General features: G+C 41.7%; 1 long non-coding RNA gene across 1 annotated transcript; it reads right to left on the reverse strand.

Moving 5' to 3' along the window:
- Positions 1–1,574: 1,574 nt before the first annotated feature.
- LOC144458972 (uncharacterized) lies at positions 1,575–60,153 on the reverse strand. The gene is made up of 3 exons (XR_013488302.1): positions 60,096–60,153; positions 25,242–25,372; positions 1,575–2,202 (listed from the first exon to the last, which is right to left on the reverse strand). It is a non-coding gene; the product is annotated as an uncharacterized LOC144458972 (long non-coding RNA).
- Between the last annotated feature and the right edge of the window lie 11,936 nt (positions 60,154–72,089).

Here is a 72,089-nt window from a genome sequence, read left to right on the forward strand (position 1 = left end):
AAGGGACAGAATATTCTTCCTGAGTCCTCTCACCCTCTTTGAATTCCTCCCTTTTTTAAAAGCCTGAAAAGTGTCAGAACTAGGACAGCCAGGTTTTGCAACACCACTGACCTCGAAGCCATTTGTGCTCTAAACTCTTAATCATAAATGTGCTGCTATTATTCCTGTCTGTACAATGGTACAGCTAATGTGGCACTGGTATTATCCCAATGGGAATGCTTGTTTAAATAATTTATTATCATTATTTTATCTATTCCTATGTCCTAAGGTGGTCACTGTTTGTCAGTGGGGTTCATGTTGTTTTTGTAGTGTGAGCTCACCAAATCAAATTCCTATCAGATATGTTAAAATGGCAATTGAGTATTGAATCTTGAATGAGACCAATTCATTAAAAAAGGAGTCTTTTCTTTGACCCTCACTGACTGGTTAACACATGAGTCTTTGAAACCAGTTCAGCTAAAAATCTGCAGATCCAAGCTAGGATAACCTGGAGGCCATTATCAGTGTCATTTTCTCAGATTTTAGGAAGCTCCTTCCAGAGCCAAAGACGACAGTATACAACTAATCTTGTATTTTTAAACACACCTTGATACACAGTAATAGTGCATAGCTGGTTGTTAACCAAGCCCTGTACAGTCCTGGAGTCATATATCAACACTTTAGAAGATGGAGGAAATAAATGTAAGACTTCAAGGGGGGGTTCCACTACAGAGTCAGCTCATGATAGTCTGAGGATAAATGTCGTCTCAGGTCAGTCCTGATGTCCCCTGGGCTCCTGTTTTAAGGCTTATCCACTGAGGCGCTCTGTGCTCCATATGTGGCAACAGTGATTCTGGTTCCACTACATGGGCTCTGTAGGAAATCACATGGTTGTAAAGCTCTGAATCAGAGATCTGGCTGTGAGGGCCTCTAACACTCTAAGCTGAAATGGAGGATGGACTGATGTCCATTTTAACATTTCTATCATTCCTCCTTGTGTTCTCCCTCACTGACTTTGCCTGTTTTCGTCTTTTTTTCATAATCCCTCCGTCCTTCTTCAGAATGACTCATACAGAGAGAATGACAGAACTCTTCAGCCCCCACCTGCCCCCATCCAGCCCATTTCACAGACACGTTTATGGCAGTGTGATCTAGGAATTTCAGAATCGTACTCCACTCTGCTTCTGTGAGGAGCCGTAGCATCCCAGCACTCAGTGAGTCTAAAATGCATTGTTTTGCTCTGACATACGGTGAGTAATTCACTCCAGATAGGTTCTGTCAAAACAGGTTTGCTGTGTAATTACCTGAAGTGCTTGAGTTTGATCAGATTCATTTGCAAAAGGTCAAAGCATCAGGCTTTGCTCCAGCTCCAAAGGGAATTATGATCAGAGTCGTTTTACTTCCAGTAAACAGAGTGATCTGTCAACCTTTTTAAAGAGTCCATCTCCCCAACAATAAAATACAACCTTCACACAAGTGTTTTTCATCCCTACCTTAAACTGAATTGGACTGAAAACAATACCAAATCTGGAAAAAGGCCACGCATCAAATTTGGTCATTTTTCTTATTTGGATTTTATTTGTCTGAGAGAAACACATTGACCTGAAGCCTGCTTCAGATCTCGTAAGTGGAAAATTTCTCCATAATAAATTACCAATGCTTACACGCTAAAAGGCTTTGTGGATCTGTCATATTCAAACATTTCATCATACAATGGCATCGCTACATGATGACACAGCTTAGGTCAAACCATTCCAGACCTGGTAACTGTAGCTCTTATTTTCTCTCCCCACAGAGCTTCTTAACTGGATTTACTGCAATGTGATACAGGAGCAAGTATTGAGTATGGAGATGGTGGTTTGTGGTGTGTGTGCGTGTGTGTGTGTGCCTGTGTGCGAGTGTATACATGTCACTGCGTTTGTGTTTGCTTGAGTGTATTTGTGCATGTGTTTCTGTGTGTACATGCACTTGTGCAAATGCAGACACACTAGCAGTGTGTTTGGGTAAGAGATCAGATGTTTGCCCGGTCCATCTCTGGGATGGCGGAGGAGCAGAGGACGCTGGGATATGCCCGGCCCGAGGGGATCCTCTTGTGTGCTGAATGGAATTGAGGAATGCCACCATAGACAAACACGCTGCGAGCTATGAAACAACCGCCGTACAACTGAAATCAACACTGTGCGTCCCTGCTATCCAACACAAAAGGGAAGTCAATCCAAGAAACTAAAGGAGAGAGGGAGAGGGAGAAAGAGAGGGAAAGAAAAGAAAAACAAACATTACAAGGGTGCCCCAGTATAGCCCAAAGGGGTTTCAATGTAATGTCACAGTAATGCTTAATATGGAGCACAGCATGTAATGAGTTGATGTAATAATAACACATGCATTTATTTATTTATTTTTTTGATTATTATTTAACAAGATCAATCCATAGTCTTACAAGACACATGTGTGGTCAAGCCCATATAACCACCATGCAACCTAGAACTCCATGTAATGTAGTTTGAAAATATTTATTCACATGCTATTAAGGTTCCAAAGGTAACCAACTTTGTAGAATACGTACCTCACTTACTTGTCTCCAACAACTGAGCTAACTGATACTAATTTTTTTAAGGACCATTTTAAAGTTGACAACATCAACATTTCAGATGGGTCCCTTTGTATTCTATTTACTACGCTAAAACAGTATGTGAGATTATTTAGTATGTCTGAAACTGTAGCATGAAACCAATAAAATTGCATCCTATTTCCAGTGAAATATTGTAGTATGCAAACAATGGACACTACACTAGCATAAATATCCCACAATGCAATGCAGTACCGATGACAATGTTCAAAACATCACACAGCAACTGAGCAGTTCTGTAACATCAATAAAAAATAAAAACGCCTAGAGGGGAATAACCTTATGAGATGTTGTGAAAGGGATACCATCACATATGGATGGCATACTACATATTTATTGCGCTTCGAAATGGGTTTTGGGCTCACTGTTAGCCATCCTAGTGGCATGGATCCAGGGATGTCGATCACTCAATCCACCACTTTCATTCAGACTGATTTGGATGCAATTTTGGTACACACTTAAACATTATACTGCCCGCTAAACATCAGCCAGTAGCATGCTGATCATAGCATTTAGCTAATTTAAGCATTATCCGACAACAAAGATGCCTGTGAGATAACGTTACACAATAAGTTTGCCTGCGGTTGCCATTTGCTAACAGCCAGTGGGGTGGCTGTGGCTCAGAGGGTAGAGCGTGTCGTCCATCAATCGGAAGATCAGCGGCTTGATCCCCGGCTCCTCCATTCTGCATGTTGAAGTATCCTTGGGCAAGATACTGGACCCCAAATTGCTCCCAATGGCTCTTCCACTGGTGTATGAGTAGCAGGTGGCACCTTGTATGGTAGCTTCGGCCACCAGTGTGTGACTGTGTGTGAATGGGTGGATGTGACATGTAGTTTAAAAGTGGGCAGACTAGAAATGCACTATACAAGTGCAGTCCATTTACCATTTACCAAAAATAATGTCACTCCTACAAACGTGAGGAATAAACAAAATTAAAGGGGATCATCATGCTTACAGATGCCGGCAGAGCTGAGGTTTGCACGGGTTATCATGGTGATGCGTTTCCAACAGGCAAGTGTCAGGGTAATTACAGCTCAGTGTGTCTGAAAATATACATACTACTGTTAATGTACACAAAAGTATGTTGAATAATCGTGCACATATCGGGTATGTAGTGCATAGTGGGCATTTTCAGACACAGCAAAGAAGTAAACAGGGACCAAACTGTTGCCCTAGTGACAAAATAGCATTAAAAGCGTCAATAATAGGTGATAGGAAAGCCTATCCAGGGGACATGCAAAGTTTGGTGGTACAGTCTATAAGCTCTTGAAAATAAAAAATATTAGTGAACTCCATACTCCCAATGCACTGTATGTAAAGAAAATGTTTATATATGAATATATGAGTTGGTCTGAACAAAAGCATCTGCTGATCAGAGAGTGAAAGTTGTACATGGGTATACTGTGTTATCCTTGGAAAAACCTTAAACACTTTTCAAGAGCAGCAGTTTGAGTTTCACAAGACCGGCCAACTTTCAACCACTTATCATAAACATCTCTGGTTCTCATCATATACTGTATTTATTCCTTCATTACATTTAATATTTGTAGACATCTTTCAAACCCTAAGCATGCTGAAGGCAACACTGTTGTTTGAATTGATTTGGAAAAAATTCCTGATGAATGGTTAATCTATCAGGTTTCTAGTCTTCTGTGGATGATAAAAGGGCCCAAGCACTCAGAAAGTCCAAGGATGATTCCGCAAAGATGCTGCATGCTACTAAGTACGGCTTATGGACTTGTTGCATTAGTAAAAAGCAGATGCAGCATTAGATGACAGCACTGGAGGATCTCTCTGGTTTGGGGTCTTCTTCCATGTTGTTTGTCATGTTGCTTTTTGTAGAACACCCACAATTCAAAAAGCTTTTTGCTCAGCAAGGGGTTTATGAGGTGAAGAAGCTTTTCCTTTTCCACATTCAGACACATAGCATTACCATACCCATGTGGATCCGCAACATTGGCTGACAATTGTCACTCATGTACTTTCTAATAATTTGGGCATGCTTGGTGGGATATTAAGCAGGCTTACGGGCATGTGAGACGAAACGATTTGAACTCGTGTTGTGATAGAGGGCTTGCATGTGTGCGGGAATGTAATTGATTTATTTATTTTATGACAAGGATGCAAACCAAATGGTGAGATTTGCTACTGTAATGCGGCTTCGGAGAGATACAGGGAGTCATTGTGAGATGAAGGTGGGGGGAAGGTAGCTTCTCGTATGTGGCGGGTCCTCGCAATCCTTCCAAACCTTCCAAGAACGTTGATAAGCAGATCCCTGAAATGAAATCTTCCCCAGCACCCGGCTGGATCTGCCCCTAATCGTTTTATTTACAGTCACTATAAAAGACGCCTCCCTTTTAATGGCGCTGTGAAATAATAGGCAGCCGAGGAACAATCGGTACAGTCCTAAGCGCATTCCCCCCTTCCATTTTCACATTAGGCTAATCGAGGCGAGGGGAAGGATATAAAGACATCAGTTGGATGAAATGAGTGTAATTGGAGAATAATGTAGTTAGTTTGCTCTAATCTTCTGCATAATATTAAAATGTTCTCAATGCACCCCAGCTGCAAGCAATCACCCCGCTCTGAGGGGAAACCTGGGCGACGATGTTTGGAGTGTGGAAGGATTGTGTGAGTGTGAGATTGAGGAAAAGATATATGAGAGAGCAGGACGAAGAAAACGGGAGAAACAACTGCAAGCTTCAGTACGAAGTCCAAGAAAGTGTCTATGAAGGCCTTCGCCTGGATAAACTGAGCCTTCCTCTATCTTTTTTCCTGTCATGGAAAAGCAGTCCTTGCACCCTGCTGACGGCTAGCTAATTTGTACTGGGGGCTTGTTGGTTGCCAAGACTGGTTATGGTGTTGTTGAAATCAGGAACAGTAGGGACCAAAACTGTCAGCATGGGTTTCAGAGGTTCATTTTCTCCATGCTGAGTACAGCCTGGTACAGCCTGACTGTTTTTTTGCTGCCAAAAAGCATCCTACAGTACACAAGCTTATGATGGAGCCACAATGTTTTGAACGCTCAGATGCATTTCGAGAAGTTTTCTCCGTGACTGGGGTAGAATAACTTGCTTTGTGTACACAGAGAGCCATTATTTGAAATGATTAAAGATCTCTCATCGAGATGTGAAAACATCTTCGGCTACATCTATTCAATTTGTGCAGCTTTAATGGCCTTGAGACTGGAAATTGAGAGGTCATCAGTCACTCGGTTCAATATGGTCTCCTATACCTCTTTACTTTTAAAAAATGACTGCTTCCTCAAACGCCTCCAACGCAGAGCCAAAGAGGCCAAATGAAGTTTTGATCATCCCTCTCTATACAATTAGGACTGTGGGGAAGTTGTAGTGTGAGCAGTCACAGCAGTAGCCTCACAGTGGAATTAAGGGTGAGGTTTATTAGTCCCCCTTTGGCTTAGCCTTGTCTGTGATTTCAAGGCAAAAAAAAAAAAAAAAAAAAAACTCGCTCTGAGGCGGCTCTTTAACTGGTGTTATTGTGCAAGAAAATTGTCATTAGACAGTGGAACAAATAACCTCGAAACGTCATGGGTGTCTTCGCTAGGGATCTAAAACAACAACAAAGAATTAATCAAATTAAAAGGAAGCCTTGTTATGCGATTTCAATTTAATTTCCACAACCAAGCCCTCTATTTAGTGTTTGACAAAACCTAAAAAAAGGGCAAGTCACAGTTTAGGGGCTCAGTAACAGTTTTATATTAGTGAAGAATTATCAATCCTTTAAGCTAATTTGGATAAGTTGGGGAGCCATAAAGTGGGCTATGAAAATGGAGTAGCCTATTTGTTAAGCTCCCACCCCCTTCCACACTCTTTTTATGCCACCGGGGCACTAATGCACTTTTGTTTTCCCTTGTTGATCATCTGCCATTTAAGGCACATTAAATCCTGCAAATTAATATAAATCTATGAAAGCTATTAGTGATTTCCAGCCTGTATTAGGCACCCACACAGGCCTGCCTACGAGGCCTTCAGTAGGTCCTAAATAATTATCACAAAGCCCTGTCATCAACTCATTGAAAATGCACTTTGGTGGATTTTTTTTACAGCGTTGTTTTAGAGATACTGTCATTTTTAAAACTCCCCCAATCCCTCATTTCTCCCTTGCCTCTCCTATTGTCCCTTCTACTCTCTTTTTGTTCATCTTGAGACCTTCCTCTGCAGCCTCTTGTTTCTCCCAAATCCTCTCCTCTCCTCTGTTCCTCATAGCCAAGCAGTTTAGGCAAGTGCCATATGCCCTGATTAAAGCTAGCGGCAGGCCAAGGAGCACAGGGAGGCTGTTTTGTCATTAGCCCCTCGCGCGGCTGAGGTGGAAACTCATTTAGCCCCATGCTGGACCTTCATTATGATAGACTTGTATCAGATGGCATCTCTGGCTGGGATCTCTGGCTCCTGGCTAACGGATGGGGAGATGCTGTGGCTTCGGCCCCTCTCCAGCCCCAGCAGGGAAAGAGAAAGGCTTTAAATGGGGATAGGGCTGGAGGAGAATAGTTGCGGCTGGGTAATGGGAAGCGAATGGGGATGAAGGCAGGGAGGAACGGCTCAGAGTGGTGCAGGGGGAGAGGAACAGGTCGAGCCTGAGGTTAAAGGTTAGGGGTCCTTGAGGTGGGCCTGGAAAGGTATGCAGAGTAGAGGGTTGAGACAGGAAGGAAAAAAAGGTTGTTGTTGTTTTCACTCTACAGTAACAGCTGCATTCATTTTTGGGTACTTCTAATATTGCAGGTGACTACAGGGTGAGATGCTTTAATGAAGAGGATTGTAAACAGATTAGGTTAGAGGAGAGACATGAAGTCGGGTCTGTGGGTCAAAAACTGGAAGAACACACATCGGGCTGCCTGCAAGGTGATGTCACTCGTTATTAATTAACATGCAAGGTAATCATTGCTGCCATTTTATGGTCTACTGACAACAGAAACAGTAGCTTAGAATAACTAAAGTTTGATGAGACACCGAGAACATGAACTGAAAATACATGTTTGCCAAATCTCGCCTTAACAAAATATGTTGTGTTCAGTTTTGCATGGTGCCCCCACCTCCTAATGATCACTGGTCAGTCAGTGTGTCCATTACACTCATCTGTTTTCAGTTGTGTCTGTTCTTATAGGTGGATCTATCCTGTTTCTGTTCAGCCACAGTGGATACGAGCTGGTTCTTCTTCTATTTTGTCACAGAGATAGTAAAAAAAACATATTTATAGTTATATAGTCTTCAGTGCGTTTCCTACGTAGACTTATAGACGTCTTAGATTTGATTTATTACTTCCGTGCTGCACTTCTGTATAAACGTACGGTGAAGAGAATTGGCATTTGGATGGGAAAAGGCTGGAGGAGAGATGTGAGTCTGGGGGGTCTTGAGAGGCTAAGGCTGGGTCTGCAGGAGAGGAATATGAGGGGATGGGGCTGGAGGGAGCTGAGGCTGTATGTGGAGAATAGATACAGGCCTGAGGGTCCTTCAGGGTTACTAACATGGCTTGGTGTGAAGACAGAGAGGTATGGGGCGGGAAGAGCAGAGGAAGACAGCTGGGCCTGGAGGAGAAGGCAGTTGATGGGGCTCTGGTCTTGAAATGGGGCCGTGGAAAGGATCTGGGTCTTGCTCAGCCTGGTGCCTCTCTGGCAGATGCTGCAGCAGACTGGATGAGGGGACCACCACTGACAGACTGCTGGCGGGTAGAGCTGTGTGTTCCTGGTAGACCGAAACCACCTCTCTGTCTGGCTGTCTCTCCCTGCCTTAGTCTCCCTGAGTCCCCCTCCCTCCCTCTATCTTTCTCTGTCTCCAGTTCTTCCTCTTTCTCCTCCTTTTCATTGTACCATCACTGCTTACAGCTGCACCTCCTGCACACGAATCCACATACAAACACACACAGCAAAAACATGCTTGCTGCTGACACACACAAAAAGCTGTGCACACAGTGCGTACACGGAGTACAAAAATTATCAGCTTCAAATGTTCCAAAGCAAATGGCTGAAACAAATTTCTCCCTATTTGCTGACAGTTGTGCTACCTCCTGTAATAAAAAGTCAATGAACCAAGGGCAGTCAATATATTTCAATAACAAAGACCGAGAGATTTGTCATTTTCCCACTCTCTGCTTTTTTTTGATGAAAACATGCCTTTCTTCTTTAGCATGAGAAGAACGGGGGGCGGTGGGAGAGCCGCACACAAATACAGTCACACTGTCTCTTAAAAAAAAAGAGAGAAATCTAGGGGAAAAAAATGCCTGCACCCCCCACCAAACACAACCTGAAGAGAAGGCATCTGACTGTGACAAAACCAAATACGCTCTGTAATAGAATTTTCCGTCTCTGCAAAACTGATAAGGAAGAGAAAACATAACAACAGCGAGTGGCACATATCTGAAGGAGGTGATTTCAAAGAACAACGCCAAGGCACTCCAGATGCCTCCTCTCGCTGAGTTCTTACATAAATATGCCGTTAAGCAATATGATGTATTATTATTACCTGAAAACATGCTATGAGCCCGGGTAGGCAGCATATGAGCCAAGCGCCTTAGCTCCCCAAAGGAGATTGTCTCGACACCACATATCAGCTTGTGCTATTGGATTCCCTGACTTTTAACTGGGTTAACCCACTTCCTGGTGAATACAAATTCAATTTTAACTGCCGCAGTTTTTTATTTGCCATCCATGCCCCTCACCCCCCTCCCCCACTTTCCCTTTTCACTTGCCTTGCTCTCAATAGACTGGAATAACCACGTAGAAACAATTTTCCTCTATTGAGTATACACAAGCTATAAAATTAAAATGAAGTGCTATTACATGTGTGCAAAGGGGGGAAGGGGGTGGGGGTTGGACCTGGAAATCTCCTCAGCAAGAGAGAATGATCCCTCTAGTTTATCTTATCCCTTCCATCTATCTATCTCTGCCCATAGCTCTCGTTCTCCCCCATCTCCTACCATCCCTGGTGGTAGATGTTGACGTTCTTACATGCTCTGTTTCCTGGTTCTGGATGGAGCGGCCATTTGTAATGGATACGCACTCACCTTTAACCACACTGTAAAACATACGGCTCCTGGGGGATTCTTTTTTTTATGCTTTAACAAAATGCAGTTTTCAAAGTTTACTTCACGATGATACAGAAAATGTTCCCTTCTTTATGTTGCAAAATACAAAGCAAAGTATGTGACCATAATAAAACCTGATCAATTAATTAACTTAACAAAGTAGAAGTATTTCCGATTCTTTAGTTACCTACTTTTCTGTGATTATTAAGCAAAAATCATAATAAGCTTTTGTTGTGATACTGAGAATAAACTTTGTTTTATTGTACGTACTGAATATATGTTTATGTATGTATAATATATTTAATTGCTTAATATAAAACATGACATAGTACCTTCATATCCTATAAAACTTTGATTTTTATGGAAAAAATATAGTTTAGAACCTGAAAATAAAGATTTTAAGTTGATCTCCAACTCTTTAAAGCTTCCCCAAAGACACCTCTACGACAACTGCTAACAAGACACTTAAAGGGTCCTCGAGGTTCCTCCAGGCACCTGATAAGGCACACTGAGTGTTCTCCAAGCACTACCAGTTTCCTTTTTTAACAGTGCAGGCCTTTCTTCCAAGGCCTGTGCGACTGTCTTCTCAAGGGGCTAATGGCTTTCCTCAAGCAAAGGGAGGGAGAGCAGGGCCTAAACAAAGCCAGATGAGGGAGTCAGGAAGCCTTTCAGGACTTCATTAGGTCTTCTCTCCGAGAGGGGAGGTTAAGAGCCCAGCAAGCTGGTACTGTTTAGCTGCTTAACGTCAACAGGAATGCTCACGCAGCTGCCCCGTAGACCCACCGACGAACACACACACACAAGACACAGCAACTTGAGGCAAACACACATATGCAGATGTGCGCGCTCAGTCTCACAACATAGTACATGTAGACAGACAGACGACCACAGATACACAAACACGCGCATGCATGGACCCCATGTAGCCCCTGGTTCAGACAACACACGACACTAAACACTGGCTGGTTAGCATGAGAAAAAGGCCACACAGGGACTCAAACAGTCTCTCCCCTTGGTACAATCACACTGTTGCTACGGGCACCAACCGCACACATGCACACACACACACACACACACACACACACACTGCGTATGGACATTAGACCTTTCTTCCTTTTTGAAGCACAATAACATGTTTATTTAATTGAACTGATATTCTACTTAGTTTTGCTGATGTTATGCTCCACAGACTATGGACAAGGAAATCACAGTATCTGACTTTTTTTTATTTATAAGTTGCACAATTTATCCATTAAACTATTACTGCACCACTGGGGCAAGATCACCGTGTGTACAGATGCAAAATCTTCCATTTTCATGAAGTGATGTTGAAGTATCGGTAATATAGTCTTTATTAAAGTTATTAATCAGAGACACCTGAAAGTTTTGCAACGATCAGAAAAGTACTATAGCACATTTAAAATGACTAGAATCTTCTGGTAATATAGTAGTAGCAGATAATCGCTGCTGTTCAAATTAAAATCAGCAACCATATAATTTTTACATACAATATTTAATTCCTCTCTGATTGGCACAGACTGCCCTTAAATCCTGTCAGTGGAAGATCACGAGTTCCTGCACAGAAATATATATGGAAAAGTGAAGCACTCCTAAAACTGCTAAAAATGAAAATAAATATTGTTGGTTGAGATGTCCCTTGCACTTGTTTCCTGACACTTATGACTATTGCAAGACCCTTTTTCCTAACAGGCAAATGTTCTCACTCTGATGCTTAAAAATCACACAAAAACGCCCAAATACACACATTTGGCAGGTTGTCCAAGCATCTGACCAAAAGGCCTGTGCTGAAGCCCTGTATCTAAGCATGCATGGATCAGTTTTATGCAGAGAAACTCTGTGTGTGTGTGTCTTTATATGTGTGTGTGTGCTTTCACAGGTATTGTGTTGCAACTGGTCGCCTGCCCCTGAAACACTGAGCATGCTACCAACCCCTTCCCAGTAAATCCTGAAAGGAAAGAGAGGAGAAAAGGCCAGATGATTAGATGGATATCATGGCTTTCGACACGTGTAGCTGAGACTTGATGAGTAAGGTAGAGAGGAGTGTATTTGTGTGTGTTTGTGTGTGCGTGAAGGTGAAGGAGGGAGGGGTGAAAGGGAAGCTGATGAATATCAAATGAACAGAGAAGAGGTCTGTAAGTTGAGCCTTGCATCTTTTCGCCTGCTTTGTGTGTATGTATATGTGTGTGTTTCAGTGTGTGTGTGTGTGTGTAAGGGCAGGGGTGGGGGTGTTTTGTTGTTCTCTCAGAGTGAATAGAATGGGAGTTGATGACAGTGTGTGTAAGACGAGGGAAGAGGTGTGCGCGTAGGTGTGTGTGTGTGTGTGTGTGTGTGTGTAAGTGTGTGAGGGCTGTGTTCAAGCACCACCTAGTGCTCAAGTGTGGCACCTCACCTGTGAAGTAAAGCACAACACCTCCACTGCTACAACCAGGAGGTAAAGCTTGAAACAGTCTTATCAAATTACACATTAATTCTGAGGATAAATATGTTTGATATTTAGACCCAGTTCATTTAGAAATGTCTGAACTGCGAACTAAATATTATATTGTGGTGATAATACTGAAATAAAGGAATAATATTTTAGCTTTAAATGTAATCTCTCAGAGCTTTAAGTGTTGCAAAGATACTGTAGGCATCAGTATAATGATGCAACTGGATAAATAATGCACACGTGTAAAATATCTAATATGGTAATATTAAATGGTGATTTATTTTTGTAATGTTAAAAACTCCTCCATATCACCATAATGTTATTGAAATATTAATGATGTGACATGGCCCCTGGAGAGGAAAATACTACAGAAATTGCTCCCACATAACACCTTCTGACTATTGTAAGATTTAGAGGCTATTGTGAGACGGAGATAATGTCACAGTCGATTTCTCACTCATCTGACAATCACCACCAGCCACCAGATAAGAGGCACGAGGAGAGCCCGGGATAATTATGGCACACATGGCTTAGCAAACTTTCCCCCCTCAATCCCGCCCGCTCATTTCAATGTGCCCTTGAATACAGTATACTGTCAACACACATCCATCGCAGTCGGCTTACTCTAACTTAGCACCACAGCCCCATCAAGCCCTTCCAAACAGGCTGGTGACAGTGATGTGAGGCTGTCGTGCTGGATCAAGGTAATTCAGTCTGAGCCCCCCGCCCCACCCCGCCACCCCCCCGCCACCCCCCCCCCGGCCTCCCCACCCTCCACCCCTGTTGTCAGTCGAGCACGCCGTGACCCTCGGGCCTTCAGATTCAGCTCCCCAGACCTGTTTATTTTTATCACAACAATGAAAATTAGCATGATGCTGAACGCCTATGCACACTGCACGCCTCCAAGGCTGTTTGCGTGTATATATATGTACGTGTGTGTGTGTGTGTGTGTGTGTGTGTGTTTGTGTGATTGTGTGTGTGTGTGTGTGTGTGTGTGTGTGTGTGTGTGTGGGCTGGAGTGACAGTGTCACCTTCTTATCACGGGGCCAATGTTGTGTAGACAGGGAGATTTAGCTGTGAGATTGAGGGGGCTCGGTGGTTACTACTGTGCACTCTGACAGGTAGCAGCAATACAAGGATTATCAAAACAAAGATTCCATAAAACTGTCAGGATGAGCGAAGTGTCCCATGGCACTTTTTGCAGGAGAAACGTCAAAATTACTGATCGCACGGTTTCTTTGTACCTTATCTCATTTGGTTTTAACGTCAAACTGATTTCATTCACATTCAGATATGCATCGTGGAGTTTATTCTGAAAAAGTTTACAGTTTGTATCCACAGATTTATTTTGACGGATGTGTCCACAGTAACTCTTGAAAAAGTAGGTTAACTGCAAAAGAAGATCTTTGTTTCATTCTAATTAAAAATGCAGCATTTCCTATTTTTATTGCATTTTTTAATATTAATTATTGGCAGAAATTTCATCACAGAAATATAATGTAACCAAACAATTAAGCCTAATTAGACCTTAAAAGAACCTAAAATTGATTTGTTATACTGTGTCTATTTTACAATTCTCTGTAATACAATTAAATTCAATTGCTTCAGTGAACTGTGAGATACGTTTTTCTGGCTTATTAATCGCTGGTGTTTTTCCCAGCTTCTGTTTTTATTCATTTTGTTCAGTTCTTACATTTACTGACTGAAATTGCTGAACTCTAAATGTTACATAATTTCTGTCTTTGGATTTTGTTTACATGTGACAAAATGACACACACACACACACACACACACACACACACTGGGCCTTTAGCATGACTGCAGGAAAGCTGAGTGATGCAGTTTTAAACATTTAGTCATAGAAGGGGCTGAGAAATACTTCACTAGTCAGTCTGGCTGGGTGGATGGAGCTGAGACAGATGTTTAACGCTTTGCCTGCCTGCACACACACACACACACACACACACACACACACACACACACACACACACACACACACACGCACGCACAGACAAAACCGTACTGCCCCTCCACACAGCTGTGCATGAGCTCATAGACGCATGCTCTATCTCCCACTCCATGATACACACATGCAGCACACACACACACACACACACACACACTCTCCAGCGGAAGCATTTTCCAGTGTGACTGACAGCAGTGATGGAGGTGAAGATAAGCCTGATTAATTGGGAGGATGGGTGGGAGTGGGAGGCTACACAGAGGCTACGCTGCAGTGCTTCAGCAATGCCTCTGTGGCATCGCGTGCCACTACTCAAATGATTTGTCAACACTGCTGAAGGACATTTATTGACTGCACCCATGGTCTCCATTTTGCAAAGCGGTATTTTGTCATAGCTGAAAAATGGCCCTCCTGAATCAACTTTGACACTCAGCTCTGAAGTTTTTTTTTCCCTTTATAATATCCCCTGTGTAACGTAAGAGAAGAGTCTGATGGTTCAGAGCATCAGACAGCCAAAGGTCAATGCAACAGACTGTCTTTATAACAAAAGACACATGTGGCTTTTGCTCATAATACATGGAAACAATGTCTTAAATGAGCCGTCTGCCCTCCCATTCCTCTCCTTCTTTACAGGATCCTGTGATAGAGCTTGACATTAATGCTACAATCCAGAGGGACCTCACACAACCTGGTGAATCTCAATGTCAGGCTTGAGTTATGCAAGGCTGACGTTACACTGGATATTCTACAGTTATAAATCAAATCTGACAAAATCTACGCTTAATTCTTATCTTCAGTCACATTCTTTTTTTTCCCTTAAAGGCTATAGTTAATGCATTACACAGAAAAAAACAAATTTCATTAAGTTACTTGTAACATTTATTTTTTAATAATACTGGTCTTAATATGTTAGGCCTGAGATGACCTCTTACAAAGACTGAATGGAAAATAAAGTGATGCCTGAAGTCTAACTGAGCAATATTACTCTATTTTTGGCTGGAGACAATGCCATTTACAAAATAAAACAATGATGAGGGCTTTGAAATCTCATGAGCTAAAAAAACGTAAGGTCGTCTTATGCAATATCAGTAACGGATGGACCTTTAAGTAATTCCAAAGATGATGGTTTTTATTCTACAGCTTGCAGAGCCCTACATGTTGGAACTGGAATCACAGTCTTAAGTACTGGTCAAGTCCATCGCAAATGAACTTCTATTTGTTTAACACTTTTTTTCCCTGTGAATGCTCTCGTCTCATACTGAATGAGGTGACAAACTCTTATTCCTCCTCCTATTGAAAAAAATAAAAGTAGCATAGGACTTTTACTTTAACGAAATCAGCACACATTTTTGCATTAAAAAAAAAAAGCACCAGAATGCAGGAAATTAAGTGTTTGACGCACCAAATTATCTGATAGAGAACCCCCAAACTCCCCGTTTTATATATTGAAACAAAACCTACACCCTTGTCTCTGTAGCTCAGGTTGGGATGCTGTCAAACGATTTTACAAGGTATTGGGTATGCATTATGGCTTTGCTTCGAATAGCTTCAAAGACATGTCTTGATTGACGAAAAAAGATCTGAACAAATACAGCCAAGAAAATTATTTGTCAACCTCACCACATCTCCATATATAATCATTAAGATGAAAAAGATTTTGTAATATAGTATGATATTTACTTTAGGCTGAGATGATTACCTCACACTTTAATGTGTACTGTAATTGCACTTAGTTTTCTTTAAATTGTTCTTTCTTAAACATATCTTCTATGATATGATTGCGCTGTCTTCATTGTTAGCCCTATCAACTCAAGATTTTGTTAATGCAATCTGCACTGTAGGAAACTTCTCCCTTCAAACATATGTTCAACAAACACAATCCAGTTGTGTGGTTTCCCGATGATTCAAGAATCCCTGAGAGCACTCATTCAAAACTGCAGGGAGAAAGACTGATATGGCAGAGCAGTGAGGATCCATTCAAATATGATTATAACTGAATTAATAGACATTGACGTTTGTGTTTGTTCCAATGTGGTGAACAGCCCAGCATTTCCTGCCAATGGGCCCATGGATGACACTAATACCTTGTAATCAAAGGAAATGTGTATAGCTCCACAACCATTACATTCAGATTTTGTCTCTCTCGTTTTCTTACTTCACTCTTGTTTGTTTCGGTGTAATGCAGATCAGTTCTGGGTTTATTTTCTACCCTCAAAGCTGAATCTTTTATTTGATTTGCGGTAGAGAGAAAAAAAAAAATCATCCTGGTGAAATTACATCCACATGGCAGAGGCTCTGAGCTCGTACTGTAGCTTGGTTGGCATTGACAACAGCCATGCCACAATGACAAAACAAGGTTAGGAACAACTGAGGAGTTGTTTTCCAAAACGCCAAGCTTCTATTTTAGGTAATAAATTATTAAATGAAGGTCATTACTCATTATGTTTAAAATATAGAGACATTTAGAGCAGGAGTGTTTGATTCGCTAATGCGCTAATATTTCAGCTCTTTTGTCACGGGTGTTAAGGAAAGCAGTTAAGATCAAAATTAGAAAGTGTAAAAATGTGAAATTGACTGATGCAAATCTATAACCCCTCGAGGCTTTGCATGTATAACATTGCAACACTTATTTTGTTAACTCACTCATATATGTAGAAAGGTTATATATAAATATTTATACACAACACTGACATTACAAAGTTGTGCAGCGCTCCCACTTAATCATTCATTGTGTCCTCTTCACCTCAGGATGTGGTTGACATGCCAAGAAGGGATCTAGATGCGCTCTCATATCTATCACTGAGCGACTTTTCTTTCTTTTTCTTCTCTAATGCCTGTGAAGACAGTTCAGCCTCAGGAGAGAGGCGGCTACGTTTTCACCTCTTCCGAAAGCAGAGGGGGGAATTAACCAGTTGAAAGGTTATGTGGTAAGTCAACATTAGCTTTTCGGCTTACCTCAGTGATTGAGCCCTGTAATTATATGACACAACTCTGATCTGTTATTGGTGGAATCCTTGTCTCTCTTTATCCTTTAACTTTGACAAAATAAACCTCTGAAGACACTGGCTTTTTATGAATACATGAGTGGTAACTGCTAATTTGTTGTTGGGTCAGTTGTGCGCGTCCTCGTGGTGTGACGGACTGGGGGTGTATTTTACAGTCTGTTTGCAACATTCTGTTTTTGTATTCCCAATAACTCTCACTGTTTAGCATTTAATCACACAGAAATGCCCTGAGGGTAATCTTTCAAAAATGATATCTGTATGGGGAGCCATAGTAAAAGCTTAAAACTCATAGCTTTAATGGGGCCATTTTCTGAACTAGAGCCCCCATAATTGAAATTTTAGTGGCTTTACCTCATGACAATGCAGGCTAACTATACATCCTGTGCGGAGCTCCTAATCCTTGAGAAAACAAGTGCGGTCTGTACTGTTGCTAATATTTACTATTAACCTTAGAACTGGGACTTGCTGTCCCCCGCAGACACTAATCCACAATAAATCAAGGTCTTTTCTGTTAATATTTACAAAGTCATGAAATAAAAAGATTGTTGTCCATCTGGATTCAATAGAGGTAGAATTTTCTTGCTTATAGGACGCACAGTAGGATGACAGAAACAAGCCCTGGCATACCATAAAAAAAAATTTGTTTGTTACATTTTTTCACATGATGAAGGGACGTGGGATATTCTTTCAGCTCAGTGTTTACAGCAAAGTCAAAGATGGTATGCTCAGTGTGCTTTTTCTTTGTATTTTGACAAAAAGTCAAAGAGTCAGCTGGGGATGAGTTAGCATATGTGTGTGTGTGTATCTGTTTATCCAGGGGACTTCATGATGCCTGGTCAGCCAGTGGGCAACCAATTACTATTTTGTTTTTTACTACAATGAAATTCAAGGTTCATCCAAGATCCAACGGGATCCCAGCATGCAATGTGGCAAAAGGCAGGGTACATCCTGCAGAACAGGTTGCGATCCATTACTTATTCCAGTGTAAATACTTGAATGAAAGCAGTGTCGAAGAAACAAGTCAAATAAAATATAATTATCATCACGTATGTTATGATCATATTGGCAGTAAAGCCAGTAAATACAGAACACACGTCAGTACAAAGTTAAGCGAAGTTTAGGAAGTGTTTGTCTTGTTGAAGCTTACGTTAGTTCAGATTTGCCACAGCAGACAGTGTGCAGTCAATCGACAACCAGCCATTGTCTGCTTGTACTCCATTACCTTCTTGCTGTTGAACATAGCTCATTAAATCTAAACTTTTCCATACCACTTGTCCCAGTAAATAAAGTTGTTGTTGGTGCACGCTGCCTTCATGATCTCCCTTCTCTCTTTCTCTCTCCCTCTCCCTCACTCACCACGCAGTGTTCGGAGGTAATTGAAAATGTGATCCATGAAGTCACAAGTGCAATTTAACTCAAAGCCTACCCCATGTTAGCGCTTCCACTCGTAACAGGTCAAAGAATGAAATTAATTTTTAAAAAGGCGACCCATGAAATTGCACTATGATAGATGGGGTGTAAAAGCAATATTTTAATACATTTATGGCTATATATTTTCCATCCCCCTTGACGTGGAAACACCACTCCTCTGTGTTGAAAGATGGAGTGTTATTTGAGTTCATTTAGAGAATGAGGGGAAGTGTAGTATCAGTAGGGTACATATTAAGTAAAAGAATATGTTCTTGTGAGAGAAGAACTCGTGCAGTAGCATTTAAACCCCTTCACTCTTCACTCATGCAAGCTCATTTAATTTGTATCTCCAATGTGTTTTGTTCAGGACCAACTCCTTATCAATCACTGGTAATCAAGGGGACCAATGACAGATATTTACAACGGATATACATTTGAATTTAGATTTAGAATGACACAAATCCCACGTTATTAGCATAAGCCTATGACATTACATTGCAGAAATTAGCCTAGCAGCTACCAGAGTTTTTGTAACAGTGACTAACATGATGTTGACTCATATGAAAGAGCCCGTGGTGGGTTGAATGCACACTGGCAAGTCTGCACTACAATGGTCTGGTGTATGAAATTTCTGTATTGTCAGTGATCAACTGTGTTTACAGTTTATAAAGTAGGATAAAACTTGTCACATCAAGACTACTATTACACTAACAGCAGAAACACAGAGTATATTTATCGGCTATCAGTCGGAAAAATAAAGATTCTGATTATTGTAAAAATACTGCTTATTGCAGCTGATAATCAGCCATGCCGATAAGCGGTCGATCCTCAATATAATGACAACATGCAGTGCAAATGCAGGTAGGAATGGTGAGGTTTTTAAGTTGAGTACCTGTCATATCAACACTCATTCAAAATGTCTGCTAACTAGCTGCATTTTACTCCATGCTGGTGCTCATGCACAGCCTCTACATGAGGGTAAGTCAAATGTCAGAGGGTCCAGGGGGAAAAATCAGCAATTGGTCAGTCGTGTCGGTTGAAAACAAAAAGGCCCAAGTGCGTCAGTGAGTAAGCATGACATATATAAGTATAGCACTCCACATCTGGGACCATTTCAACCTCTTAAGTTCACCTGCCGAAAGAAAGCTCTCCAAAGCAGTGCTCCTATTCTTAGCAACATTTCTGCATACAGGGCCTGGCCAGTACAGTAAAGCCAGAGCCAATCTGCAGCACAGGCCTCTCAAAGGTCCCTCACCAACTGTCACCTCCACCCCTCAGAGAGGAGGCGAGGGCGATGTGGAGGATTCTGGAGGATGACCGAGGTGCTAAAGGGGCAGCTGTCTTCGCTTCGGTCCGAGTCCTCTGACCCACTTTCCCACCTCTTCCACCTCCTGCAAATTCCCCTCCGCCATCTCCTCTCCCGCTTTCTTGCTCAAGATTAATGGTGTGAACCCAAACCTGCTGGCAAACTGGATGTAAGGAAGATGTCTGAGGTGAGGCCTGACAGAAGTTTGGAGAGCAGGATAGGAGCGCTGTGTGGTTGTGTATGACCACTTTGTGCTCAAATAAATATGGCAGGTCCGTGGGGAGTGTCCTTACGGTGAAGACATCTTGTCGAAGGAGCGAGCGAGGAGCTCATATTTCACTCTCTCCGAGCTGCCGAGTTCTCTGTCTTTCACTCTTTCCATGTCTCCGCTGCGGTGCCTTGAGGGGGAAAAGGCAAATTCTCAAGGCCTGAAAGTATGTGAGAAGACTTGGTTGGACAGAAGTTCAAGATGTCATAAGGGAGAAGTTGTGTTTCGACATGAAGTCTTGTTTGTGCTCATCAGTAAACCTGTCAGGAGGCCGTTTGATGTCGTATTTGGGTGATGTCCTCGGGCGCTGTGTTTGTGTTAGCTTCCATATGGATTAGCTTCATATAACATGGCCAATCCATTGGAAGAGGCAGCAAACTCATCCACAGTCTCTTACATTCACATATATTCCTACGCACAGGAAAAAGGTGCCCTCACCGGGATTGGAATTAATGACAAGGTCCAAGAGGAATTCGTCAATATAATTACTCCGCAGGGGAAAAAAGTTTTCTACAGAGCAGAATGTTTCTCAAATCACCACCATACCTCCACCTGCATAATTGATAGAGTCCTCATGATTAAGCTAATGAGGCTCAGAGCTTAAGCCCTATCCAACAGCCCCTAATTACAAATATGTAATATCCCCCCTCCGCTTCAATTAGCATTAGAACAGAAGGTTAAGAATCATTCAATATTCATGCGGACGGTGAACTTCAAGGTTAAGGAGACTGGTCATTTAACCTCAGCTTTAAAATAAAAGTCATTTTCCTTAATTGTCTTTGATGAGAGCCACTAACTATATAGCTGTGGGAGGTGCTTCATCAAGTTTTACCCAGGTAAAAACGAAATATTATTGTGTTATAACCTTATTCTGCTTTTAATATTTAGCAGGGGTCTTCTTGTAAAAGCGCCTTAAGAATATCTGAAACATTCATATACTTTGAGATGAATTGCTGGGTTTTAATTTAGTGTTCTAAGATGTTTGAACAGCTTATAGGTGTTGTGTTTTTGCTTGTATTTCTTTGTTACCTATCACTTCACATATTTTCTTTTGGAATACCTGAGCCAAACAGGTGTGTGATGTAAGGTAGCCGAGCTGTCAGACTTGTGGAGCGATGGTTTCTGATTGACACTCCTGGAGGCGACTGGCGTAATGGTGCATCATGGGAAAGCTCTCTTCAGACTTGTAAGGACCTCTCTCTTATGTGATGAAGGCTCAATGAAAAGGGGATCAAATGGCAAGGTGTGCATGTGAGGGGATTCGTGTTTTGTGCAACATATACTACCTCGTATGTAGGAGTGTGTTTGTCCGACATCTGCTTTTTCTTTTCTTGTGACAGGTCAGGGTGCATTAAAATGTGTAGAAATGATTACAACATATCAGTATAAAGCAGTGTATGAATTCAGCCAGTGTTCCAGTCTAAGCAAGTACTACTGCAGTCATCATTTTTCATATTTACTACTCGTCTACGTCAAGTAGAGAGATTAGAGTTGCATGGAACAGGAGCTTTAACTTTGGTCTTGCTTGAGTCCACCTCCTCCAGAATGTGTCTGACCGTTGACTGGGGGTTTGACAGGGGACTGCATTGGCCTTGTGTCAGCAGTGGAGACCACAGAGCAGGGCCTGGGACTCAGAGACTGGGCTCGGAGCCCATAGCCTGGAGGCTGGAGGCCCAGGACTGCACCCGCTGGCCTAGACCAGCCCAGCCCCGCACAGCCTCGACCAACCCATCCCAGCTCTGCTCAGCCCCCCTCCTCCCTGTGGCCTCCCTGCACCTTCACCAGCTGCGCTTTTCTGGCTCCAGCTGCTAGGTGTGTATGTGTGTACGCTGCCCTCCCCTTCCAAACCCCCTCTTTCCCCTCCATCTCTTGCGTTTTCCTTTTCTGGTTTTCCCTCGTTCTCTTATTTTCTCATTCCCGATTTGTCCTCTCTGTGTGTCTGCCTCATCCTCTCTTTTTTTATCCTCTCTGCTTCTCATCCTTCCCTCCCTTGCCAGACACAGGGGTTGTAATAGTGCCCAGCAATTACTGAGTTGGCATGTGCTGCATTGTTTACTCACAGTCCTATTCCTACTGGACTTTATTAAAACACCATCTGCCGTCAGCTCTGGAATGGTAGAAGAGGTGGTGGAGGAGGAGATGGAAGAGGAAGGCGACGGGAGAAAAGCGATGGATTTGGCTTCAGAATGGAAGGAGAATGGCTGGACTCACGTGGAGAGTGCGGGCTGCCACGGTGGTCTCTTGTCGGAGGGACATCGAGAGTACATGAAACCGACGAAGCTAAATGAGATTTTTGGTGGTCTGGTAATGGGAACAAACTAAGTGAGTGTGAGTTCCAGGAGACAAAGATCCAAGTTTTCGGAGCAAATTATGCAAGGGCCTCGAAAGTGCATGGAAATGTGAAATTTGTAGAACATTTTAAACCAATAAAAAGTGTTTATCACCACCTCTTTGTCCTCGGCCCACAGTTGGGGATTTTCAGATCACGTCTGACCAAAGGAACATGACGGCAGAAGACAGAGATCCTTCATCAGGCCTGTCGATCACACAGAGCGACTCAGGTGCTAAATAGCATCTGGGGTAATAACAGCATGACCACACCTGTTTATGAACACTCGCATAAGCGCTCTCTCCCACACACACACACAAACACACACATGCACATATAGAGCCATGCTGGGTAATAATGCTGAGGGTCCGCCAATGTAATGACATGCTGATGGTTATTTCATTAGCTGTAATTTGTTATGGGACGTGCCATTTCAGACGAGAGCCGGGATTGATTGGATAGTCATTGAGAGGAGGCGGGCTGGACCCACGACAAGCTGGATCAATTAGTCAATTATTGCAAAGGCTTGGTGTGAACACTTCTGGCATATTGTGAGTGTGTGCCTGTGTGTTGTCAGGTGTTTCTGTATTGTTGTGTGTGTTTTACAAACTCAAAATGTGATGACTAGTGATTTTATTTCCCCCTGATATAAAACAAAATTAAGTACCCTATCTTACAGTAATATTCATAAGAATGCAGGAGAAATATAAATCCAGATATATATATATATAAAAAAAAAATCAAGATATGGCCCTGAAGGATGTCTCCCTGCTTTTCCTAAAATAAAGCCCTACATTACTTTGCACATTTTCATTTGAGTATCAAATCTAAAATGTCAAATTTTGCAGACAATAAGTGCCGCAAAAAATCAACTGAAATATTTGACCTCCAGTATTCGTGGCAACATCTGCTGCTTTTACTAAATGAGGCACATCTCAGTAAGGAGCAATGTCTCGTTATGTTTTGTAATTTATACCAGGCACTTGAGCAATCATTGTCAGGCTATTAGACTAATCACATGCTGACCGTTTAAAAGCCGACGCTGATCCTTCATGCTGTCCATACGGGGGTGAAGTCCAGCAGCTTACAGTGGATGTTCACTCGTGTTCCGGAAACGCAGATCAATGAGGCGGAAGACACAAGCGCACTCGCACAGATACACGTGTAAACACAACATACAATTATGAGGTCTTTCCTTCTGGATGCTCTGTGGTCGGTCTGCTTCACAGAACTCCAGCATTATTATTGGGTGCATATTCTGTAGGAACGCACAGGCCGGCTAAAGGAAGATGGAGTGAGGTTAAGGAGGGGCACTTGTTTAGGAAGCTGGACCTCAGCTGGGCTGTACAGTGAACACGGGGCCTCATTTGTGCATTGTGCACTGTAAATTAGCTGTGTGTCGCTGGCGATGTTCTCAACAGGGAGAATGTGGGCAGCGTGAGAAACAAATAATAAAAAATAATGAGAGGAGAAAAATCACATCCCACTGTAGGACTGAGAAAAACAGATTCTGTAGAGCAAGCCTAGTAGAGATCACAGCTGAGCTACATTCTGCCTTTCCTAATAAGACAGATAAATATGTGAGAATAATATTTTGAGGTCTGTAAATATTTGACACTAAACTGATGAAACAAATTCTTAATGTGAAACTGTCATAATAATCAAACTTAATCCCTTATATTTAAATTAATGACTACCAAAAAGGATTTTCTTAACTGCATGGGAATATCAAGCTGTATACATCAGTATAATTGACTTACATTCACCATACGCTGCTTAAAATATCATTTTATTGCAATGTACAAATATTTACTTTAAGGTCTAGTGTGCTGGATTTAGTAGCATCTAGCAGTGAGGTTACAGAACTGAAACTTCTCCCATGTGCCAAGCGTGTAGGTAAACTACTGATGCGAAAATATGAATGGCCCTAGAGCCAGTGTTTGTTTTGTCCATTCTGGGCTACTGTAGAAACAACATGACAACCTCAGTGGAAGAGGACCTGTTCTGTATGTAAGTATAAATGACTCATTCTAAGGTAACGAAAGACACAACAGTTCTTATTTTCAGGTGATTATACACTAATGAAAACATAGTTTTGAATATTATATACCAATTCTGCCAATAGATGCCCCGAAATCCCACACACCGACCTTTAACTGGAGGTCTTAATCTGATTAAAATATTAATATATTGTAGTAGTTAAACAGGCGAAGTGTGAGGCCCTAGACAGCATGTATGCATTTGGCATTTTATTTACAGCAGAATATAATATTACTGCAGGGGACTGACCAGAGTCATGGTCTGTTTTTTTATGGATAAGAATATATTCAAATGCAAATGGGATGAAATAGATACAAATGAGACATAGATTGGAAACAAAATATCTCATTTGAGGCACAGACAGTAGATATCACACTTGCAGTCATGAGTTATTCATGCATTAGAGATATTGTAGATTGACAGCACAATTATGTCAGAGGGTATTACGCTTCAGCAACCATGTCGTGCCCCCTGGACGGGCACATACACCACAGTACAGAGAGAAAACAGAAGGGCGTCTAAGGTGAATTCTCTCTAGCTGGAAAAACAGCAGTAGTCTGAATACTAAAAGCAGCTTGCAGATAAAACCGTGAGAGCTGTGAAAAAGCTGTTTCCAGTATTTGGAGCGACACCCAAGGACAGTTTGAAGGAGGTGTTAATTTATCGTTAGAGTGAAATGTGTCATCTTTTGCAGCAGTATTTTCTTTGTGTTTGTTAGTAATTGAAAATATAATAACTCTGTATTACTTGGGGGAGGGCATCTTGGACATGAGTGCGTGTGTGTGTGTGTGTGTGTGTGTGTGTGTGTGTGTGTGTGTGCCATACCACACAAGCAGACCCTCTGTGGCAGCCCTCAGCTGGTGATGTTGTCGGGGGTAGGAGGGTCAAAGGTCAGTGCAAGGTTCATTATGTCCTGCCATCTTTCAGCTTCCCCAGACGCCAACACCCCAGCAGCACTGCACGACAGAGAAATCAAATGAAGGATTATTGTCATTTAGAGACAATACATGAAGGGTTGCTTTGACAAATGGGAAAATAAGAAAACTACACCAAAATATTTACTGACTGACTGTGGATTGTTACAAAGGTCATTACTGTAGCTCTTAAAATATGGATAATTTTGATTATACATGTTATATATACACACATTGTTTTCTGATCATACTGTGCAATCTAAGCTTCTCAAATTAAATACAATTAACTAATATTAAATAACTGTATGAAATACTAAAATAACTTTGTCGAAAGAGATTCACCTGCTCCTCACATGGAAAATGAGCACCCATGCCGAGAGAGGATACAGTTACTGTACCGTTAAACACAGAGGTGTCGTGCACTTGTGTACAGTAGAGTGTAGTTATCTTTAATGAGAGTGAAATCACTGTCTCTTAAAACAACACACACTGTTTTATGGGTCACATCAGAGCTGCGTTCAAAGCAAGCATCCACCACAACAACAGGATGGACGGCTCACCACTTCCTCCTCCGGTTTATTTTACTTCCTCTATTAACTCTATTTTATTTACTATTAGGTTGTCATGGATATGGTGTATGATGCTAGAAGGTAAACAAACAGGGACGTCTGTGTCAACACTGTGATGCTTCGTAACAACAACAAGACTGACATGTTGAAAAATGTGGGAATTAATTTATTTAGTTAGTTTGTTGATGCTTTTTGTCAGAGGGATGTTAAATAAATATTTATTATTATCCAAAACCTATAATTTGATGTGATTTTAGTGCAGCACTAACGATCGTACAATAAAAAGAGACAATAAATCTGCATCATCATGTGCACCTTCTGTCAACTGTATCCCCTCTCCGAGGATGTCTTGTAAATCCACCAACCATTTGCTGTAAATGTGAAAGTTTATATGCATTCAACTTCTGTCATAAGTCCATCCCTGGTGTTCTCGCACCCCGTCAGCATTTCTCTCTCCTTTAGGAAATGGAGGGAGGCCAGCTGAGGCACTTTTTGTTACATTTTTATTTAAAGTTGTAAAGTGTTAGACGCAATTTTAGGTGAGAAACTGCACGTTAAGCCCTGGCATTAAAAACAAATACAAGAATTCAATTATCACTCGGCACAGTTCATCAACCGGTGCGACAGGGAGTTAAAAGTAACAAGGCTGGGGTGTCTAGCGCAGTGTCAGCATGTCTCTATCACCTCGGTGATGGAGAGGCCAGCTGAGGATGGACTCTAGCGGCCTGGGACATGTTCCTCCACCCCGATGCTCCCTCCTCTCCCCTCCCTTTCGTCCTGCATGCCCTGCCTCCTACAAGCACCTTTTGTGTTGGCTAAATGGGGCTGGATGCACCCCTTTAACTTTGATTTCCATTTTCCATTGTCTGCCCATTGACGGGGAGGGTGACTCCATCTGTGCCTGCCTTGCGTGGTGCCACCCTTTCAATAGGCATATGCTCCACATGTAAGAGCCCTAAACTTGCAAAAGAATGGGTGGAGGGAATAATGATATACAAGACGGGCCCCTCATTTCATAGGGAGAGAGAAAGATTGAGAGATTGAGGAAGAGAGAAAGAAAATACTCCATTCATCAATTTATTGTATGGCCCTTAAAACTCTACAGCCTTTTTATGTATATTCAAGAGCGCAGAAGAGATTACACAAAAGCGCCCACTGGACTGATGGCGTTTTAAATTGCGGTCAAGCTGCTCCACTCGCCTCCTGAACTGTGCTCAAAATGTGCACGTGTGTTTTACATGAAGGGAGACGCAGCTTGCCCCGCCACCGGGCACAATGGAAGCCCCACAGAACAATTGATAACTGTTAACTGAGGTGGCGCGCCGGGGTGAGTTTTGACTTGGAAATGTGCAATATGCTGTGAAAACAGCCCCTTGCGCTCGCTCTCCCCCCGTCAGATCTTATCTCCATGTGATAACACCACTTAAGATCTCATACAGTAACACACATTAAGTCATTTCCCTCTGCAAACAAACTGAAGAGGAAAGTCGGCGGAAAAATAGAAAGTGAAATTTGGTACCAGATTGTTATTAGCCGGTGGTTTTTCTCTTGATTTTTATCTACAAACCTGATTTTGATTTTCAATTTTTCTCTCATGTAAGGATTATATTTGTCTTGAAACCCAATTTAGCAGGAGAAAGCGCCTAAGACAGGCTGGGAGGAGGCGAAGCTCATGGCTTAATTTGCCTTCCATTCCACTTCTATTCATTTACTTATTCATTCATTGCCTCTTTCTCCCTGTCCATCAACCTTATCCTAATCTCTCTCTTTATCCCTCTCCTCCTACTCTTTCCTTGACACCCATGACGCCCACTGCCCCCACACTCACCCTAACGCCGTCTAACCCCGCCCCACAACGCTCCTCCTGTTCAGTTATAAGGCTCTATCGATTACAAGCCTGTCGTACAAAACGACCTAATGGAGGGTCAGCTTTAATGTGAGGGGCGGAGGGGCCCCAGTCTTGGTAGGAGCTGGGTCTGGCCTTAAACACCCCTTCTCCTTCCTTCTCCTCCTCCTGTGTCCCCGCTCCCTCCTGCTGGGCTCCACCTTGTCCCTCTTAGCCCTTTCCCATTGGAGAGCGGGGGCCATGAAAAATCAACAGCGGAGCCATCAATCCCCCCTCCTCGCCCTCCTCCGCTCCCTTTACAAGGCCCACCGCCGTCTGCAGCGGCTGCCCATGTGCGAGGGTATTTAGTGGGGGCCTGAAAGCTGAAAGGAGAAGCGCTTGGATCAAATGTGTGGAGGGGTGAGGGAACAGAAGGAGCCCTCTCAGGAGGGGTGCTGAGGCCCCGGCTCGTTTTATAGACTCCCCTGAAAGAACGTGATTACAGATCATTATCCAATTGAAGCAGATTGATGGGCTGGGGTCAAAGTAATATAGCTCATAGTGGCTCAGCGAAAGGGGAGGGGTGACAGGAGAGGACGGAGGGCAGCCCAGAAGTGTGGGGTGAGGTAGGGGGGGTTTGCAGACAGGGTGAAGATGGTATAATGACCGGATTGTCACCACCGAATGGAGTACGGGAAGGAGGGGGCAGAGGAGGAGAGGGAGGAGGAGGAGGAAGACCCAAACTTGTCGAATGAAAGACTGGGGCTTTTCTTTTTCAGGAATGAGTTGAAGTAGTACAACAAGCGCTGATGGAGAGGAGAGATGCTGGATTGGCCTTGTCACTCCAGAGGGCAGATAAAGAGACCTTTATGTTGAGGGGAGGCAGGAGAATTTGTCCAGGGTGATTTGGCTGTGTGTCTCCTTGTAAACAATGTGCTTCATTCTCTTCTTTTTTTACGAAAAGAATCGAGATTGAATCAAGAGTTGTTACAAAATCAGACAGCTGTTGGATTTTGAAATGTTGTGCTCAACAAATAAATGGTCTTTATACAAAAACACTAAAATGCGTCTACTTTCACAATAAAACTTATATTCTTAACTTAATGTTTAAGGAGTTTGAGGTAAAGCAAAACTCTAAAAATTATTATTCTTTCTCATATTAACAAGTTTCAAAAAGTTATTTTAAGCAAAGGCGAAGACAAATGTTACATTTGATTTTTTTTTTTTTTTTTTACACATTCAGTAAGTCAATTACCGCCGTCAGCTAATGCCCTGACCTCTTCTTTTTACGATCTTCCGATAGCTTACTTGCCTGTGTACCATTTGCCTCAAACCCTTCTCTTACATAATATCATGCATTACAATGCATGATGTTCCTGACCTTTGCGAGGCACTGGAAAGGTACATCTCTGATGATTATCACCGTTTAGCAGCCAAGAGCATGGACCCGCCTCTCTTGCCATTTCAATGTACATGTCAATGGCGAATCTGCATAGCTGTTGATAAAACCTTACATGACCTCATGTGTAATTTTAAATGAATTAAACAATAGCAGTGGCAATAATAGAATATGTTTTGCACTTGCTGGATGCCACAGCGTTAGTCATAGGTCTGATATGTACAGTTTTATTGCCAAAGGCTGTGAAAATTTTGATAGTCTGTCAAAGTGAATTTGAGATTGTATCTGATGTTTTGTCAACAAGGCTTCCTGTACTTTTGTGACAGTATACAGTAACTCAAATCGCTTTTTACAAGAGCACACACACACATTAATGCATGCGTGAATCACGCCAACATGCCACGAGTTGGTATGTCATGGCGTTTTATGTAAGTCTATGAATCTGATGCATTCATTAATGGTTTGTTAGCAGGATCGTGGTTCTGTAGACGCTGCCAGTAGACTGGGGTCTTGTGACAGGCAGCGTCTTCATCCACAATAGAGGGCTTATGGGTAATGGCTATGACACTGAATAGCCTTTTGATATTGGCTGAGACAAAGTGTCTCTAAATTTTCCTTGCTTTCAAGATTTGCAGATGTAAAAAAAAATCCCTTGAAGACAGCATGAGCATGTTTTAGATCAAGCTTGACATTTCATTTTTTCGCTCGGGATATTTTAAACAAAATGGATCCTAAATGATGCAGAACTTTGGGACTTTAATCGGACTTGACAGATGCACATGCTGTCCGTGTGCGCTCGGCATGCAGGAACTGGCACACGGCAATTATGGTGAATGTGCGAGAGCGTAAAGAAAAAAATCTTGGAGGTTCACAACTTGCTCAGTGTAGCCTTTGCGTAATTATTGGATTAATGAAGAATGCACTCATCATCAGCGGCTGTGACGCATAAAAGGGGGCACATACTGTACATTCAGGAAGCGCTTAATTCACCTCCTGCTCATTTTAAGACGTGAATTTGGAAGGCAAGTGCAATCACATGTGTTCAGGAAGCACACACAACAGCTTCACACACTTATTGCTCATGCTTACACATGCATAGACACGATGTTTTTATTTATAGCCTGTAATCCTTACCATACTGTTTTCTTAAAGTTACAAGCTGTGATTTGTGAGGAATTTTAGCAAGTGACTGTCTACTCTGAGAGACAGAAATACAGACAGACACAGAGTCGTAGGCTTTTAAAGCACAGGCAGCTAAAAGCCATGCTTCCTCTGTTTTCCGCCAGTCTGGGAACTGACACTGAGCAGACTGACCCATGTGATTACATCCTCACAGAGAGAGCGTGTGTGTGTATGTGTTTGCATGTGCAGATGTACTGTCTGCATGTGTGCGCCTGTGTTTTGGCTGCACACTTTCTTTTTTGTTTTTTTCACGGGTGTTGTGGAAAGATAGCGGGTGATTTGTGTGTGACTCAGCCCAGCTTTGGGGAACCAGCCACACCAGGTGGATCTGATTGAAAACATTGCTGGATGACCGCGATGAAGGGAAGAGAAGATGCTCTCTTGATATCTGAAGACCAGCATTCGGAGATTGTCTGCATTTTTAAGAAAAAAGTTACTTCACATTCATTACTCAATGTTAAAAACTCTATCCTGAAGGAAGAACTTCGAAAATGTTCCATAGTTTCTCTTTCATGTTGGCAACCATTTAGTGGGAGTATTTGTAATTCTCTTCAGTTGGTGCCTATCTCATCTCAGCATGAAACCCTTGATTTGTGTTTGTGCTGGATATTCATACAGGCAGGGAAAAAAATGATCAAGCGCCAGGCATCGCTATAGGTCAGACTGTAATTGCAAATTCTTGTGGATTAAAGCAATTGATCTTTGATTAAACTGCTCTGTTACATCTCACAAACATCTTTGATACTGACCTCTTTTTCCAACATTCAAACAGAGTCATGAATGGTTCTGTAAACTGTGAACTTCACAGCTGCTTTTGCTGTTAATTTACCTGAAAACAAAGTGATGAAGATGGTCACGAAGCAGTGCTGGACCTAGCAGATTCAGTATTCAGTATATGTATTTTATTTAGAAATCACAAATAAACAACTATATAAGAACTATAGAAGAAAACAGAATGTGCAAATTTTGTCCTCTTTTTCTTTCTTGTTTTTTGAATTGCGCCCTAGATGGCTTTTGCCTTTTCATTTTCTCCTACTCTAATGCTCTCCACCATACCCATCATCACTCACTGATGAACACATTAAGGTGAACTACATTGTCAGGATTTGCATTGGGGGAGGATGGCCCCTTCAGGGTGGCACCTTGTGCAGCCGTCTATGCCGCCCACAGGAAGATCAGCCACTGTCACGAAGGCCGGGATTTTTCAAACACCTCTAGTTTTCTAGAACTGTTTCTGTTTGAGACATGACGACCTGCAGCATCATCAACCAGCATCCTGCACTCTGGATCAGAGCAGCATCTATATAACGTGTCTCACATTTTATATGAAATTGAGACATGAAAAAAAAGGATTCGGTCTTCATTCTTAAACTGCACCTCATTCTTGCTAGAATAAATGAAGTTATAATTTAAAAAAATGTCAGAACACAAAGTTAGTCAGTCTGGTAAGTCAATTAAACCATTGCGTAAACAAGTTGTCTTTGAAGACACCACACACTGTAGCTACAGCTCTGCGACCTGCATGCTAAACCCAGTTACAGGCAAGAGAGGAAGCCCTGACTCCCTCTGCGTTACACTTAGTCAGATAATTGGAAATGCGAGGGCATTAACTCCAACGGGATTAAGAAGGGGAATTAAATATGTTAATCCCCAAAATAGGTAAATAGCCTCAGTGATACAATAACCAATTTCTAGGGTTTTCCTCCCCCGAGGACACGTCTGCCTTTGAACGCATCACGCTCACACACAACCACGCACAAATACACACTCACGAGCAGAACTGCACTAGTACACACTTGCGCATAAACATGAACGCGCAGATCTTGCACGGGCGAGCCGGAGAGGGAGTCTCGAGTGTTCCGGAAAGTTCTCCAAGGTCATGCCTGTGGTGTCGTGTGGCCCTGTGGCTGACTCTTGAACCTGTTCTCCCAGGTCTGCCTCTTTGTTCTAGAGATCATTACCTCTGTCGCTCCGCTCTGCTCCGCTCCCCTCCCGAGACCGCTTTGTCGCCATGTGTTCATCTGCCTTGTAATTATAGCACGGTCCTGGATGTCACGGTTTAGGGACTCTGCCTGGGTGTGAGTGAATGTGTGCGTGTCAGGGGGGACTGAGTGCGTATGATGTGTGGCTTATATTGTGCTATTTATGCATGAGCGTGTGGGAAGTGTGTGTGTGTGTCTGTGATGGAGCGTGGACAGTGGTGTTTACGAGTGGACAGTGGTGTTTACGAGAGCACAGTGTGTATATAATTTCAATCACCAAAAAAAGGGGGCATCGTAAATTGAATGTAGTGCACTTTCTCTTTAAACTATTCAAGCAGAGGCATCGCCTTTGGAGATGGCAACAGAGCTGGATTTTGATGAGCTACTGTACTTGTGTGAGGGACATGAAACAACTGAATAAAAAGTGTATATTCAAAACACTGACACATAAATCATCAGTGCCGGGGCATCAGTCGTGGGCAAAAATCAAGTTAAAGTTCCCCACTGAGTTCAAAGTACATTTTTACACACAATTAGTGGAGTACAATTTCTGTTGGAACGGAAGCGTAGCAGAAAAAACCCAAGGTCAATTGCTGATCGCCTCTGAGAAACATTATTTTTATGTCTCTGTGTGTCCAAAGATGAATGTCTTAGAGGGGAAGAGAAAATAAGAAGGAGAAAAGAAAACATTAAAAGAGAGAAGTCAATCATTCAAGAATGCAAGACCGTAATGCACCACAGTCAAATTCAATAAAGTCATTATTCCTGGCTTAGCCATAGCAATAGTATTTTTCCTGGATATCCTATACCGCTTATCCCAATTCCTTTCTCTCTGTCGCTCTTTCTCTTTCTCTCACCATTCCTCTTTTCTCAGTTCTGGCTACAGGGCATGTAGGATGGCATCAATACTCTCATTTCGCAACATGAAACCCTCTATTTACTCCAAAGATTCATCTGTGATGGATGTCATTCCGCGACGGCTACCTCCACAAAAGGCAGAAAGCAGCTTCATCATGCCAAACCTCCGCGTATTACCCCTGACATATTCTATTAGGCCGATTACACATAATGATGCCAAATAAGCAGCGAATGAAGAGCTGGGGAGTTATCGCTGCCCCCCAACGGAAAAGAGGAAAAAAAATGCTCAGCAAAGTTTCTTATCTCAATCCAGCTGAAGGAAGAACCACACACACACACAGTCCAAGCTGCACTTATCAGTCATTAGGCATTTAAATGCTTGCCCAGAGAGAAATTAGATTTTCTGAGGAGTTAAGAAGATAACCAGTGGCACACTCTTAAAAAGGATGTAGCACTTTCAACACATTTGAGCGGAGTCTGAGACAACACACTTACTCAGTGGCTGTAAGTCGCAGCAAGGAATATTACTGAAGCATGTGTTGTGATTAATACAATCTGAATCAACAAATAACACAAGATGAGTTCCTTAAATGCAGCATATTATTACCAAATGTAGAAGAAAAGACTTAAAGGACACTAAAGCTAACAAATTACACACTTATTCAGTTTATTGCCCCAAAAAAGGAGGTTAGGTTTTATGTTCCATTCGTTAGTTTGCGTGCTTGTTTGTTTCAGTAACAGCAGGGTGTCTCAAATCTACTTAACAGATTTCAATAAAGTTTTGTGGAGTCATGGTCCAAGGAACAAGTGATTATACGTTGGTGCAGATCAAGATCCAGGAGTTTTTTAAAGGGTTTCCTAAAAATGTCAGGTACTGTTGGGTTTTTTTCACTGTGAATTTCACCTCCTGGCACAAGTGTCATGTGAATGTGCGTCACAATATGTTAACTGTTCAGGATCAGGATCCAGATGCAGATTGAAATTTTTTGAATATTTTCTAATTTTAGACACAAGATATGGAGAGGACTGCAATGTTTCCTTGTACAACAGTTAGTATGATATCTTACAGAAAGTTACGCACTGGATTTGTGTGACATCATATGAATTGGCACCGTAATACAAGGCTGTAGGTTTTCTTTCAACAAGGGAGGGTACACATATGAAAGAGTGGATTTGGGGGTTCTCTGCTAAACAAAATTGAGCATCAAACACTTAACTTCCAGCATTATAGTGAATTTTTATGCATCCATATATGCCTTGCATCAATTTATAGTGTAAATGTCTTGAATTTTCCATCCATTTTCATTCATTCATTCATTCTAAATCTTTAGAAGGACGTGTCCAAATCTACACCTGTGCCATGATATCTTCCAAATTAGCTCCCTACTGGTTAGGTTTGATTTAGGAAAAATATCATGGTTGGGTGTTGTCATGTTATGTACTTAACGTGATGTGACAATGTAATGTAAAGAGATGTTACGTACAAACGAAGAGTAAAATAACTCAGCATCATCTTTTGGTTTCTCGCAGGACACAAACCCTGGTCTCCTGGGTAAAAGTCCTATGTCTGCTAGAGCTCTCCATCACCCTAACCACCTCCCTATGCAGACTTTGTTGCTCTTTATACCACATCACCTGACTTCTCATCATATGACCAATGATAGCCTGCGAGGCATACATGATCTGATCACAGCCTCATAGCAATTACGTGGGTTATGTACGAATTATAGTGCATTACTTTTAGTAGTTATAAGTACAAGCTGTGAATGAGGACAGCCTGAGGATTGTGCAGTCTTGGCATAGATATACATCTAAAACGATAATTTTAGTGGGATTCAAAATGGGGGTACAGGGACCCCCATGTCTTGGGGGAGTTTCAGATCACCAGAGACACTGTACCAGAATTTCATTTTAACCTAATAATTCTAGCATTATCTGTGCTAAACCATGAGTATGCAATGATATGTGTCCATGTCACTACTTAATAAACTTTATCCCATCAAAAGCAGTCGATTGCACTACATTTAGCTACATGAGCATGAACAGAAATCCTTACATAATGCAATAACTAAATCTTATGAAAAGTTTGTTGTGTCTGTGTCGTTACCTCATGAAAAAAAGCACTGAGCTAATAAGTTTTTCAATTTACCAGATCATTCCCACTTCCTTAAAACATGGTGTATTGCTAAGTAGTTGGGTGGGACTTGACCAATGAGTTAAGTGTGTCAGTGTTCTTGGAAGAAGTGTGTATTTGCTGTACATCCTCCCTGCTGATAACTACAGCACTAAAAAACAAGGCCCCAGCTAACACCACCTCGCCCATCACTCCAGGCTCAGTCGTTGCCAGTGGAACAAATTGCAGAGCATTTACTAAACTTTTATTAGGTTCACAAAACAAGATCCCATGCCATAGATGTGGGCGAGGGGTATTAATTTAGGGAAATGAGCACAGGGTAAATAAAGGCTGTCTGGTTGCCGTCCTAACAGGAAATGCTATGCAGGGGACCGGTGAAGGAGGTGGGGGTGAAGATGGGGTTGGGGTAGAAGGGAGGGGGGAAACAATTATGACCTCATTTAATAGTCTCTCTCTCACTCAGCTCCCAGGCAGAGATCGGAAAGGAATGCCCAGTTTCAAAACCGCAAGTCACCTCTGAACATGGGAGCATTTGGCCTAAGTGTTTCCTGTTGCAATAAAAATGTATGTCAAGTATGTGAACCGAAGTTCCTCTGTGCTTAAAGCCTGTTGAGCACACACACATTTACACATATATACTGCAACCACAGTATGTTGGTTTGGAATCGTCCACAGCAGAAATTAGTCCATTATGAACTGCGCTGCCATTGCCCGAGCACAGCAGTGTGATTAAACCAAGCATGGAGTGTGAGGCTCAATGTGTGTGTGTATGTTTTGGAGTGGTATTGTGAGATGGGTGGGGGTTACTGTGTGATACAAAGCCCATGCCGTTCTGGTGCCGGGCTCATGATAAGAGTTTGGGAAGTCGTTGCATGGTGATAGCCACGGGCACAAATGTGCAAGGGGGCTCCAAGTGCTAATTTTATTCATTTACCTCCCTCTCTGGATAATTGTTTCTGTCAACCAGCGACGGCTTGATAAAGGATTTCACGCCGCTGAAAAACAGTTACACGGCTACTTTGGAAGGTGATCGCCAGAGACGATTATATTTATCACCTGCTTTAATATCCATAGTGTGGTGTAAATTGATTCATTCTCCAAGGATCGCTGTCACAGGGAGCAAGGTGTGAAGAGTTCTGCACCCAAATAAGACATCTGACATTTGACACATGTAGCAATACTGCAAAATAAGCACTGACAAAAAGCATACGTGCCGGAATATAGAATTATCACTAATACTATTATATTAGTGAAATCACTGTCAAAATGTTGATGAAACAATTCTGCTCAAATTTTGTCTTAAGTCGCGTTTGAATGAATTCATTAATGTTTGTGATTAGATGACACATTTGCACAAACATGGTTTCATACTTGTCTGCTCACATTACGCTGTAATACAATATCTGTAAGCAAAGGAGTGAGAAAAATGGAGATTAAAATGCTATCTACACTGCCTGCATTGTGAAGATCAGCAATATTAAATATTAAAGAACACTATCAATGGACAAATTCTTGATACTAAAATGATTTTTTATAAATAATAAAATAGTTAAACTCTATTTTTGTATGTATTTCATGGTTAAAACTAAATTTTGGAGCACAATCACGTTAAAGTTGGTCTTCATTGTGACATCTAAAATCTGGATTACACACAAATTTTCAAAGAGATCAGAATAAAATCATAGTGATATTTCAACCATGACATTAAATCTCTATTTAGTATTGTTAAGAAATCATTTCCTTTCACATGCCGCCTTTCATGAACTAACCGCCACCCAGACCCAACGGTCATGTCAGCAGATTTTACGAGATATCTGTCAACAGCAACTGAAGCCCTAACACATTCATCAGCTTCGGCTAATAAAAAAACAAAAAAAAAAAAAACACTTTACAGTTGTTAGAAGTTGCCCCCGAAATGTCACTCACAAAGCTTTAAATTCCACAGCACAACTTTACTTCAGTTAACTGACAGATTCCCACCCATTGAAAATAGTGGCCTGGAAGCCTTCTTTCCCCCGGAGTTCAAAAACACGTCGCTCTGCCTCCACTCGGGGAAGCCTGCTTTTATTGGACCCTTTGTGGAACATCCTTTCTTCCCCCTCATCAAAAGAAGGAAAATAAGTCAAGGCGTAGTCGCATTTCCCCCCTCTTTTATTACTATTCTAATAATACTCCATATTTGTTCGTGCCTTCATCTTTTCAATGCACTCATTGAAAGTGTGTGTGTGTGCAGGACTATAGTGAGGCAGCGCCACTTTACTGACTGTACTCCAAGCCTCAGTGGGCAAATGCACTGGATGGAGAGAGGGGACTTCTTATTCTTTCCCCATACCTTTACAGCTACAGTAAGAGTGACTTTAACTGTGCTCATACTCTGAGTCACATCAATGAAAAGAGTGAAGGGAAAAAGCAGAGTCGAAGATAAAAAAAAATATCTGTCTGGGATTCCGGAAATAGTGGCTTTTAAAGGGAGATACAGGGGAGGAACAGGGATGGAGAAAGGGATTGGTACAGTTTGTGTGTGTGCATGTGTGTGTCTGTGGGTGTGTGGGTGTGTGTGTGTGTGTGTATGCAGACACGTCTTGTTAAAACCACTCTGTGTTAAAGCAGCCTTGCCCCACAGAGGCCTGTAGAGGTGGTGGTGGTGGTGTCTGTGGAGGAAAAGGAGGAGGTGAGGTGGAGCGTTTGGAGGGCAGTTTCCTTCGCTTACTGGAATGAATGGTATGGAGCAGTAGTGACCATTCATGCATGCTTCTTTACCTCTCCGTCTCCCCCTCTCCTTCCCTCTCCCTCTCCACTCTCCCTCTCACTCGCTGTTCCCCATTTGAGATTTTTAGGTGCAAGAGGGGGGGAAATGAGAAAGAGGAAAAAAGGGGAAGGAGATAAAAATGTGAGAGATAGAAAAGGGAAATAAAAGAAGGTAAGGAAAGAGAACAAAAGAGGAAACAAGAAGGTGAAATAGACCAAAGACAGAGAGGAGGAGAGAGACGCAGGACTGTAGTCACTGGGCCACTGGAGTTGGAGAGCAGCGCAGCGTGAAATAAGGGAGAGGAGCAGCTGAACCAGAAAGAACCCAGGCTGCTCATTACAAAGGCCTAGGCCTGACTTCTACCCTCCGCACACTGTAACACACACTCTCACACACACACGCACACACACGAGGATACACAGATATGCGCAGGACACAAGGAAACAAAAAGAGGAACTCACGCACATCATAACATATGCCATTTGGTGGATGCTTTCATGTGGGCGTGCACACACAGACACGCGATGTCACTCATGTACTGTACATCTGCAAAGTGGCACATAAACAGAAAGGAGCCACAGACAGAAAAATTAAAATGCATGTGTTTTTCTGTTTGTTTTTTTCCTGAAAATTAATTCCACTAACAATAAAACAAAGTTCAGCAAAGTATCAAGTTTTATACTTCGGCTGATAAATACAGAGAATGTATGCAAAGATGTAAAGAATGAACTGCAAGAGCAGTCAATACTAACTAAACTAGCCAGGAGCTGATTATCTGCATCTCCTTTTTTTTTTCTCCTCACATATCGACTCAGTGAAAATGTTACACTCGTCAAAACTTTGGCAGGCTCTCCAAAACCACGCGGGGAGACGGGAGAGGAGGAAGTCTCTCGTCTCATTGTGTGACCCTCCTCTCGCGTCGTGACAGCTGATGAAACATTTGGTGCAACTTGTTTATTTAGATTTGATTTCCTCCCCTAACATTTGAGCAGCTGCCTCTCAATACACGGTTCACAAACATCTCATTCAAGGGCACAAATAAGTGTGTCGCCAGACTGGATGATATTGACTTATAAGCAGAGAGCGTGAATCTAATATCACATTGCATCACTGTTAGTGGGATGAGCACAGTGCATCAGGAAAGGGCTTTGTTTTTTTGTTCATTTTAACATCTCAAAATAAAGTTAAAGTGTGCTACATATTGCTCTGTATTATAGTAAATACATTTTGAATTAAATATACTATATAAATCATTTATTGGTTGATCACAAAGCAAAACTTAGAATTATTTTTGCATCAATCTCTGACAGCAAACCATGCACACAGGAAATGACTCCATCTGTTTTAACAAATAAATTGACTCTGATACAGTATATTACTTCGTCAACATTACAACTCACTCTTTTATCTTTTAAACACACACTGGAACTGAGGGCCAGTAGCGGTATTCAATCCAGCAGGGAGATGTAAATATTAAAAAGAGACATATAGAGATGTAACAAGGAATGGGATGACAATATGCTCCTTAGATATTCCTTTACAAGTTCTCATAAGACCCTCTTTCTCTTTTTTTTCTTTTCAATTCAAACAGAAGAAGCTGTAAGCCAGTGCTGCAGTGGCTGCTGATAATCCCCCACCTCCCCGCTCGCTGCCACATATTCTGTGAAATACTGCCATCTCTTGGTGCTTTGAACGAGGGGTTTACAGACAGGGAGCTTTGGTGGCTCAGACGACTTCAATCATGTGTCAAAGGCCACTAGAGGCCACGTCTCTGTTGAGCTCAGTGGAGATATAAAATGTGGCTGATTATGAGAGTCATGCAAGAAGACCTGAGTGTGACAGACACATGATTGTATTCTGATTTTTTTATATGTATCGAACCATTGATGCACGTCAATCCTAATCCTTTCCCCAACTGACAACACGCGCACCATCTTGTTCCTGAGAGGGGATGGTATTTTAAAATACGAAAGACTATAATCTTATGGAATAAATAAAAAGGTAGGTAAACAATGACTAAAATCATTTATCATAATGTCATCAGTATGACCAAATTTGGGAATATTTTTTGGAAATTGCTTCACAATATTACCTATGCTCATAAACCTGTTAATAGTTTGTTAAACGCTATGATACATACATTTTTGTCAGCCATAAATTTTCATTTTTTAATAATTTAAAAGTGCTTAACACATCCTTTTTTGTCCCATTTTTTACTGCATATCTTTTAACTTCATTTTTAAAAATTTGTAGTGTTCTGTTGAAGGATCACATGGCTTTCTGTTGGCTGAGAAAATTACCTCATTTTGGTTATTTTAGTTAAACAAAAGCTAAAAACAGAGGCTCTCTTTCTTTCAGTAGTTCCCCCAAACAGTGGAAATGTATGGTTTACACCTGGTGGTAAAATAATGCTTCCCATTTATGCAGCTCAACACTGAACATAACACTGTTTGTCAAGAACTACCTAAATGTCAAAAACTCAAGTGAAAAAAGGAGAACGTGCATCCCACTAAAACGGTGACACAAATCATTTCTTAAGTGGTTGCTGATGACTGTGCCATACAGTCTCTGCACACACAGCAAACTGTGGTAACCAGTCACGATGCGGTTCAGCACGTTGCACGACTGATTCAGCAGGTTTTCCGAGCCGAGATAAAAAGGCTCGATTTGTGTCTGTGCGTCGAGGTTGAGACACGCAGATAAAAGCTACATCTTTCGAAAAGGGGGAGTGAGAGCGTATTTCTCTGGCTGCTTCACAGTATAGTAGAGTTGTAATTCAATACTCCCCAGTCAGTGCTTTGCAGGGTTTCTACAGAGGACTGTTGTGTTTCACAGAATGTATTTCCAGCATGGAACAGGTTGTTCATCACAAGGTCTGTTGATCTTAAACACACACACACTGAGCTGGGAACTTTGAAGTGTGAAAATAAACATTTTCACCTAACCACTAATCTTCTCTCCCTCTCTTTCCTCTCGCTTCAGCTCTCTTTCTCTCCCTCTGCCTCCGTTCCTGCCTTTCTCTCTCTGATCTCAGGCATTTTAACATGAGCTTCATTTACAACTTTCATTTCAATTTGTCCCGTTAGTCCATATGTTATTGTAGCGGAACCGGCGCCAGGGCCTCTGGTTAGTGAAAATGTCAGATTCTTTGATTTGATTTTATAGGATTTCAGCAGGGACTGAAGGGGCTGCGTGGTTCTGGCCCTCTGCTGCGACTGCACGGACTACTGTTTGCATTTAAACATCCATCTGAGGCAGATTCCCCAGAGGATTCATTTGTTTCACAGAGGGTCAATTACCTCTCACCACCTTAACCCCCCCCATAGAAAAAAAGATCTTTTTTTCCAGCTGCAATTAAACAGATTTTTCCTGTTTAGGTTAGGTGTAGGAAGAGGGTGCCTGGCCGAGGTCAAAGTTTTAATTAGGCACTATTTAAGACCAATAACAAACTGATTATTTGCCAAATGGCTCTTGCGGGCTGAGAGGCTTGATGGTTGGCATGCTAAGTGCTTTTCACCCTCAACTTTTTTTTCTCTGCCAGTGACTAGAACGTGAGGTCACAAATCGGCTTTGATTGAGGTTTCTATGGATACAGATACATCCCTGCTGACTTTTCTCTCTCCTAACCTCTCTCTTCTCCTCTCTTTCTCTCTCTACCCCCTGTGCAGTGTCATTGCCGAGCGCTAAGTAAATACGTGCTCTTTATGTTCTTCGTTGCCTTTCAATATTTGGCAGCGTGGCAGCGGGGGATCAAAATGTGTGTGTCTGCTAAATGTCAGCGGGTAAAAGGGGGTTGAGTTTAGAGCGGCACACACCGTGAAGCACCTGCTGTAAAGGCGAGCAGCGGGGGGAAGTTTCATCTCGGTTTGATCCGAAATGGAAAAGGCTATGAGCACCACGTCGACATCAGCAGCAGCCCCCACACACACCACACCCCCACTTCCTGAAGTCTATTTTCAATTTAGCCTCATTCAACAGATGGTGGTAGAATACCTCACCTTGGCATTTTAATCAGACTAAAACACCATTACGGTTATTATGGAGATTGTATGCCATAATCTAATGCTGCTATTGATTATCAGTTTCCTAAATATTGTTGTTTATCCTGACATTAAGGTGGAAATTTGAGGCAAAAGCAATGAGTCACAATTATCATTATTTCTAACTCACCTTAACATATCTCTAATCAGATTAGATTTTATGGAAGGCAACCCACAGAGACATCTGCGCCCTTTTAAAAGACTATCATGGCTTAATGTATTAAAAATGCAGTAATTGATAATAATGCTGAAATCTGAAATTATGAAGTTTTCATGTTTGCAAAATGGGGGGTTGATTGTGCAAACAGGACCACTTTCCGTAAAAACATCACTCAGTTGCTTAATAAAAACAGCTGCCAGGGAGGGGAAGTGGGTCTGGCTGGTTTGAGGTTATGTATGACATCAAATAAGGTTTGGGTTCTATGTGAAATGGTCTGGATGAGCGTGACCAGCCATGGGAAGTATCTTTGGCCTCCAGGGACTGAAAAAAAGACAGGAAGCCCTGGAGAGCCACTGCAGGCCATCTCCTCCTCCTCCTCCTCCTCCACGCCACTTGGCCTTTGTCTTTACTTGGCGTGTGTGTGTGTGTGTGTGTGTGTGTGTTTGTGTGAGTTTGCATCTGCATCCTGTCCTTGTTGCCTGTCCCTGGCTGCACCATTGGAGGCAGCTGATGCTATCTCATGGCAGTATTGTGGCAGCCCCTGCTGCGAATAATCAAAGGCAGCTGTTTGGAAAATACCAGAGATGCCTAATAAGAAGCTCTGATGGCCTGGATTCACTCTTTACCCAACAAGCCCCCCATGTCTGAAATGAAATGCACCGGATCAATTATTATTAGCAGCATGCAGACTCTATGCTTCCTTTTCAGGACTGTCATATTGTCTTTGTGTAATTTACATTAATAAAACAAAGTGCAGACTGAACATTTATTTGACTTTAAAGTGAGTGTGATTCTTCCTCTATTTTTCTTTTTATCCGAATGTATTTTTAGCAGCTAAAAACTCCTGCAGTATGAGCCATATTCTTGGGTTTTTGTGGGGTAAAGTGAGGAGGAAAAGACCTATTATTTCTATTATTTGGATTGTGCACTGAGGCAGCTTTCGGGGTTTGATTATGTTTTGTTTGAACAAGTCAGTTAATGAACGCCAATCGAGGGATGCTGGTAGTTCACGACGCATATCTGCTGATCTCGGGGTCCCAGCAGATCTTGGCCAAACACTGGGCAAAGGCAAAAACAAATCTGTCTGTCAGTATGGGGTTAGGACTCCTAATTAGGGGTCCTGACTCTCTGTCCGCGGCTCCAAGTCAAGCGTCAGCTCTCCCTGATTGGTACAAATCTCGTTTTTCTAAGCCTCAAAGGTTCGCGGAGAGGGTCAGCGACTCGCCATGATGGTGATTTGCTTGTACCTTTAAAAGGCCATTGATTACGTAATTAGAAAGGGAAAATGTTGCACCGCTGTGCACTAGGAGGAGGGGTTGAGTGGTGGGTCTTTTGATAAGTGGTGGGAACTTTTGTGCACTGAATGTGGGAGCAAATAGTGAGGGCAGCTCACTCACAGAAGTCAGAAAGTTAGTTGGAAATTAACTACATAGTTCACATTTAAATCCCTGAGGGCTGATTTTAAAGTACATATGGTGGTTTCTCCTGAACTTTAGCTTCACACTTCCTTTTTGTTGTAGAATTGAGATCCTATCAGTTTCTTGAGGTCAACCCAAACAATGCCAAAATTCTGGGCAACCGTTCACAACCTTTCCCACTGACTCACAATGGAAAGAGACGATCTTGGCAAGGTATTTCTGGGAAACGCGGCCTGGTCATTGTTACACGATAACATCATCACCTTTACGGTAACAAAGATAACTCCAGTGGTGTAAACATTATGGGAAGTAAGATTGTGGTCAGGTGTAGTATCAGAAAGTTAAAAGTTTGTTTAAGTTGATTTCAGATCATTGTGTCATGACATAAGAGCACACTGAAGAGATTAAACCGCAGCAGGCCCTTTTCCTACCAATGTTTTTAAGGTGTAAAGTGGAAATAAATGACCACGATTGCACTTAAATTGGATATATCGCTTTTACTTCTAGAAAAGCCAGCTGCTCCATGTGTCTCTCCCCCTCTGTCTGTCTGTCTGTCTGTGCAGGTTATGGATGGTCTGGTCCATGAACACTTGCTGGGAGCACAGGCCACATGCACAAAAGCAAAATAAACTGCAGGGGAAGGAAGTGGTTAACATTAACAAGCATCCAATAAGAAGATTAAATGTAAAACGCTGGCCCTGGTAATTGATGTGTTCCTAAACGTGTGTGTGTGTGTGTGTGTGTGTGTGTCTGCATGTGTATATGCGTGTGTAAAAGTATGCTTAGGTCTGTGTAGGTGTATGTGGGTGTATGTGTGTGTGTTGTAAATATAGGCTCTGTGTGTGGACATAATTGCTCCCAGATCTGCAGCATAACTCTATGGGTTGATTAGCAAACGTCTCTACTGTAAATAGTTGCCACTAATCATGCAACACCACAGCGATTAGCATAAACGGGGAGGGCAGAAATATGCACAAGAAAGAAACTGGCCTCATGTTTTTGTTTTTATTGTCTTTGCTACACACAGTGAGAGTGGTGTAAGATGATTCAGGAAGTGTTAAGATGTCTTCTTATCAAGTTTGAAAAGGAAAGATTAGAACAAGTGATTTATTTCCTCATCCACCCATAACCACCGCCGCTGAAGACAAGACTGTGCCTCCTGCTGCTAGATACTGTGATATATAGTGAAGCAGAGAGTAAAAGCCCTTTAAGTACAGTTTGTTCCTTTAAATAAGGACTAATGAAACATTAAAGGCATAATGGTGTTATCCAGAAAACGTAACCAATGCTTGGATCTTTTGACGTGTTCAAAGTTGCTCTGTATGGAACACGTCTTACTAAAAGTAACTGCAGTGTAACTTTACCGTATTTTTCAAAGTTGTAGATAAATGCTCTGATTCTATGTTATGTGGACAAGTAGTTTTACTTTTGTTTAGAAAAACACAACAGTGTTTCAACGTTATATCACATGCTATGCTGTGATATAACGTTGAATGGAGGTGTATGTCTTATTAATTACTAACTAGTTTATGAGCATTCAGCTCATGCAGGATACTGAAGCAAAACTAGCGTTATTTCTATTATATAAATAAAAGTGTTTTGTACATTTTTCCAGTCCTCAATTGTAATTTTTATCCCCTAAATTAAAAAAATAACATAATAATAATAAAAAAATATAATAATAATAATATGGTCACACTCACAGTCATCATATTTTTGTTGACAGAAATGGTATAGGTATTGGATTAACACTAATTAAATTTAAAGACTGGTGCTGCCAATTTCAAACACTTTATGCCATTAACTGTGACCGCCATTTTAAGAATCACCTGAATATGATTTTTGATGGTATTCCAAAAAGCATATCACCTCTTCTTTGCAGGTTTATTTTAAAGGTAGAATTAGATAATAAAATATTTAAATGGAAAGGGAATATTAGTTTCAAATGTAGTAGATATGAAAACATTGCCTTATGTGTGTTTTAACAAAATATAAGACACTGAAATGTGCAAAGTAAATACTCATTTTTCCTTTATGTGCCCTGAAACAATAAAGGCATTTTAACTAAACATTCCTGACTCGATGCTAGAGTGTCTGAAGTACTGTTAGCCTAGTACCGTCACTTTTTCCTATCATCGACCAGTTCGATTTTAAGAACACCTCAGATTCACCTGGAGTCAGTGTTGGGGTAATTAGTCACATGTGCCTAGTTAGATGTAATTAGATTACAAATTAAATGTAATTACAATAAGTCAGTTACTGAGAAAAAAATGTCTAATTAAACTACAGTTACTAACCAAAATATTGGTGATTAGGTTAAGGTTAAGTTAGAAACACGTGTTAGAAAAACAATCAAGAAATAAATCAAATGTAGTAAGTAACATAACTTTGATGAAGTACTTAAAATAGTTATATCACATATTACATTTTAAACAGGGTAACTAAAAATCTGCAACCTATTATATTTCCTTTCCAACACCTGCCTGGAGTTTACCACTTTAAAACTGTGTGCATCTGGTATTTTTCTTTTCACCATTTTTTCAGGTGTGACAGGCTGGTACAAACTGTATCTGTGAACCTGGTGCTCTAAACATGACTGGCCAATAACGAATAAGAGTGTAATACCTCAGCAAACTAATGTATCAGATAGCCGTGACATCATCCACAAGCTGTACTGAGATCAGATTCTTGTAAGCCTACTGTGTGTGTGTGTGTGTGTGTGTGTGTGTGTGTGTGTGTGTGTGTGTGTTTCAGCAGATAGGGTGGGATACCGCAGGATAGCGGCTGAGCCTAGGTGTATTTCTTGTGTTCCTCTCCACTGTATCCCTGGATGGACACGAAATCCTGAAGTGTTGAGTGAACTCTACACAGATTGCAGCTTTTCATTCTACTATGTGATACTGTACCAGCTGCTTTTGTTCATTGCAGAAATACAATAGCACTTGCATTCATGCTGTTCCTGTCAACCAGGGTTTATTAGGGTTTATCAGTTTGTCTCAAGAAACGCCTACATTCACAAGACTGGAAGCTTTAATGCTTCTATTGCTGCGAATCACAAATAAATTGTCTCTCCTCCAATGTAAACAAAATGCTTTTCAGGTCTCATAAGCAACCAGATAGCGTGCCATTCCATTGCTTTTAACATGCTGCCACTTTCAATGCTGTGTTAGGGTGACAGAAGCCCAAGGCGAAGTTAGAAAGCACTAAATATATGCCATTATGGTTAATAGATTGAACGAAATCCAAGACACTCAGAGATTATCTATTGAGACGCTGTCAAACAGGGACAATGCATGCCATTGCCGTTCCCATACACTCTGCATTACTGTAAACCCATACACCTTGGTGTGGAGAAAAACAGAGACATAGGGAATCAGGGAAAATGAGGATAAAAATAAATATAGGATAAAGATAACCTGAGGGCAAGGCGAGTGAATTTAAGCAAGCGTTTCTTCTTTCTGCTCAGTGTATGTTCCCTGTGTACTGTTGCTCCAAAATCCCATGTCCAAACTACAATACAGACGTGCGTAAGGGTATGGATAGTGTCGGAATGTTAATGGTTTTCCGATAATTACCGCTATCTGTGTGCTGTAATCCATCATTCGGAGTGGCTCTAAACAACAAATGTCCATCTGTTTATTTTCCTGCTGACAGGCGCAGCAGGCTCTGTGCAAAGGTTGATACTGTACTAAAGTTTACTGACTTCCTCTAAATAAAAACCCAAGGTAATCTCCGCTTTGAACCGTGACTGGCGTCGCACGATACGGCATCAGTGGGTGGACATGTCGCATAGACAACGAAGCCTTTCCATAAGGGCGTAGACAGCTGAAAAACTAGAGGTTATCAGAAATGGCGGTGGAATTGCGGAAACATGAATAAACATGGCCACCGCCCAGCCAACACTAGCTTTAATCATCATGAAAGAGGAGGTACAGATGCCTATTGGTGCTTTTATTGTTTTTACAAGGCCATTGGTTGGCTGACATCATCCGTTACTCATTTTTATATATTCAGTTAAACAGAAATTTGACATAAACATGTGTCATATGGATAGGTACGATTAAAAATCTTAACTTCAGACAAAGATTGCAATAATTTCCATGCTTTTATTCGGCATATTGAGTTGATTACAACCTGCTCTCACTCTTAACTCATTATTAAAGTAGTGCCTCACAGTGAGGCACCTTTCGTGGCAGTATAATACATGGCTATTTTTGACGCCGGCGGCAACAACTAAGGTAGATAAATATCACCACATCACAGTCAGTTGATGTCAGCGAGAGACCGACACTATTTGTGGCAGTCTAATATGCATTGAATATTTCTGAGGCCACTGGCAACTACCAAGGTATAAAGAGTGAGAAAGTCTATGTAGGGCAGATGGAACAGGAAGTGGATAGGTCAAACAAACACTGGACTTTCACCCAGAAGCCAACCATTCATTTTCTGTGACAAACCAAAAGTCAATGGCATTATTAGAATAACAATGTAGTGTGTTATTCTGTGTAGCCTGATAACACTTGTGATGTATGTCATATAATGTAATGTCACGTGACATGACATTACATTAGTAAGAACCATACTTTTTTTTTATGCCAAACCATGATGTTTTTCTTAAACCTAATCAGGGACTTTTGTTGCCTAAACTTAAGGAAATAAACCTACAACAGAGTGTTTTACTTATGTTGTAAGTTTGTTTTGAAAAAGACTGTATGCATGTAAGAAACTGAGCAGAAACTGTACGTTTATGTGAAAACCAAAATGTATTTTAATAAGACACAATGCATGTAACAAGCGTAAATGGACACGCTGTCAGTGCACTGCAAAAAACTGATGCAGGAGGCTACCTAGCGCATCATATTTTGATGTTTAGCGGTGGTATTTGACAAGTTGGGATGAGAATGGCTTGTGTAATTGGAAGTTTTGAAGTTGTGGTGGTTTTCATACAACTTGACTGACCAGCAACATGGGGTCACACACTGCAAGGGCTTCAACCTGGAGGAAACCCATATGAGTATGTCGAGATGCACGGATCGACCCACAACCCAGGGTCCGGCAGCTGCTTATTGTACTATAAAATATCAAAGTCAAAAAGTTACAGAGCCATGATTCATGTAAGTTTTTAGTCCAGTAACTTACATAAACAATACTCCACCTTTCACCTTGTCTTCCTCTCTCTGTCACTTTCTCTCTCTCACTCTCAATCAAACACGCACATACACCTTGTCTCTGTCCTCAGTCTGTGTCTTACACTGTCATTGGCTGTAGCTCGTCCATAAAGCCCTTGACAGGTCGAGATATTTAGCATGCTAGATATTTGAGAAGCATCTGCAATGCATCAGTGAGCATTTGCGAGTGCCGAGCCAAAGCCGATTCGCCTCTGACCCAAGGATTTTGTCGGTGAGCTCCAAAAACTGTCAGAAGGTGATAAAATGGGGACTAATGTGTGGACAAGGGTCAAACAAACACAGGACTTCCACCCATTAGACCACAGTTCTTGTCCTGTGTAAAACTACAAACATATTTATTTTAACCCAAACCATGATTACTTTGCACAAACATAACTAAGTAAACCTAAAAGCTAAGTAAACCTACACTGGAGGTTTGTTTTGAAAAGAGACTGTATGCATGTAACAGGCAAAAAACTTTCCTGTGGACATGGAAGTTCAGCTTGAAAAGACACTTGGCATGTAACAAGAGGAAAGTGACACGCTGTCCCTGGCATGTCCAAAACTGACATTAGTGCAGTACCTGGAGCTTCATAGTCTGACATGTTGGGCCACTGATTAGTTGGGAGTGAGAATGTGCTGTTGATTCAATTTATTTTTTGCGTGTAGCTAACAATTCTAAATGCTGCGCTTCATTTGAAACAAAGCAACTACTTTAATTGATTTTTGTTCTATTTATAACAGCACAGTTAACCCAATGTGCTCATGCCTCTTTATAACAATATTTCCTCAGCTGTATGTTATTATTAATGTCCATCCACTAATACAAAAAATAGCTGGACATGACATATTCATTTATAAAGCTGTCCCAAACAATGGCTTGTCTGCTGCTAGTTGCCAAGCTTAACATGTTTAACCTTTCACACAGGATTGGCCATCTTTGCTTTCAACTCAGCGACACAATGTCAGCCGAGTAGTAATGAAGACAGGAAAATCAATCGATTGATGAATGAAAGATTAGTCTATAGACAGAAAGCTAATTAGAGCCGTTAGGCCAGAATGACGAGTGAGCCCAGATGGATGGATCCCAGCTCCATAATCAGGATATACTTCATTTGACACCTCAGGGAGCATAATTGAAATAGTGATTTCATTGATGTTTTGGACGGCAGTTTATTTGTAAGAAGATGTGTGGCAGTGTCAGTGCGTGTGTGATATTTCTGTGCATCATGTATTCACAAACTGGTCTTTCTGTTTTTGTAATTAACAGAACTTTGTTGGGATTACTTTATCGCCACAACTGTCCTTTGATACCAGCAGAGACATTCAAATTCAAAGCCTCTTATGCTAATGGTAACATTCACAACTGTAGCTCACAGCTGGGCGCCTCATACAGTAAACAGCATGTGCTGGGGACGATGATGGAGTGCACATGCATTTGTCTTCTCCATTTATTGTGTGATATCCAAGGAAAGCGACATGTAATGTACATAATGCAATTACATGGACACATTCAACAACAAAAAAAAATCCTGCATGTTCTGCAGAGCATGTTTGCGTGTATGGATTGTACCATACGCATTAACACCTCCCGTCGCATGCACACAGTAAACACTTAATACATTAGTGTTGATTATCACACCCACACGCTGAATGACTGACTTCATGCATCCCATTGAAAGTGTATGATTAACTATATTATGGCTGATCTGCAACACAGGCCTCCTTAGCATGAGTAATTGATTTGTGAGAATTACGGCTGTACACTGTCTTTTGCCTATTCATTAATCATACATGCGTTGTTTAAGTAAAACAATGTAGTGAGTAATGATATTGATGAAGTCTCGTCTGCACGCAGTTGTCTGGGGAAATGGAAATATAAAGCTTAACAGAGCAGATGTCTCATAATACCGGAATTAAGTGATTAGAATAATCGCCTTTGTGCAAATAATCTCAAACAGCAACATCCGCTCTGCCACAGCTGATTGTGCGCTCTTGTGATGCTGACGAAAGACAGGAACGCGGCTGTTTTGTCGCCGCTTCAGCTAATTTCCCATAATCCACTCTGATAAGGCCCCATGGTCCTCATCTACCTATGCTGCATAGCGATGTGATGCACATTAGTCAATTAATAGTGTGTTAAATGACAGAGGTTCCAGTCAATTGAGTTTCTCTTGGGAACAGGGTTGCCATTGTCCTACAAATCAAAACGGAGAGAGAGATGAAGACAAAGACGGTGACGCTGGGAAAACCTTTGCTGCATTTAGATATAACTGCACAGATATGATGTATAATCTGTCACAAATAATTTATATTTGCTTGTTTTAACTAATTATGTAGTATTCTAGTTTATGATACTGGCCTGTCTTTCTTCATTATGACCTTAAAGAGCAACTTTTACCAACATTATTCATACCAATCCATTCAACTGCATGTAAGTAATCTCTAATAAGTTAGCAGTTATGAATAAGTATGTATAACACTTCTTATATTCAAATATTCCATCCCCCAACCTCATCCACCCCCACTGCCTTAGTCAAAAGGGTTGTGGCCCACATATCAAATGGAGATCTTTAGAGCCGAGCATTCCCGCTGGAGAAAGAGAGGAAAATGGCCCCCTATTATGCGACCCACAGTCGAGGCCTTACCTCATGACAAGGGTATTAAAATGAAATAAATCAGCCATTAAGAAGCGGGCGCTGGCAATTGAAACCCTATTAATGCGGCAGGCAGAGAGAGGTAGCCCCGGCGTGATGTGACAATGGAGCACCACAGTGCCCCTTTAATTGCATTTCGGCCAGGTTTTTATTCCCCCGTCTGGGTGAGGATGACGGGTGTACGCAGGAGTTGAGCGTGTGCAAACACATGGTTGTGTACTCGCACCTTGATGCACATGTGCACAGGACAGAGGGATGTCGTATGCTGTAAAGCCCTGTGAGGCAAATTGTGATTTGTGATATTGGGCTTTATAAATAAAATTGAATTGAAATTGAATGTGGACACACTGGTTATCACAGTGAGTTCTGAATGTTTGGATTTGAAAAAAATAGCAAAATGTGCATTGGCATCATTCCTGTTTTCTGTTTCATAACCCTAAACAGCCACTAATAGTGATGGTCAGCCATCAATACCATTGTCCATGAGTTGTCGGCAGCCAGGTCCCCATCAATGTTGCATAGGTTCCTTTCTCATTACCTTCGCTGTTAGACTAGACACTGCGGTGATGGATCATGGCCCCGGCTGGACCTCATTTGGGTGATGTATCACTAGTGTTCCCCTGTGAAGTGTGTAGGTGATTATACACAGACACAAAGACAAACACAAACATTCACACAGGGCGAAAGACGACAAATCGGTCCCCCAGCAATTTGAGGTTCCTACTTATGGTGTCCTTGATATGAGCAAATGTTGAAGTGAACTATCCTTTCTGAAACACGAGCCTGGTGGTATCATACACTGTTCTACTGCATCCAAAAGCACGAGTGTATGTGTGTGCAGGGTGAAGAGGTCCGACACTGGTAATATTAACTAAACACTGAGAACAAAGACGACAGGCAGGATGAAATCCAGTTTCAAAGCTGTGCAACTTAGAATTTTAAAATCAAACTTTTTTTTACAGTTTACAAATACTAATAAATGGAAATATTTAAAAAAAATGTATTTATAACACGACTCTTTGCTGTTAATTGTGTCATTCCATTTCTCGCCTTGGCAGAAAGTGCTGTAGCAAAACAAATGAAGGCATCCATGAGAGGTGTTAGAGCTTATTTGAAATTTCGTCAGGAGTACTCCTTCACCTGTCACTGGTTATTGATATATTCATTAGAGGGCCCTATTCTCTTTCTCCGGTATCAGTTTCTCTTGACAGTAGCACTGTTGACGACATTAGTCAATGAATCACTTTACAATTATGATTGTTGATGGCCCATGACACAAACTTGGAGGGGATGTCATTATATGAACATTAAAGTGATACACAGGGATGCTGGGATGGAGGACAGGGGTGCTGCCGCCCTCCCCCCACTCCTCTGATGCCTTCATTTAAAACAAGGCCCTATCTTGTATGGCTTTATCCTCCAGGATAATGTTATTATGTCTTTTTCAATGGACACACTGTAGCAGTTGATCAAGTAGCGGGTGATGTACAGTAGTTTGGGTAATTGCATTGATTTGTCGCATGAAATGTCGACATGCTGTATGATTCCTCCATTAAAACCATTAAAACTTATAGGGGAGGCTTGTTTTTTGCTCATATTCATGTTGAACTCATGATTAAATTATTTAAATAATCTATTCAAAATGATCTCCTGTACAGTTTGTATAAATACCACGTTTATGTAGTCTGATACATGCACAGAGTAGCCCAAATATTAGTCTTATCCACTTACAGTCAAGGTTACATGAAATATAAATTGATACATGCAAGTCGGTATCCTTGATGTTGTAAATAAACACGTAAACAAGTATCCCGGTCCACTTGTAGTGTTCCATTCATAGGCAAAATGGAAATGACTACCCTCACATACCGCTCCCCATATACTGTAATAAAATAATTATCTTAATACCAAGTACCAGTGTGGGAAATAAAATCTTCTTTAGGAGTTAATCTTCATTTATCTGTCTTTTTTTCCATAGATATCTGATTATATTAGCTGTATAATCATCTTTATTGAAAATATACAAAGCTGCAAAGCTGTGAAACATTATCCCTTCCTGCTGCATCCATCTTTGCTTATAATTTTCCAACAACACAGCTCATAACAAGGTTAGACAGATTCACTGGCCACTAACAAAATTTGCAAGCGCTTGGCCAGTGGCCAGTGTTCATTTACCGCCTGCTAAGTACTGCTTAGCACCATATCAGAGTGTACCCACAATGCAGTGCCAGTTTGCACGTACAACCTACACAAAAGCTGTGATGTTTATCGGAGTACTTTTATAGGTTACCTGCTTTCCATCAACCCTTCTTATCTCCTTTTGCTTCAGTTACTGAATTCCAACATTTCCCATAATTGAACAACATGCCCGGTCTTGTAACAATCAGCATGTGAAGGTAAGACCGGTAAGTAAGACAGAGTGCACAAGTTTTTCCACTTGAGTTGCGCCCCTCATTCAGAATGCAGCACGGCTTGTAGCTGCGGCACATTCGGGTGCATGTTAAAACTACTATCAGTGAGGAAATTGGTTTCTCTTCCTCTTCTGTGATCTGCATAACCACAAAATGCTGAGCGAGTCCAGAAAGAAGCTCTTTGATTCTGAGGGACCAACATTTGGCCAGTCATCACCAGCGATGGTTTCTGGTTTCCAGTTTCCCATAATAAGGGCATGAGCTAACCAGGGTTATTCCGACCAAGTGTTGATATTTTCAATGTGCTGACCTAAAACCAGGATGAAAAATCTCGTTCAGAGGGGAAATCTCTATGCATGTAAACATAATCAGTGTTGTCGAAATATTCGCGGGATGAAAAGTCGAGTTCTTGCGGTCGACATGTGATCTCTCCATGGGGTCTGTGTATTTTGCCCCGCTATTGCTGCGAGTAAATGCGTACCCCTTTGACAGATAGACTCTCATCTCCTCTTCACATTGCTCTCCTTCTCCCAGCAGCGCACAAACACACAAACACACACACACACAAACACACACACACAAACACATGTGGCTGGCCTTGTTGCCATAGCAGGCTAACGGGTTGTGGTAGCGGCAGATTTGATTGCCTGCCTGGCGCTGAAGTGAAGAAGAGTAGACAGGACTAAATGAAACTCCATCCATCTTAATGAAACACAATTATTTTCCACTTATTAATCATTGAAAAATCAATATGTCTCTTCTCGGCCCAGTGTCGGCTGGATTTGTCATTTGAGGCTGAGCTGTTATGTATCATCCTCTGACGCCAGGACAGTCATGGGTTCAGTCACCTGTGTCCTTTAGGAGGGAAGGGAAGGGAAGGGGGGGGGGGGGGGGGGGGGGGGGGTTAGAGAGAAAAAGAGACAGGAGCATAGCAGGGGATAGTGAGCTATGGACAGATACAGAAGCAGGTATTGGATGAGATGTGGAAAAGGACTTTAAGGAGGGAATGTAAGCAGAAGAGAAAGAGATTGGGAAGAAAGGAATAAATGAATGAAACAGAGAGAGAAAAGAGAGGGATGAAGGGCTGCTCACTCTGTCTCTTCCCAGCTCTCTGAGACAAATGGGAACTCATTAGTGGCTGTTGGTGATTGTGTGTTTCTTCACAGATCAATTCACTAAACACATTGTTTAATGGCTCATTATTAAAGTCTAAGGCGTCGCATTGACTGGGAGAGAGAATACAATGGTGAAAAAGTGAAGCTGTGTGATTAAATATGATATTTCTTATTAAAATGCAATTGATTTATAAACATATATTTTTATATTTATTACCAGTGCATTGTTTGGTGTTTATTTGGCAGGACAATACATATCTCGCATTATCCAAACTGAAATGGACAACAATACATTTACTCACTCAAAAACTAAACTTTGTGCTGTTAACATCTACTCCAACCACATCTCCTAAAACTACCTTTACATAATGCTAATTTTCATTAGCATATACGTTTTATGTAGATGGGATTACGTTAAGCTGCAAAATTTTGAATCCATAAATGGACATGTGTCATTTGTTCTCCCCTATATCTGCTTGTAGCAGTTAAAGCAGATTAAATGTTTTCATGTTTACATTAAAGGGACAGTCTTTCCTGTAGTGCTATATATCGATGAAAACTTTTTGTGTGTGAGTTGCCAAGTGTCAGAGATATATGCTGGAGATGTCTGCCTTTTCTAGAATGTAATGGCTAGATGGCATTTGGCTTGTGGCACTCAAAGCAACAAAAAAAAAACATTTGAAAACTCAACAGCAATATTTACCCCCAGAAATTATGAGTCGGTTACTCATATTAATCCACAGACCTTGATGTGGGCAATTTTATGTAGGAACTATTTTCTTTCAACCGAACTCTGCCCACCAACTGCATCACAGTGCAGAAGGAAACATGCATCTACTGCTAGCTTACCTAGCACCACTGAGCTAGCTAATCAGCCGATTTCCTACATAAAACTACTCACAACAAGGTCTCTGAATTATTCTAAGTTATATGATTTTTGGAAAGAGACACTGCTGTTGAGTTTTTAAAATGTATTTTTTTTTTGCCGCATTGAGCACCACAAGCCAAGTGCCGTTTCATAACCCTAAACAGCCAAGCCGTTATATTCGAGAGATGGCAGACATCTCTATGGCTGATATTTCCAACACTTGGACACTCACTTCAAAACAATCTAGACTGATAAATGGCACTAAAGGTATGAGAACAAAAATGCATTTGGATTTTGGGATGAATTGTCTCTTTGAAACAGAGCACTTGATTTTGGTTAGGGAAAGGTGGTGGTCTTGGTTTTAATATCGAAAATGTCAACAGTGACTTTAGTAGAAGACAGGACATATTTACTTCATTAACATTTAACTGAAACCATGATCTTTTCCAAAACCTAAAGGTAAACTATGCAGGAATAGTTGGTTCCCGTTTGTAAACAGAATTCCCAGCAAAAGTGAAAGCCAACCCCAGCTTAGTCCACTTATTATCCTTTTTTTTTGGCACTTAATCTGCAATTTTTGTAGCTTCCTCTTGGATGCATGCTGCTTAAGTTCTGGCAACTTCGGTAGGCTACCTTTTTATAAAGTCCCGACCTCAACTGCACACTGTGCCCAGGAATGTCCTGAATAAAGCCAAATAAAAATACACAGGCAGGGGGTAGAGTCTCTGCAGATAAATACACAGCCACACACTTCCAGTGGGTTGTAAGAGATGATGGAGACAGATTATTTTGTGTGAGTCTATACATTTTTTTTTTTTTTTTAGGAAAATCCTTCATAGTGTACCTTTAAACAAGGTGCTCTCATTGGCTTAACCTACAGACAAGAGTCAGAAAGCAAATCCCAGTCTCCAGCACCCTACGCTTTTTACACTCACTGTTCAGCCCAACCACCTCAACTTCCATGTGATATTCTTCCTTATATTTAAGATTTTAAATCAAAAATTCAATATCACCGTGCAGAAGCATTGCACCCTACATTTCTGAGATCCCTGAATATAAAAAAGGATGTCAACATTCAGCTATACAGATGATTTCCCAAATACACACCCTTGTCCTCCTGTCTCTGACGTGTCCAAGTGGCTTATAAATAAAAAGCGCTGCTGCAGCTACTATGACTAAAACTACTACTATGATCACTTGTGCATGGAAATGTGCACAAGCGCAGCATCTCCATCTGTCATAAGTAACTTTCTCGAACTCTTCAAACATAAAAAAAAAAATCCTTATGTGCATCTCTCTTGTTTTTCTCCTCAGCGGAGGAATGAAATCCATCAATCTGCCATTCATCAATTTTATCGCCCGTTCTCTCCTCCTCGGCCACCCCGAAACCCCAAAAGGAAAGCTTTTGGTGCTGTTTTGAAAAATCGTCCTGAGAAAAAAATGATTCCAACCGGCTCAACCCTTTGTTTTCCCTCTCAATAAAGCAAGCGACAAGGCCAGCGCTTGATGTACGAGCGTCGTGGGTGCCTGGGCGTGCAGCAGAGCGCATAAGCAAAGCCATGTTTCACGGCAAACAGAGTGTTCTTTACAGTCACCACGCCACCCGGATGAGAATATAATGTTCTACAGCACATAACTGCTTCAGGTCAATACTTGATTTGCTCCAGCATGTTGTAGAGCCTCTGCTCTGGTAGGGGTCTGGGGATGCATTAGGGGCCCAAGTAACAGGACACAGAGGTGGTGGGTTGGGGAGGGACATGGGGCTGGGGCTGAAGGGGGGGCTTCTCAGTGTCAAAACTGGGGTGTCGGCTGGGCCACATTCCCCTGAGTCCTTGAAATCATTTCCAGGTATGTGAGACTGCATGTGTGTGTGTGTGAGATTGAGATATACTGCTGTTGAGATCCATGCACACATGTTGTATATGGGCACATCATTTCAAACTGGTGATGAGTAGACTGAAGAAAAAGGCAAAATGTTCCCCTGCGGCAATCCTCAAGTGGGAAAAAATGTTATCTGATCATCATGCAAGTCAGGTAGACGGACAATTAACTCAACAGACTGAGCGACATGCATTTTATCATTACATCACTTGGTCCATATGTAGCCTTATACAAATGCAAACTACTTGCTTACATTTTTGCAGGTCCCCACCAAGGCAAAGGCTCATCATACAAGGAATCAGAGCTGCCTCCATCAGGAATAAATACTGTGCATCACCTATGAGCATCTCTGCTATTTTAATATATGGGGTAAGATTTGGATGCTGCCTGTGTGTCACCCAGGGACAACAATCCGTGAGTGTCAGAAAGCACCCAAATAATGGATGAGGGTGAGACCGGTTGCAGAGGTTCCTTAAATATTAATGTTGTTGAACCGCAGTCCATCTCAACCCTGACATGGCGGTGAAAGAAAATCACTTGCCCTTTCAATGAGATAAAACACACTGTAGACACATCGGCGTCCATATGACTCTATATATAGATAGATGAATGACATCATCTCTTGGGATGACACTGGTGCTGACTGACACCTTGCTTCTGAAGATTTACTGTGAAGTTTAGGGGGGAAAAAAAGCCCGGGGCAGAGAGTAGCTCTGCAGGATAGGGTACATGCCATGGGCTTGCAATGTTTTGAGTCTAACTCATGACTTTTGTTGCTTGTCATCCCTTTGTCTTCCATCTTTATCGCTCTTACACTATCCAATAAAGCGGAGGCGCCATGAAAACAATGAAAAATGTATAGATTATAGTTACATTAACTTTGGTTTTGAGCTCTGAGGAATAAGCCTTTTATATACAAATATATTGATTTATCATTAACTAACTGAAAATTATGTTTTATTCAATGATATAGCACAATGTCAACTACAGATTTTATAGAATAGTTTAATAAACGTACATGGAAAAACACTAAAATAGACCCATAATGTCTAATAGTTCTTGCCATTTTTAATGCTAAATTAATGAGCCCTCTCTGGAACAAGTTTGCCTTCTGGAGGAAACTATTAATTTGTGGTGTTGGCTTGTGAAGCTTTTTTTTCTCTCCTTTGGCTTTTTTTAACACAGCTTGTCACAGCGTTGGGCTTGAAGCTTGCTAAACCAAGTGCGGGAGCCTGTTTTTATCGTGGCGCTAATCCAGAGCCCCTGGGTCCCCTTGCCACATTGACCAGATGAAAGGCCTTGCCCAGATGTTTACAGCCTGTGAAAGTGGCAGGGAGCTGGTGTCAGATGCTGGCACAGCGCGCCGCAGACAGACAGAAAACAAGGCAGTAAAGCCCCATGCTGTTTATGTAGAGTTTAGGAAACAGGAGGAAAGAAAGCGTGTCAAGGGGAAATGATGGAGTCGTAAGATTTGAAGAGCATGCAGGTATGTGTGTTCTGTGTAACTGTACATGCGGTGCCGGCCCGGGTGCATTTTAATGTGTTGTACATTATGATGCAAAGCAAATGAATATTCTAAATCACCACACTGCAAAATGCAAATTGCAAAATTAAGAACAAAGCCCATCTGATCTACACAAAACTGCACCAATGTTCAGAGAGTGAGCTCAGTTGGTTCAGGTCGCAGCTCCTGGAGGTGTAACCTTGACCCCAGCTCGCCAGATGGCACTCACAGTGGCATTGCCATACTTAGCACATTGACCTCTGTGACACTGTTGAGAATGTGTGTGCATGTACCTGCTTGAATGAGTGTGCGCGTGCCTGTCTATGTGAATGTGACTCTGAGAAGTCTGTCTAGCCATGCCAGTCTGTCTAAAGCCCAGGCCATCTGGTGCCCTCTGTCAGAGTCTTTTATTTAGCTTTCCTTGATAAAAACCTCAGAAACACTGTATGTAGGAGGCCACACCGTCATTGCCAAGGTCAGGTCACAGCAGTGCAGATTCCGACATGGTGTGACGCTTTATTTTTTACATGCTATGTTACATTTTGGCATCAATAAACTTGTTTTATTGTTTTATTATTCCTAGAGGAATAGTTGTATCTAGCTTGCATTTTACACTGTGACCCACTAGAGGTATCCAGATTGCTTTACAGCTCAAAGGAATCACTTTATAGCACAAGACAGGTTTGAGGTGACACAAGTGAAAGGCCAACAACAACAACAACAACAACAACAACAAAAAGCGTGCATGTGTTGCTTGTCCTTCAATTTTAATATTTTATACCCCCCCCCCCCCAAAAAAATAGAAATTGAGTTTTCAAAGGAAGCAACCTAATCTGTGTACCAACCTTAAAAGTTGTGTTTCCATGTTCAGCACAGTTAACAGGCTCCTCAGCTCAGAATATGCTTCTGCTAGAAGAATGCAAACAGCGAAACAGGAAGAATACATAAATAAGCACCTCAATAGTCATTATCATAGCTCCTTCAATTTTTTACCTGTTTTATATTGAAAATAAACCAGTCTCATTTTTCTAAAACTGAAAATGATGAGCCCAAAATACAGGAAAAAACTATTAAGAAAAAAATACACAAGCACATAGGGGCAAAACAAGGAGGCAGAGGGGTGACAACCTCTTCCTTCAGTTATTTTTGATAAATATTTTGCTCAATAGTAGAATCACTGTAGGTATCACTCTCTCCTGCTCTCCTGTGCCTTTATTTTAAAAACAACGACCCTTTTTTGAGCAGTGCAATGATAGCCGAGAAAGAATTATGTAAAAAGCAAGATGTTGGTACAATAAGGATAAAAACCTCTGACTTCTCAGACTTCCAGGTCAGGGGTTTCAATTATGCTTTAATGTACTGTTTCTAGGTAGAAATTCAAAAAACAGAAAAGTGGTCTATGCAGCCTTATTAACCTCAAAGCTATTGACCTGATCTTGTGTTTGAATATTTGTGCAAAGTTTGGCCTCGGGGTCCTTTTGTTAAGCGTGGAATTATGTAGATGTTGCCTCATTATTGCAATCATGTCTTGTGTACACCGGGATGCTTATAAACACATGAATAAATGCTCTTTTGGGTTTCTATGACTTAAAACAAAGCAACAGTCACACCTCCTGCCTCCCTTCCACCGACCTCAATTAGAAAGCCTCTCTAAATGAATGTGCCGTGTGTTAGCTGGAGCCACGGTGTCTCGTGACTTAATCTGGATTGAGCCAAGCACCCCTTTATTAGGTTACGCACGGCCGCAATGTATCTTGTCACTTTGCAGAGACAGCGGCCGATAAAATCCGTTGAACGGAATTAGATTGTCATTGATGTGTCAGTGGGATCGTGAGAACAACAGATCGATGGGCGAATCACCGTGCGATATGTGAAGATGTAGACGATGGATAAATGAACAGGAGGAATTCAGCGGGGAAAGTTTGACTTGTGCATGCCTCATGTCTGCATCTCCCTCTCATACACACATGTGAAAATGCACACATGCACACACAAACAGGTCTTTTCTCACACTGTAGCTTGGAGCGATCTCACAACGCTGAACAACAGAGAGTCACTGAGAAAGGGAGAGAGAAAGAAGCCAAACCAATTCCAATACAGCACTAATGGGCCACATCATGCCAATACAATAAATAATGGCCCTTTCAGCTCAGTCAATAGTGAGTAAATGAAAATTTAACCTTTCATTAAATGTGGTCGTATTATTTCCCTCACTTGCTTCCCAGCTCTATTTCCCTCTGACACTTTTTTCTATTGCGTACAAGAACCATGTGCAAATGTTATGATGTAGGGCTGTACACTGGTGTTAAGTGGTGTTCTGTAATATAAAGGCCTAAGTCATAAGTTACAGTACATACAGTAAGGTCTATGGATCATAGGTGGGTATTGTGCTCATACTATTTAACCACAGACAGCAGAAGTGTGCTGGACATCCGTAATATCAACTGACAACACACAACGCAGACAGGTAGTTCTAGCTGGCTCAGAGGAGTTGAAAAAGAAATGTATTATTACAAAAGCTAATTCCCCTTACAGTCGTTTTCATACATAGCATACCTGTTCCTAAATCTCCACCGACTTCTGCAGGCTGTGCAGTGGCATTATTGGGAGAGGAGGCAATAAGTCTCTAGGCATCCTGTCTGGTAGTAGATGAAAAGGCTCTGGGCCCGCTCTCCACTGTGGCCAACCTGCCCTCTTAATTAATTAGCGCTAGCAGGAAGCACTGGCCCACAGGGGAGAGGAGGGCCCTCCAGAGGACTGGACAAGGTGATAATGTCCTAAAGGGGAGACCAAGTCCTGTATGCTTGGGTAGCTAGCTGATGCTTTCCGGCTCTAAATGTACAGTAGGAATCATGGTGGATGTTTCTCAGCGCGCATGTGTCCTGCATCTGCTGGGCAGGCCTCCACAGATCTAAAAACTTTATATGTGTGAATGTTCAACCCTATAGTCAGACAAGGACGTGAGTATTGGACAGTTCTTCAAAAGCCATGTTTATGTTCGATGATGGGGTTGTGAAAATGGTGTCTACTGTAATATCTGTGTATGGTAACTACAGTATGATTAAGATTCTGGCTGTGGTTACAGCAAATAAACTGTGGTTTAGCAACCCTGTCTCCCAGAAAGTAACTTGTTTTCCCAGTCATGTTTTGTAGGAAAACATAATTGCTAACTGGCTTTTGTTCCCTGGTAACGTTTGTCTAGTGTGAGCCTCATGGTTGTTTGCCTCCGCCAACCAGTTAAGTTGCAGTTTACACCATGGCATGTCAATGTAGGGAAGACTTTAAAGGAATTAAATAAGTATTACGTGTATTTTTGGGTGACATGTAAATGATGACAGTGTTGACATGTTTGTGTTCAGTGAATAATTTCCAGTGAGAAACATAAACATGTCTTCACAGAGACTAGTGTCGTGGTGCAAAGACAATCACCTAAAGCTCAATTTCAGCAAAACCAGTGAGCTTGTGGTGGACTCCCAGAGGAACAGGGTGGAACACAAAGTTGTAGCCATGACAATAGACCATGCATCAAAAATAAAAGTTGCTGCAAAGAAGCTGAAAATTCTAAAATGTGGATGCTTCACGCACAAATTCAATCCCGTAGTAAAGAGCATCTATATAATCAGCACAGTTTCAGGTTGGACACCCAAGATTAATGTCACTGATTCAGTATCCTACCAAATGTCTCCCCTTCTGTTCCTGAGTAACACTGAATAATGGCCAGAAAAGGGTTTTTGCAGAACAATAAGATGCCACAGTGACCTTTGACCTTTTGGATATAACATGTCATCACTTCATTTTATCCTATTAGACATTAAGTGTGAAATTTTGTTATATTTAGTGTATGATTTCTTGAGTTATAGCCAAAAAATTGTTCTATGATGTCACACTGACCTTGACCTTTGACCACAAAAATCTAATCAGTTTATACTTGAGTAAAAGTGGACATTTGTGCCAAATCTTTCCTGAGATATTGCATTCACAAGAATCGGACGGATGGATGAATGGATGTACTGACGGAAAATCCAAAAACCTAATGCTACAGCTGTCAGCAGCGGAGAGGCATAAAAAGTTGAATCCTGCTTAAGTTGCTATGAGCTGACACCAAATGAAATGCACTGTCAGCAAACATCTTGTGCATTAATTAATAACAGTTTGTCATTTTGTTAAGAGGAAATGTATTTTGGCAGCATTTGCACTGTTTTTATTCACTGTTGCAAATTAGTAGAATATAACTGTCATTTCGAAAAGACAGGGTCGGGTTATTTAGCGTTAAGCATCTAAAACATTCTGTTAATATAAGGGACATGCTGTCGTGGTGAATAAAACAGCAAGTGTTAATTGCGCATCTAAGACAGGACACAAACTATATTCATCTGACTGAAAGCCTACATCGTAGTTGCTCAAAGTGCAGCCCACTGAGGGCCAGTGGCAGCCCTAGGAAACATTTTAAGTGAAATGAAATGTATTGTTTATATCTGCAGTCCATTTCAATACTTTCACTTTTAATAACTTAAATTTAACACACTGCTAGGCTACTGCATCAAACTGTGCCACCCTAACAAGTGCCTGTCAGATAAGAAATGACAGCCTGTAGAAAGCTACTAGTTACATGGTAACTAGGAAAATATGTTCTCTCATTATTGTGTTGGCTCAGGATCAGTGGTTCGATCCTCCAGCCCACATATCGAAGTATCCTTGGACCCCAAATTACTCTGTGAGTGTGTATGAATGGTTAACTGAGTAGCAGGCAGCACCTTATATGGTAGCCTACATTGCAGTTAGCCTAAGCCAGCAGTGTATGAATGAGTGCTTTGTGGTTGGAAGACTAGAATGATGCTGTACAAATGCAAGTTCATTTACCACCCCATCATCACACTGCTGTGAGCTAAAGTTAAAATTTGTTATTGTAGTTCAGTGTCAATCATATGCTGGCTTCCTAACTTGGCACTGAGTTATCAAAACTTTGAGCACCCCTGGTCTACATGCCCATGCACCACCCCAACCTCCACACCTTTCTGCCCCACTAAAGGTCACACTACCTCCTATGCTGGCACTGAACGTTGGACATGTTTATCATTAGGTAAACAATTCCTCAGGATACTTGGCTGATAAGTAACGACCTCTTCATGGGCTTGTTCCAACGCTTACATCACATATCAAAGTACTCTAACATTGTGCATTTAAGATTAGTTTCTTTGGCACGTGTCTTCATTGGCTTGGAAAGAATGAAGTTAGCTGCAGTAAATGCACATGTGTGATGTCATAGCACGGTATGGTACATAAAACTGTAACTGAGGGGTCCTAATTGGAAACTTGCATCCATGGTATAAAGTTGGTGTTAGCATTAGCATTAGCTTTGTGTCTGACATCAGAACAGATTAGTAAAAACTGTATAACTTGGTGATCTGCATGTAAGAAAGTAAAACATTCACACCATTTATGCCGTTACTTGAATACACACAGATCCTCACAACTCACGTATTCTTAGCATGTGTGTGGTGCTGCGATTTATCCTTGTTTTGTTTGTGTGTGTGTGTGTGTGTGTGTGTGTATGCATGTGTTCGCTCCAGTGCGTGTGTGCAAACTTCACTCTCTTTCTCTTCTTGGTCTCCAATAATGAGCATGTGCACCTTTTCCTGCCCGGGGCCTTCATACACAATTTAGCCAGAAAGCCATAGCTGATCATGATTTAGCTTTTGACACGGCTCGCCCCGAGGCAGGGGGGGACTAATACAGATATCTGACTCCCAGACTGCGATGGAGGGAAGGAGAGAGAGAAAGTGAGAGGCCTTTTATTGACTAAATGATAAAGAGGTTGGTAATGATAAATAACAGTCATTTTATTGTAGAATTCCCAGAAAAGACACATTCTACACAATATATAAAAAGAGAAATAATAGACGAGGAAGTTGCTCGCCGGGGTCTCGACGTGCTCGCTCCCTACAGAGCCGGCCATTGTTAAACTCCAATATTCCTCTGCTGGGGTGGAGGTCACAAATTGTGTTAGAAGGACCTGCTGCTATGAATACTACATAAGGCTGATGCAGAGTGGCAGCGTCATCCCTGTCTCTGGCACTGGGAGGAGGGCCCAGGCAAGACAGCGCCAGTCTTGCCCATGGGCATCTCTCTCTCAGTATTTCTATTCTGTGATTCTCTCTCTCCCTCAGTGCACTGAATCTCTCTCCCTCCCTCTTTCTCTCCTTCCCTTTCTTCCTCTCTTTTTCATCCGCTCCCTTTCTGTCTCTCAGCATGGTCCTTGCTCTGTTTTCCCAGCACATCAGGGTGTCAGGGGAGCCTGTCTCTGCTGCTTGTGCTCTCTGCCGCCTCCAAGTCTCCAGGCCTCAGCTATCACTAAGACAAGATGGCTGACCCTCTAAGGACAGATAAAGTCCTCTGCGGTGCAGCGTGAATGACATTAAGCGCGGGGTACAAGCTCAATTGGTTGGAGGAGCAGTGAAAGGAGATGGCATTGCCTGTGTTAATGCAATTTATGAAGAGCGATCGCTCTGTTTTAGCGTAAAATAGAGAAAAATACAGCGTGCGTAAACATATTATGTTCTTATTACCTCGGACCTGTGATCGATAATAGTGTGGGCTGACCATCACCTAGAATTAAACATCTTAACCTTACATTTCGATCCACTTTACCTCTTAATATCACCCGCTTTGAATGCATAATATCCAGTTGTCCACTGTCTGATCCAGCTGTGCTATCTGGTGGGAAGTTCCCAGCTCTGTCGGTGTGAGAGACTGGTGGCAGCTAGTGTGTGTGTGTGTGTGCGTTTGCCTCAGGATACCTCTGCAGCTCTGCAGTTCTTGAATACTGAGTGGAGAGTGGCCCAGAAATGAGCAGTCAAATCCAATTAAATTACTCAAATTAAATTGTACAATGGTTATGGAATACCTGATCGAATTACTCACATTCAGGGGATTTCGACAGCAACCAATTAGTTCAAAGTATAAAGTTCACACGCTCAAATTAACACCAAGAGAGGACAGGGCCTTTATTTGAGGGAAATGATACATCATAATTACATCACGTTGGGAAAAATCACAAATTATACAGCATGCATTTAATAAGAAAATGGAAATGGTTAATAGGTCTTGATAAGACAAATCTAGCCCTGTCAATGGTGCAACGTGGGCTAGGTTAGCTAAATTAAAGAGGAGAAGTTATTATTGTTTCAAAGGAGCTTAAGGGCTGATTGTTGCTCAGTCAAAACACAGGCACTCAGAATGTGGTCGCCCCTCTGTCAAAAACAACAGTAAAACCAACATAAAAGACAAAAAGGTCTGAAAAAAACTATGCAGACTGTAGTTAACTCTCCTCCTCTGGTAATTGAGATATGTTGAAGAGGCTGGTCCGACAGTTAACAAGATTTAATTCTGAAGTAGGTCTTTCTCGTTAGATTGGCCAAAATAGACACTTTGTCATTTCCTCAATAATGATGGAATTCTTTAGTAACTCCTGGCTTAATTGTACAAGGGACTTCCTGACCTTTTTTACATTTTAAATTTAGCTCCTCAAGGTGCCTTTCCAAGGTGAAACACGTGAGTAATGAGATACAAAATCAGCCCGTTAATTGACTTTCAGCAAATTTAGATCCGCAAGACCAACGTATACATTTCCCTCTTTTAAAAGTGAACCATTTTAGCTAATAAAGTTATTAATCTTGCCCATACAGTAATTATCTTTGTAATTATGCTGTAATTGCACATACATCAAGGCCACCTCATATAGCGGGCAGGCTTGAGCTTACTCCTTATGATTTTCCTCACATCATGTAAAGACATTACTCACAGAAAGTGAATAGGAAGAAGTGGCATTCCCACTGAAATTAGACCCTCTGAAAATTTTGCTTTTAAGAAGCTGATTTTGATGTTTCATGCACTGTTGGTGAGGATTAAACAAGCCATACTATCTATAGCAGCCATATTAGTCATAACAAAACAGACTCAAGTGCTCAGACACACCCAGCATTGACCTTTCTACACATCTAAATCACTTGATCACAAGAATAAACAAGCAAATGATGTCTCACTTGCATCCCTGCTCGCATGGACGGCATAGAGCCGCAGAAGTACCATAAACGGCGTAACATGATAATGCTGCTTTAATTACCCCTTGGTCAGCCCACTTACAAACCTATTGCCGCAGCAGTCAATATCCCCAAAGATCCATTCATGCCTCGGCTGATGGTTAACTTGGGAGCCTTTGCTGAGTGCTTTAGCCTAATTGATATCCTTATTTAGCAATGAGCCAGTGGGAGTCGGAGGGGAGTTAAATGGAGCAGTTTACCAGGCAGCGAGCACGCTAAACCAGATCCCTGACACCACCACCACGGCCTGCTGCAGCCCCGGACGATGATTTATGCCAGCTAATTTACTGTTTCAAATCGATTAACGCCACTTTTGTTTTGTTTTCACTAATGATTGCTTTCGCCATTTGTTCTTTTCTTTCTTTTTTTCAATAAAATCACAACCCAGAGCAAGTTTAGCCATGGACATTGTTTTACAGCAAATTACACCTATTTATGACAGCTGACTGCTCCCAGGCCACTAACTAACACCGGGGCCAGGTCACAGGAGACACTGAGACTTCAGCAGCTTCCTAAGGGCATACAGACCTACCCACTATACACACACACATTCACAAATGCAACAGATTACATGTGATCAACAGCACCTCCCCAACATGTTTTCATGCATTGTCTCTGATTTATTTTCACATGATGCAACATTTGAGACACGATTGCAAACACCATCTGCAGTCAATCACTCTGCTCACTCAAAGCAGAGCACAACAACAGGTATAACACATCCTAGAGTCGGCCGTGAGAGAACAATGCATATCCAACAGGTCAAACAAAGCCATCGGGAGCAATGGGAAAATCAGATTCTTCTTTTAAACTGGGTTTGTAGGTCTCTCCCTCCTGCCTGTCTCCCCAGATATGTCTCCCTTAACAGCTCAAAGTAATTAGCAACGACCACATGCCAAAGGTAGGGTAGCTACCGTACACAGAGTAGGCAGACCTTATCTTTAATTTGAGACAATGAGATGCTCTGTGGGGGCTTGTGGAGAGCTGGGAGCTATAAGGTAGGCAAGCAGGCTCCCCCTCCCAAGGTCGCTTCAGTGAGACGAGCTAGTCTGGGGACAAAGGATACCCACTGTATGCGAGCGCACATTGTGACAGTTTAATTATCCTTTTTGGAAGCATCACCCTTTCTCTCTGCAAACCAAAAGTCTTGTTTGCATGGCAAATAAGCCTTTAAAAATGTTAAATTACGTGTTGCCAAAGTGCATCTGTAAACACAACACTCTTTCGCACTGTTTCAAACTTTGTTTTTGAGTGATACCCCCAAAAGTCCTCCAGGGCTTCCCATTAGTCACATTGTTGAGCACAGAGCTCAGCCACAAAATGGCCTCCAATCTTGGAAGAGCGCCGTCAGCCCATTCTTTATACTGTCAGGATGAAGAAGAGCATAAAAACTCAGTCAATAAAGTCATATGAAATGCTTGATATCGAAACATGGCGCGCCCCGGTGACTGATTAAGCGTCCAGGTCCAGTTGTGATGCTCTCGCATCTCGGAGGAGGAAAAAAGGGGAGGGAGGGGAGAGGAATAGAATACAGAAACCTTTGAAAAGACTGTACAGGGTTTTGCTCTGGTTGCTTATGTTTCTGAGGCAGAATGGTTGTTATTGTGTCTTATGTTTTGCCATTTTATTCTAAAAATGACGCAGTAGTGGTGAAAAGGTTGTCTTTAAGCCTTATATTTTTAGTAAGATACTTGATATTTGACAGGAACATTATTATTTTGCTTTAGCTTGATTACAGTAATCGCTGTAGTCAATTATGGATGGTATCTTTATAATAACTTCCAGAGAGAAAGATGAAACACATTTGGGCGATTCCACACACTCTTGGTTAAAACATACCAATTACTTCAACTTTACTTCCTTTGTCTGAAAAATGTCTGGCAGTGGAGGTTGGCGTTTTTTCTTTTTTCCAGCCGTGAAGTCAATACCGACTCAGACAAAGACGGTGAGATGAGAAAAGGGAATGACAGAGATTAAAAATGAAAGAGAGTGCCACTTTTTGTCCAGATAGTGGTTTTTAGCCTGCAGCGTCTGACTGGTCTTCTCTAACTGAAATACTCTTACAGCATTTGATCAAACTGAAACTTAAACATACTTTACTCGTCAGGCAGATCGCCATAAGTTAAAAGGTCTTCCAAATGAATGTCTAAACTTCGGTATAAGTTGGCGATGGCACTTTAAATTTGCCTGAGAATATATTGGCTTCGCGAGCAGGGCTATAAAAACGGACATTTCTGCTGGGTCCAAACATGACAGGAATTTTACTGTTTTAATGAGCCTGAGTCAAACTCAATTTCCACCTCAGACAGTTTGAAACCACAGCTATATAATGTGTTTCAACACTCCAATCTGACGCCACGATCTGATAACTGAGAGCTCGGTATCACCTTTGCTATTCCCCACGCAGTATTTGGACGGCATTAAACTTCTCAGAGTATCGTATACAAACACTCTCCGTCAGGCTGCAGCTCCAATTTGACATTAACACAGAAGCATTCCTGACTTGAGCGAACCACCAACTTGACATGAATGTTTTTTGCACATGCAGGAGGAGAAAGAGGAATGGGAGAGAGAGGGAGGGAGAGAGAGAGAGAGCGGTGCGGTTTTGGACAGACCGTGTTAAGATCAGTGCTCGAGGCTAGGCAGGTTGCTATGCGCTGAAATGCTAATAAGCTTCCTGGCTCTCGGTGCAGGTCGGCTAGCCTGTGCCGACTCGTCTTGACACTTTACACACATGCTGTCTTCCACCCTTTTTAATCATTTTTGATAGGCCTCCCTGGGATGCCATCCATTTAATTTGAAAGGGTTGAGCCACCCAAACATTTTCACCATCTTTAAATAGAGGTCTGCCTCGACATGCCTGCTGCATTATGACCCGACAAGGTGAAAAGCAGTGGAGTAAACTGCTGTTTGGGTTTAGGGGGATAATATTAGGCCAAACACCGGTAGGGACTCATAGGGAAGATGGGTGAGTGATGCTGAAGTGGGGGATTTTAACAATACACAAGCAGTTAACACAGGTGTGGATGCTTATCCCCTGCTAGAAAGAAATACTTAATTCTTTTGTCAACCATTTAAACACATCAAATTTATATTAAAAGAGTGGATTAATCTCTGAAAAACCTAAGAAAGGGCTTAAATAAAATTAAACTGAAGGTAAAATACTAAAATGTAAACAAAAACTGCTGCATGAAGTCGGCCCTAAACTGCTACGATCCAAAGGGGAATAAATACAATACGGGTCAAATATAATAAAGGCAGCATAATGTACCACTTAGGCTTCCAAATCAGTTTGCAAAATCATTTTTTGATTTTGAGAAACTGTTTGAGAGTGTGTATTCCCCGACAGAGTTTAACAACCACTGTCCTCCTCTATATATCTTATAATTCTCTCTGAAAAATCTCAGAGCCTGCAGCCAACACAGTGTGGTCAGAAATGAAGCCCGGGCCATGTTGTATGATTCATAGGGAAGAAATAACATATTTTATTGGAGTCTGAGAGATTTATTTACTGGCGATGTGGCGGATATGTAAGGGACACAATCACCAGGGATTTTCACCATCCAATTTGCCAGTGCACTCTTCTATAAACATCAGTCAGAAGAAATGGGACAAATTCTACAGAAAATAATCATAAACAAACCATTACACCGCATTTTGGAAATTGTCAGGAGACGCTCTTGACGATGACTATCCGCTCAGAGTCAAAGGCAGAAAAGCCCAAAAGGCAAGTGGGGATGTCTGTGTGCTATATGATATTACCGTGACTCTCAAGATAAAGATATCATACATTATTGGTTTAGACTGGCAAAGAGAGGGAGAGGGAGAGACCAGTATAAACAGATAGCGGGGGTGAGAGACAGACACATATAGACAGAGAGGGGGAATGTTCAAATATATTGCCTCTTAGCAAAGGCACAGATAGCTTTGAGCCTCTTGATGTCCTTCTATGCGAAACAGCTGGAGCTCTCCATGAAAACCACACTGAACTCCACAACAAGCCTGCTTGTTAGTTTCTAACAGTGTCTGATCCAGTTTTATACCCTCTGTGCTCCGCTTGCAACATGTACAGTAAACCATCATTTACTCCGCTCCAATTTACTTGTGTGCATTTGCATGCAGAGAGGCACGTTTTTAATATGCAGTAAACAGAATCATTGTGCATGCTTTTTCACCAAAAAAACACACGGCTGCGATCATGGCCGCAAACCAGCATGTAACCAAAAGCTGGGAAAGGAGGAATTGACATAATTATTAATTAGTCGATATTACTGAATGGAAAAAGTCTGCTTTTGGTTTCCTCCCTAGAGCTTAATCGAACGCAGCCAAGATGAAGCTAAGCTAAACAACACCAGGCAGTTAATCTCCGCTGCCATACAGTTCAGATGCTGATAATGTCCACGGGTCTTAAGTGAGCGAGCGGGGCCCACGTTTTTTAGATTTACTTGTTTGCTGTTGTTTGCCGTCTTTAAGTGGTCTTTTATTAAAGCCAGCCATCTTCCATAGAGCCCTAATGCATTTCACTATTCCGATGCTAATGACGGCCTAAGAACGCATTATTCAGCATTAGTTTCATTTCCCTTTGAGCCTCAAATGGCGACAAACTGTCTTGTAACCATTAGAGTTTTAACTTGCATCAGGCACGCCACCCGCAAATCTTTCGCCAACGCGGCGCAAACGACGGTGGAAGTATTTCGACTTACTTATCGGGAGCAGACAGCTGAAGAGAACAAATCAACT

Source organism: Epinephelus lanceolatus, chromosome 20, assembly GCF_041903045.1.
Source record: "Epinephelus lanceolatus isolate andai-2023 chromosome 20, ASM4190304v1, whole genome shotgun sequence".
Lineage (NCBI taxonomy): Eukaryota > Metazoa > Chordata > Actinopteri > Perciformes > Serranidae > Epinephelus > Epinephelus lanceolatus.